Genomic DNA, 72,089 nt, shown 5'->3' with positions numbered 1-72,089 from the left:
CGCCCCACATACAAGGGCGGTCCCACCTGAAATTCTAGAGGCCTGGCCAGTTCACACCGACAGCCGGAATTGAGGCTCAGGGACCTGCCACCTGGCTTCAGCAGGCTCACCGCCCGGGGACATCTGCAGAAGCTGGAGTCTTGCTTTCCACACTAGGCACTGATGTATTTGTCTGATAACTTGTGGTACTGGTTTTGTTGTCAGTTTTCTCTATTAATACCATTTTTTGATAAGCCCAGTGTTTTTTCTTTTAATTGAAGAATAAGTATTTTTTGCCAAAAAAAAAAAAATCCAGAGGCTCTGAGGGGATCATCCTCTGGAGGAGAGTCACTCTATATTTTGGAAGCAAAGTCAGAATAAGGGTGGGAAGCTGAGTCCAAGGGCGGGCATCATGGCCATGTCTGACTTGAGGCTGCCTCACCTTTTGTAAGACAGCTGCACCCCGTTCCTGGGGGCCGTTCTTTGGGGGTCCCATCAAGAGCCTGGGAGGGGTCATGGCCACTCTGCTTCCTTGGGTCCTGAACTCTAAGTTGGTGTCCAGAGCACCAGGAGGAAGACAAAGACCTGTTTGGCTTTATCGCTTCTTTCTGTATAGGTGCCCAGCTCTGATCTGCGTAAAGATCAGTAAATGCCTTGAGAATAATCCAGGGTCCTGCAAACTCCAACCACCTCACTGGATCCCAATGACGGTTCTATTTGTGTTTGTTTTCTTCCAAGTCCTGCGAGATGTCACAAATCTCTGCTTTGGGCTTTCTGCTCAGAATTACTTGGTTTCTCTGCCTCTAGCCCTGAGTTCGCAAAAACCTTTAGGGAAACAGAAGTGCGTGGAATTAGTGGCTATCTCTGCAAGCGTTCTCTGTCTCTGCCCTGCCTCTTTCTCTCTCTCTCTCTCTCTGTCTCCCTCTCTCCTGCCCTCTCTTTCTCTCTTCCTCCTTATCCTTCTTTCTCTCTCTCTCTCTCTTCCTCCCTTCTTTCCTGCCTTTCTTGGGTCTCGGTCTCTCAAGTCCTGGCTGCTTTGGAAGTCCCCAATGCCTTCAAGCAGATTTTATTCATTCAAAAAATGTGTTACTTATTCACCTACTTATTTATTTACTGTTTTTTTCTCAGCTTTTCTCGCTTTTCCTCGGGAGTGTCGCTCCAGCTCCTCTTCTGCAGACTAAAATAAAATTCTTCTTTCCATGTGATTTAGCAGAACCAAAAACAGCCTGCCAAGCCCTGGAGGTAGGAGAACAAAGCATTCTCCTTCGTACCTTTCCCTACAATCTTCTGGATGTTTTTCAACAAAAAATGACAAACTGTTTTTTTATTGGTTTATTATTCCTGAAAGCCCTTCCAAATTTGTGTAATCTTTTAAGAACCCCGTTTTCCAGTGAACTGATCGCTCTGTGTCAGAATAGTAAATCATGAATGATAAAAGGAAATATTTTAAAGGCTCTCTTGAGATCAATGATCTCTGAATCAGTCCAGTCTCTTCTGTATTCAGGCTGCCCAATGCGAGCCATGTTCTCTTTGTGCAGCTGCATCCGACCCCAAAGGATGCTATGGGGCTACTGTGAAATCATTTTCTTTTTTCTTTTTTTTTTTTTTCTTCGAGACGGAGTTTCGCTCTTGTTACCCAGGCTGGAGTGCAATGGCGCGATCTCGGCTCTCCACAACCTCCGCCTCCTGGGTTCAGGCAATTCTCCTGCCTCAGCCTCCTGAGCAGCTGAGATTACAGGCACGCGCCACCATGCCCAGCTAATTTTTTGTATTTTTAGTAGAGACGGGGTTTCATCGTGTCGACCAGGATGGTCTCGATCTCTTGACCTCGTGATCCACCCGCCTCGGCCTCCCAATGTGAAATCATTTTCATTCAGTCCAAGGGTGTGGCTAGACACACCAATCTGTCACCAAATTCAGTGCTTTGGGATTTTTTTTAAAGGTTGAGTTGAGAGATTAGATTTTTCTCCCTTTGAGCTGTCATATTTCAAATAAAAGTGAATTTGCAACTTTCATTTCTTATGTATATTTAGGTTTGCATAGGTGTGCTTTATGCCGGTGTGGGTTTAGATAATGATGTGGTCCCATGTGGTGTGAAATCAGAGAAGTGAAGGACAGGAGAAGTGAGCACAATTCTTTTCGCTGAAACCTTTTATGTCAAGGTGCAATGACATGTAAGATGCATCCTCTTCTATGTTGGTAGGGTTGATTCTCTTTGAGTTGGAGTACCACACCTTCTGTGTCTGTGGAGTGATCTCACCGCTAATATCCCTTTAGTGCGCACCATCCAGGCCCACAGCTAAATGGCCACTCCCCTTTCTAGCCCAGCAATATTCAGCCTCTCTTTCCCTCCTTTTAGAATAAGTGGTCTTTGCTAGTCACATAAGGGTAACTTCACTGTACTTCTGTGACAGGGCAGGCATTACTAAACACATTGAAGTTTCTTAGATACTCGAGACAGGGGCACTGCAGCTCCCCAAATGAATCAGCCCAGCAGGGAGTAGTCTATAATCTTGCATGATGAGAGGGATATAGGACAGGCTGTTCCCTTTCCTTATGAGCAATCGCCACATGTTTATTAATTGAAGGCAAAGAAATACGACTGCCTTTCAGCCATGCACTTTCAGTAGTTTTCTGTAGATTTCCCCCCATTATCTGACATTTGCTTTAGAAAGTTATCAAATTTAATGTTTTAAATGTACAGCGTTCATACCCCTCTTGTATTTATCTGTGGCAGGTTTCACAGTGATTTTGGTTCAAATGTTTTTAAGCATGCAGGGGTTAATGATCTTGTTGCATCATTTAGAACTCCATAACTAGACCCTGTAGCCTGGGAGCGTATTCTAACAGTACCTTAGTTTAATAATAAATGAACTTTGTTAATCTAATCCTGGGTAATTCAGGAAACAGAATGTCTTCCTCTTAATGTCTTCCCCTGATAATGATGGAGATTTATATTCTTAAAATTGCTTCCACGGAAGATGAAGTGCTCCTGATGGCTGCTTTCAATTACTGGAAGGACCGTGAAAGTGTAAGGGATTCCTCCCGGTGAATAAAGCCAGCTCACCACTGTCAAGGGCAAGGGATCAGCGTGTGTTCACGTGGAGGCCTCTCACTGAGGAGACCCGAGAGGACAGCACAGGACTTTCAGAGCCAGCACCCATGGAATGCTCAGGGAGTTCGGGTTTCATCCAGCTAGCCAGTTGACGAATAGTCACTGAATGCCCGTCACCCATTGCCTCCTCTCCTGGGCAGTGAGGCCAGGCCAGTGCCAGGCACCTGGAAATCCTTACTGTTCCGCAGTTGACATTTTGATAGGCAAAGTCAAATGTAGATAAAGAACGAGAATGTCTCAGGAGGTAAGTGCTGTGCCAGAATGAGCAGAAGGAGGATGGAGCTGTTGCTGGGCAGAGGGGCTGATTTTAGATAAAGCCGTCTGGGTGCAGGAAAGAAGACCTCAAAGAGGAAATGGCATTTGAGGAAGGTCTTCTACAAACTGAACACAGGAGGAAAACATTCCAAAAATCAGAGAGAAGAGGAAGTATGAAGGGGCAGAGCCAGGGAGGACGTCGGATGCACCCTCAGAAGCGTCAGGGGCCCTGCAGCCTCGATGCAGTCTGGAAGGCGGGCTCCACAGAGCACGAGGGGTAGAGAACAGCACCATCTGAATGCTCTGCTTAGGCTATTGGGGCGACAGCTTCTCTGGATACCAAATAGAAGGCTGTGGACATCATCTTGGCAGGAAATGACAGTGGCTAGGACCACAGTAGTCACCGTGGAGATGGTGAGAAGTGGCCAGGTCATGGATACATTATGAAGGTTAAACACACAGAATTCGCTATGGATTAGATGTGGGTGAAACAGACAGAGAGAAAGAGGAGAGAAAGAGAGAGGATAGCTCCAACTTGTGCTGTCTGAGCAACTGAAAGAGTGGAGCAAGACGAATAAAGAAAAGATTGAAGAGGATATGAAGGGCCACTGTAAGTGAGACATCCAGACAAAGCCCATCACTCCCAGGGGAGCTCACTATGGCAGATTCCAGCCACAGGAGACACATAAAATGTCTCCTCTTTCATTTATACATGATGCAAAATCAAGAGGATAAGCTATTCCCATTTGGAAGCCGCACTTTCCTTTAAGGGCAGGGCTGAGAGAGTGGGTTCAACTCGACCGCTCTCCAAGGTCTGTGTAGCACCACAGCCTGGGGTGAAGGGAGCCCTTCCCTGGGTGTTGCTGGCACTGGGGGTGACAGCAATCTGGCACCCTGTGAAGAGAAGGCTGGGAGGGATAAATGTTCCTGATGACCTTAGGACACAGCACTTCCCCACTGTGGCGTGAGAGCCACTGTGCCCACAAGGACACTCACAGAAGCTGGCATTTGGCATTTGCTGCCAAGAGCAGAGCAAGGCTGTTGATGCATCAAACCTGAAAAGCGTTCCGCAGCAGCGGGCCAAGACGGCCGTAGATGGAGACCCTCCCCAGTACAGGTGCACCTGCCGTTAGGCTCACACGGACGAGGGCTCTTCACGGCAGTGGGCTGACCCTGAGAAGAGGCCCGTGGAAGCCTGCTTGTTCCCAAATCACCCAGTCCTTTCACCTGAAAGACAGTTTCCGTGAGTGAAATTCTAACATGATAGATTTGCTCCTTTGTAAGTCTGACAGGATTTATGGTTTGCGGACATTTTTTATGAGAGTGAAAATTACTTTGGGAAGAGTCACTGATTTACCACTCTCACTAGTTCTTCCAGAAGGACTGATTTCCAGGACGAGTTTGAGTCGTGTTTGGAATTGGGCAATTCCTGCAGAGGGGAGGAGGACCAGGAACAGAAAAACAGTGCGGCTGCCCATGCAGGTAATAGGGCCCCACAGGCTCATGGGAATTACTTCATTTAACAGCATCCTCTGCTCTCACCGAGGAGAGGGGAAAGGCCCTGACTTCTCACTCCCATTTTCCAGCCCTGACTTGTTTATCTGTCTCCAAGGATTGACCCAAAGAAACATCTTTAAAATGGAATCTATTCACTCCTCTATCCTAAGTAACACCAAGATGAATAAGAATCTTTACAATAGATGCGGCTGGATGGAGAGATGCTAGGAAAAGCAGAGGGGAGCATGGGTCATTCCGCGTCTCCAGCGGACCTTGTGGCAGCTCAGCCTCGGAAGCTACGCTTTTCTGTTCAGGAACATGAAGCCCTCTGTGCCTGTGCCCATCCCATGGCCCTGGCTACCTTTTCACATCCAGGGCCAATTAGTGCTGTTGAATTTATTCCAACATCCTCATGCAAAATATAGCTGTTTCTGACAATCTTGGCGTTTACCTCTCCCCCAGTTCCTCTCTACAATGATTTCTTGCTTTTCACCAAAACTCTTTGAAAAGTTCCATTTTTTTTGTCATTAATCAGAGCAGTGTTTTACTTTGCATTTCATTTTAATTTTTAGTGATGAACTTGAGATTTTTATGTTCATCTGCCAGCTACTTTAACCCAGGAAATTAACAAATCAACAAATTCCCAGAAAATGTTAATTTGATTTGAAAAACAGGGTTTCTTGGTCAAATAACTTAGAGAAACAATGAACACTTTTTCTTCCCTTTAAAAGATTCATGATGTAAATTAGCAAATGAAGAATTCTAAGAAATCTTGCTATGAACAAAATGGTTTACCTTTGTTTAACTCAGTAGTTGAGCAATTCCTGCCACAGCAGCAGGTCTACGAGTTGTCCTATGGTATCAGCCGCCATTACCCCGCTGTTGCATGGTCCTGAGACGTGTGCACCTTCACAGCTCAAGGGTCAGTGGCTGCTGCAGGTGATTCTGCTGTTGGACAAATGCTTAGCACTTTGAGCTTTACGTCTTTTTAACAGAAGCTCATAGAAGCTGAAAGAGTAATTGACGGAAATTAAACTGGTATTATCTATCCATATTTTAATGACTGACTTGCCATCCTAGTGTGGTAGCAAGAACCTTGGACTGAAAAAAATCTCACTTCACAGCTGTTTGAGTGTGACCTGAAGCATTTTTTTTTTTTTTTTTTTTTTGAGATGGAGTTTCACTCTGTTGCCCAGGCTGGAGTCCAGTGGTGAGATGTCAGCTCACCACAATCTCCACCTTACAGGGTCAAGTGATTCTCCTCCCTCAGCCTCCTGAGCAGCTGGGATTACAGGCATGCACCACCATGCCTGGCTAATTTTATATTTTTAGTAGAGACGGGATTTCTCCATGTTGATCAGGCTGGTCTCAAACTCCTGACCTCAGGTGATTCACCTGCCTGGGCCTCCCAAGTGCTGGGATTACAGGCTTTAGCCGCCGTGCCCAGCCAACCTGAAGCAATTTAAGTGGCCTTTCAAAATTTCAGTTTTCCTATCAGGAAAGTTTACGTTGGGGAAAAGTCAGTTTTTACATTCATTTGTCCTGATGACACTTTTTCATAAAATCCACATGTGGAAGCCATTAGATCATTCTGTGAGGCACAGTTTGAAGACCAAGGGACTTGGTGATTTCTGAGATCTACCCATTCTCCCAACCCCAGCTTCCAGAATCCTCTGGGTACATCAAAACTTCCCAGTAGCAGAGGGTGGTGTTGGTAGCTGCCTTGGGAATGCTCAGCCTCATTGGGAATGGGTCCCCTCTTATGTGCTGGGTGATGGTGAGCATGTTAATCCTGTCTCAGAGTCCCCGTTTCCTCCTCCTCTGTAAATAGGACCATGGACAGTAGCTGGGAGAATTCAATAAAGTATACTGTGCTGAGCACTCGGCACACGGACTAGGAGGAACCAAACATGAGCAGAGCCCTCATTGATGTTCAGTGTCCCCTGATTTGTCAAGGGACATTATATTGCATATGATTTACTTTAAAGAAAGTGAATTCCCTTCGGGCAAGGTGTTTGAGTCACCAGTAGGTTTAAACCAGAGGAAGTTTCTGTCCTCACGATTTTGCATTTTTAGTGCCTTTCCACAACAAATGTATAAAAGGAATATTATTTTTAAATGTAACTATTTTGGAAGCTTCTAACTCAAAAGCAATATTTCTACTACAAGTCAAAGAATTAAAGAAAAAACGGTGAGTCTGCAGCAGCATATATTGTATATGTTTCCTAGAAAATTTTTTTATTGTACTTTACGTTCTGGGGTACATATGCAGATCTTGCAGGATTGTTGCATAGGTACACACCTGCCATGGTGGTTTGCTGTCTCCATCCCCCTGTCACCTACATCAGGCATTTCTCCCAGTATTATCCCTCCCCAACCTTCCCACCCCCCTCCCCGCTGTCCCTCCCCAGCCCCCCATTCCCCAACATACTCCAGTGTGTGACGTTCCCCTCCCTGTGCCCATGTATTTTTTTAAAGAAGGCAGAGAACCCTAAGCTAAAAGTAGAATTTAAATTTCTAGCATTCGTTCAGCAGCTGTCTCTGTAAGGAGAGAGGGTTGAATTGTGTCCAAGTCAAGCATCAGATTTCCAGGGAAAGCAGAGGGGAAATTCAAAAGTGTACAGGAAGCAGCAGAAATGGCTGTTAAAAGGTGACAGCTATTTAAGATTGATAGGACTTCTTGGGCAGATAACAGACCCAAGGGCTAGAGGTCTGAATTCAGGCATGGTGGGAGGAGGAGGAGGGGAAGCGGACAGAAAGTGGGTCAGCGCAAAGGGCATCTCAGCCTGTTTGGACAAATTCAAAACCATTTAGGTAAAGGGTTAGAGGTCAGAAAAAAATGATCAGCACAGCAGTGAGGTGTCATTGGGAGGTCCTTGGATGGAAGTCCTTCAACCCAGCACTGTTGCCAGGCCTCGGGTTCCTGGTACCTGTCAGTTTTTTGCAGCTTGAGGAGGACAGCCTGGGATCTCAGGCTTATGCTTCATAAAGTCGCCATCCTAAGCTTTGACGTGACAAAGTCTCTCTCCTTGACCACATGTTTCTTAGGCCCCTCAGCCCTCTTTTCAACGAGGATGCCACCTTGGCACCCATCCTGGCTGGGCCTACATAGCTCTGTTTCGGCAAGAATCCAGCTGAGTCAGTTTTACAAAACTTCCCACCCTTTATGCCGGATCATCACAAGCCTCTGATCAAATGTCTTATCCCTACCTTTGATGCCTGATCACCTTAGCCTGCCTTCAGCAAGGATTTGTTGTCATTTTGGTTGTCTTTTTTTTTTTTTTATTGCAACAAGGTAGGTTCTGGCTTTGTTTTTATTTTAATTAATTAATTCATTTATTTTGAAACAGAGTTTCACTCTATCACCCAGGCTGGAGTGCAGTGGTGTGATCTTGGCTCACTGCAACTTCTGCCACCAGGGTTCAAGCGATTCTCCTGCCTCAGCCTCCTGAGTAGCTGGGATTACAGTCGCCTGCCACCGTGCCCAGCTAATTTTTGTATTTTTATTAGTGACGGGGTTTCATAATCTTGGCCAGGCTGGTCTTGAACTTCTGACCTCATGATCCACCCGCCTCAGCCTCCCAAAGTGCTGGAATTACAGGCACGAGCCACCACACCCAGCTGGCTTTACGATTAAACTCTAAACTAATCCACAGGCTGAGGGTCTGGCACGAGCGCATTTAAGTTGGGTCCCATGCCACAAACATCTGTGGCCCTTTCAAGCCAGTTGTGAGATCACATCTTGACCAAAAATACGATTTTTAAAATGTGTTTGGGCATGCTTTGAAGATTTTACCTTTACCTACCATGACATTCATCATTTAATCAGTCTCACACTGCCAACTCAAGGCAAATGGATTTGATGCTTTTGAAAAGCATCTAACATGCTACAATGCCCAAACCACATCCACACTGTTACTGCACTGGGTCACTGCGTAATCTTTCTGGCTTTGCGTCACTGCTTCCTAACCTATCCCAGCAACTGGCACCGTCTCTCCAGGAGCACTGTGTTGTCTGAGGAAGCTCCTCAGCCCATCCCAGGAAGGCAGTTCCTGCTCCCCAAATACCCCAAGCCTCCTTGACTGTCCACTTTCATCCCCCAGTGTTTGCGGTACCCATAAACTGACAACGGGTGTTAAGAAACAATGTCATCTAAAACCCCTTCCAGATGCTATTACACTTTAACTCAGTGGGCAATGGCTTCTCATACACTTCATGAGGAACATGAATGTTGGCATTTTAGAAAACTGCAGTCAGTGAATATAAAAGAGATGCTGCCCATAGGACTGGTCATCCGGGGTGCCACCTGCCAGCCTTGTGGCATGAGTGTCTTGGGCCGGAGGAAACCCGCCTCTCAAGGAACATGGTGGGCAAAGAGCCCGTCTGCCACCTTCTGTCTCAAAGACAGTGTGGTTACGTAGGAATATTGAGCGGGGTAAATATCTCCAAATGAAAAAAACAAAATAAAACAGAACACTAAGTTTGAAGATATCAACTGTAAGCATACACCAAACTGAATTAAAATCCACCACGGAGAAGAGCATACCTGATAAGGTGGGCTCTCTCCTCGGCGCTGACGTCCTGGAGGCGGTGTGATAGTGATATGGACACTCTGGGAGCTGTGCTGAGTGCTTCATACCTTCCTTAACGTAATTTCCACAATATCACCATGATCATTACTGTCTCTGCTATACAGGGGAAAAAAACTTGAGTTAACAGAAGTTTATCTGTTTGCCAGTGATCACACTTCTATAAAAAAGCCAGGTATCTGTCTATTCTGTCTGATAACTTGAGCCTGGCCATTACATTTACTTCCATTGTCTTTAAAATAAAAACCTTGGATAAAACCATCTCTGCAGTCTTCTTCAGCTCAAAAAGTATATGATCATAAATTTAAAGTGGTGTTTACCAAGGTTCACATCAATCATTATTCCCAAGAAATGTTAATTTCATTTGAAAAACAGAGTTTCTTGGTCAAATAGCTTAGAGAAACAATGAATACATTTTCTTCCCTTTAAAAGATTCATGACGCAAATTAACAAATGAAGAATTCTAAGAAATCTTGCTGTAAACAAAATGATTTACTTTTGTTTAACTCAGCAATTCCTAAGCAACTCGTAATGGAATTTTTAAGGGTAGTATTTATTAATTCTTTTAAATGAATGCTCCATAGACATATTTTCAAAACTTGGGGTCAAAGTCTTACTTTTCTTTATAAAATTAAATAAATGATTTAGATACATGAGGCAAAGAGGTAAAAAATCTGTGTACTTGATCCATTATCACATTTTTTCTACCTGATCTGAGAAATTATCTCTAATGGGGGTGTGACTTTGGGCCTTGGTGGTTACCACTATCTATCTAGTCAGCTATATCCAATCATTCATACATTTATCTTTCCATAATCTGTCAAATCTTATCATATCTATCTAGCCAACTGTATCTATCTATCTGTCTATCTTTCTATAATTCATCTAGCTATCATCTTTCTCTCTACCTGTCTGTCTTGCTAAGCAGAAGATGAGGCCACTGGAAGTTGGTTACTAACATTTAACTGTGAGTTTTTCATGGAAGAGTCATCAGAGCGGGATAATATAATCTCTCAGGTTTTATTATTGATAATTATGTATTACTTAGAACACTGGTATTTTATCTTAATTAAATTAATTGCCATGTTTCATTTAAGATAAAAATATGTGCATCCTACAAGGATGGTTTTTAATGAGTAGTTATGTTTGGGCAATAGAAAATAAGATTTGGAGAAATTGTACTAAAGAAAGTACGCAAAGTGCATGAATGGCACAGACTGAGACTAGAGAACCACAAAGTGAACTCAGAATTTCTAACGAAGTCTAGTATGAAATACAATTCATTAAGTGATTCAGAGATTCCATGAGGAAAAAGAAAATTACTCACTTAGGAGGGACATATCTATTTTAGTTCACTAGAACATTTCCCCCAGGGATCTCCCTAAAAAGGACAGTGTGTGACAGGGTAAACATTGCCCACAAGAGTGTTCCACCCAGAAATACGGGGGCCATTTCCATTGTGCCCCTCAAGGCACAAAGTGTGTGAATCCATAGGAGAAGTGCCCTGGAGGGACCATCCTTAAAGAAAAAAACTTTCAACCCAGAATTTCCTATCCAGCCAAACTAAGCTTTATAATCGAAGGAAAAATTAAATCCTTTGCGAACAAACAAGTACTTAGAGAGTTCACCACCACCAGGCCCGCTTTACAAGAGCTTCTGAAAGAAGCACTATACATATAAAGGAACAACCAATATCAGCCTTTCCAAAAATATATCAAAAAGAAAAGAACATTAACACAACGAAAAATTTACACTAACTAATGTGCAAAACAGCCAGCTAGCATCAAATGCTAGTATTAAAGTTATATATATTCTAATCGGATAAAAAGCCAAAACCCATTGCTATGCTGCATCCAGACCCATCTCACATGCAACAATACACAAAGACTCAAAACAAAGAGAAGGAGGAAGATTTATCAACCAATCAGAGAGTAAAAATAAACAAATAAAAAGCAGGAGATGCAATTCTCGCCTCTGATAAAGTAGACTTTAAAGTAACAAAGAACAAAAGAGGCAAAGAAGGACATTACATAATGGCAAAAGGATCAATGTAACAAGAAGAGCTAACGATTTTATAGATCAATGAGACAGAAAATTAAAAAGGACATCCAGGACTTGAACTCAGACCCCGAACAAGTAAACTTAATAAACATTTATAGAACTCTCCACTTCAAATACATAAAACATACATTACCACCTCACACCTATTCCATAAGTGACTACATAATTGGAAGTAAATCACTCCTCAGTAATCGCATAGAATTTCATAGGTTTAAATGAAATATTGGTTGGCTGTTCCTTCCTGTTTACATCAAGTATAATTATTGGTATAAAAGAGGTTTTCAATACCCATTACTAAACTGCATTCTAGCCTGGGCAAGAAAGCAATACTCCCATTCTCTCTCTCTCTTTCTCTTCCTTTTTTCTCCTCTTCTTTATTCTTTTTCTTTAAAAAAAAAAAAAAGTAGCTTTTCAGAATAAACAGAACACCACCCAGTGATCACGTTTCAATTCACTTTCAATCGTTTTCACTAAGCACATTAAATATTCTTGATGCTAAGTCATTCAGCAGAATCCCATCTTCCAAGATTGCTCCTCTGTGATCTCAAAGGCTCCATCTTCCCCGAGTTTAAAATATTAAGCCTGAAATTTCACTTTGAAGATTTGAATGTAGTCTATGCGGAGGCCAGTATGGGTGGAGGATCAGAAAGGGGGTCTGGAATTGTTAAGTATTCTCGTTTCTATTCTTAAAAAAAAAAAAAAAAGAAGACCCAGGCAGGCTAAAAGACGTTGTCCAGAGACGCAACTGTCTTCCAGCCTAACTTAGAGCTCCCTACACTTCTGCAGGCAATAGTCCACGTATTTTTTCAATGAATCCTTCCTGTAAGCCTTTTAATAAATAATAAGCATGAGTTAGTTGCAAGTTAGACACTCCAAAAATCTCTGGAATACAGCAGCTATTCCATGCTCCTGGCTTAAGTTAGAAGTGTGTGGTTTAACAAGATTTATGACCTCTCATGAAAGCTGAGGCACCTGACAAGAACGTGTAGCTGCATACACAGCTGAATGCCCAGCTCACATAAAAAAACAAAGGGAAGGAGAGCCCAGATGTTCCTGGAGAAGTAACGTGTTCATTCTTCTTGCTTACAGGCTCACACACCTGCAAGAATGCAACATTTTATTCCAGTGTTGAACATAGGAATCGTTAATTTTCTTAAGTGGGTATGACCCAGAATTATCCTCAGTTTTATAAAAATAAACAAAAAGCAACTTTAAAAACTACAGGAATGCACAGTAAACATTTAATTTTAGGAGTTCATAACTTCCAGGATCAAATGGTTGCAACATTCATGTCAAAATAACAGAGTATGTGAAGTTCCTGTGTAAAGCTACTAATTCAACTCATACAGTTAAATGTTGAGGAACACAGACCAGACTTGATAAAGATAGTTAGAATAATTTATCTATAACTTTAAACGGTGGTAATTATTGAGATTTCAGAGTCATTAGTCTATTCAGCTCTCTCTAGTCTATGTAGGTACGAGCGTCTGGCCTAAGTGTACAAATGTTCTTCCACTCTCTTCCTTCTAGTAGATACAAGGGAGAGACCCGGGGAAAATTCTCTTCACTTCAAAGGATTATCAAGTTGTCGGTACACATGTTAATACTAGAAACACTAAGAAAAGGAAGAGAGACCAAGATCTTGTCTTCAATCCTTTGGAAAAATTATGATCAGATCTATGAGTGACCATTTCTTGGACTTTGATTATTGTTCGCCATATTGTTACATAGCAGGTCCTTCATGAAATAATGATACAGAATTCTTACTCGGGTAATATGATCTGTAATGTTCCTGTCTAAATTCCTGGAAAACATGACTGAGTTGGCCACCTGTCCACACGTGCAGCTTTATCACCACACTTCCTCATATTTTGTGCTTTGATAAGATCAAATTAGTCTTAGTTCCCGGGCCTCAGCATGTGCTTCGTGCATCAGTGACTCTGCAGGAGCTGTTTCCTCTTGTCTGAAACTCCCCCTTCACCTTGTTCATCTTGCCATCCCACCACGTATGCTTTAAGTCACGTCCAGACACCTCCTGTTTCAGAAATATCCTTTCCGCCCTCCCTCAACCCTATGAAGAAGTATTAATTCTGTCTACTAAGCAAAAAAAAAAATTTAAAAGACTCCTTAATATTTCTAACAGCAAAATCAATAAATTTCTAGTAGCAAGGAAGTCTCCCATTCAGTATGAGAGCCTCTCGTTATAATTACACCGGCTGCATTATTTCAGGCATAGCCACATCTAAATCAAATCGTATTTGCTTTATGCAGTATAAACCGGTCTTAAATTAGAGCCAACACCTTATCACTTTACATCAAGATAATGTAACATTCTCAAGGTTTAAGTGTGTGCACTTTGCATACAAGGAAGGAATGCAAATCCAGGAAGAAAATGCTGATCTTGTCTTCTGGTAATCTGTTATACTTCTTTATGCCACAATTTTTTTGCACATTTTTTTTTGTCAGGCAGACTGGTAACACTCTACAATTGGTAGTGTGATTTAGTCTCTTCATGTTTCAATTGTATTCGTCCTGAAGGCTCATTTCCTTGAGTGCCTTCCAGCTGGAATTCAGAATTTTAAATGAAAGTTTAGCAAGGAAATTCAAGGGGTACTGAAGAAATAAGTCATTTCTTTTATTAAAGGAGGGCTTCTAGGCAGATTAATGAAATGCAGTAACATGGATATTAGTTGTTAATAAGGGGACGGCACTTATTCTATTGCATGTCATCTATCACCCATTGGATTTGATTGATGGAACAGACAGTGCCTAATATGATGAGCACTGAGCACTTTCCCTAAAGGATTAAAACACTGACACCTTGTGAATGAGAAGCAGTTTAATATTTCAACAAGGATGTTTCCACTGTGATTCATTACAGGTAAAGCGTAACTTTGACAATAGTGAAATCAAAACTATGTACCATTCTGTATTAAATCTTCTATCCCATATATACTGCCTTCACAATACTTCCTAGACAAGTATATCCTGTACTTTTATTAGAACAAGTAATTATCTGAGCCCAGATACACCCAGTGGCAAACAAATATTTTGAAGATTTGCCTGTGAGCATTTCTTCATGGTAGAAATGATTCCACCCAGGGTAATATTTTCTTTGGAAACAGCTGTGAACTAACCCATCGGGAAAGAAGAGGTCTGGAAAATGGTGTGATGATTAGTATGCACTTAGCTCAACAAAAAGATAATAGGCTGAAAATATAAAGTAGATCCCATTTGGCTTAAGTAAATTCTGCGATGACAGGTCTATTACAGCAATGCAGCTCAACGAACAGTCCTAATATAGAAGCTCCTTAGCAGCAAGGGAAACATCTGAGACGCACAAGAGGATACTTCCGTTTTTTGTTAACTGTTTTCAAATTACTAGGGGAGGCGTGTAGTCCTTTTGTGCTTCATCTGAATTCAGGAGAATGACATGAAGTTGGAAAAGCAAGAGAGGAGAACTACGATCATGCTTAAAAACAGAAAACACGCAATAAAGTGCTAGGCGCCCAGGCAGACTTCAATACAGGTGAGTGTTAAGGCTGTAAGTGAAATTGAAAATATTTTTTATACCACCGTTTTTTTTCTATTTTACAATCAAAGAAATTATAGCCAAAAAGTGAGGTTTTTATTTAATGCCACACAGCTAGCTAACACCTAAAATGGAATGACATCATAGAGGTTCTCGCGGTAGTACCATGCTTTTTGACATAGCAGCAAGGATCCGTCCGTAAATGTTAACACATGCGAAAATAACCAGAATAGAGAATAGAAACAGCAAAATACCTACTTATCCACCACCTTTTAAGTGTAAGAAGTATAATAGTGGGTCCGAAGAAAAACTTGGTAATGGTGACTCATGTAAGTCATTATGCACAGCTGCTTTGAGAAATTTCCAGAAGGAAAGTTTTCAGGAAACCACCAGATGACTTTGTTTTGTATTCATTTACGCCATCCACATTGACAGAATTTGTCCTATGTAAAACATGGGAGAAACAGGGCAATGACGCTGAGATGTCCCTGTCATCACGGAAGGTGAGGGCCACTTCAAGATTGGCGTAAGATCTAGGCAGACCTCAGAGACTAGATACTCCATCCCCCTCCACAGGCATGTTAAAATGCACCCATAGACTACATTAGGGGAAAATTCTTAAGCAGGTTAGCTTGTGAAATTTTTTGGCAAGTGTCATTTCATTCAACTAAAAACTTGGCCATAATTTCCAAGAAATCCAAGGTGCACTCTGTTTCTTCTTTTCATTTTGTTTCTTGTTTTTGTTTTTGTTTTTTGTTTTTTTGATCAAGTCTCTCTCTGTCACCCAGGCTGGAGTGCAATGGAGCAATCTCAACTGACTGCGACCTCCACCTCCCAGATTCCAGCAATTCTCCCGCCTCAGCCTTCTGAGTATCTGGGATTGCAGGTGTGCGCCACCATGCCCAGCTACTTTTTGTATTTTTAGTAGAGATGGGATTTCAACATGCTGGCCAGGCTTGTCTCGAGCTCGTGGCCTCAAGTGATCCATCGGCCTTGGTTTCCCAAAGTGCTGGGATTACAGGTGTGAGCCTCCATGCCCGGCCACACCCTGCTTTCAATTGCACAATTCAGCCACCACGATTGGATGCTGGGACTGGAGGATGCAATGAGGTCACTGCACAAGTGGCAGCTCCCTGTGTGACTCAGGATGTCATCAGCACAGGATCCATGGAAACCATCAGCATCTAAACTGGACATCTGCACTCTGGCCAAATATAGGCGCTCAGGCCCCTCAGGCCTCCTGGTTTCACGTGCACTCTGCACCCCTTTGCAGCCTGCTCGGGTCAAGGCTGGGCTGAGGCCATGCCAGCATGGAAGCCCGGCTTGCTGTTGATACAGATGTGGCTGAGAACATCCTTCAGAATGTGGTTTGATTTTCCATAAAAAAATGCCCTTTGGGAATAGTTGTACCAGTGGCTGCCCCCATATCTTGCACTGTGTCTTCACTCTCAGCCCAGAACACGGCATTGGTGTCAACATGGTGGAGATGCCAGACTGGCTTGCTGGGTTTCTTTATTCAGTCAGCACGGGAAACATGAGGAGCTGCAGTGGGCGCCTCTCACTGGCTGGCTGTCCCTGTGGTCAGCGCTATGGACTCCAGGCACAGGTGGGGCTGTGGTCCACCTGCTACTGCTGTTGGAGAGACGCTCAGACCCACGGCTGGCCAAGTGCCTCTCGACATGGGAAGGCCATCATGTTGGTTGTGACTATTGCTACTATTCCCTTTAGGTTTCTTTGGTGAGAGATTAACATATGAAATATTAGAAGGGATTATTAATTTAGTTGGCTCTCACAATGGAACACAAAATGCAGCTCTTTGGGGATGGGGCACAAATGAGGATGGTGTGTGAGATGGGGCCGCTGAGACCACAGGGCATGGTGGCCGCCATAGCATGGGAGGGGTCGGTGAAGACGGGGCAAGTTTCACCTCTCTCACAATGTTTCCTTTTGGAAACTTCTGTTACCCATGATCTCTCATCCTTTGGTGCTACTGCTAGTCTCTTGAAAATGTACTTGGCATTCAGTATCTTTGCTTCTCGTAGAGGTCATCAGAGAAGTCTCCTGCGAAGAACCGTGTGAGTAATCCTGAGTAGTAAGGAAAAAGCCAGATACATTAAAATATGAGGAAATATCAGCCAATGCAAAGAAAAAAACTCACAAGGCCCAGAGGTGCGAGTGAACTTGAGAGCCTCTCAAAATATTAAGAAGTTGATGAATAAAAGCACATGAAAAAATGGTCAGAGAGGAAGAGGGGAGCCAACCCCATAAGGCATCTTGGGCTATAGGAAGGAATTTGGACCAAGTGTGGCAGCTGGCTGCTGTAATCCCAGCACGTTGGGAGGCCGAGGAAGGAGGACCGCTTGAGGTCAAGAGTTCAAGACTAACCTGGGCAACATATGGGAGGCCAAAAAGGGAGGATCACTTGAGGCCAGGAGTTCAAAACCAGCCAAGGCAACATAGCAGACCTTATTTCTATAAAAGAAAAAAATTTTTTTTAATTATCCAAGTGTGGTGATGCACACCTGTAGTCCCAGCTACTTGGGATGCTGGGGTGGGAGGATCACTGTAGCCCCAGAGTTAGAGTCTACAGTGAGCTGTGATGGCACCATTGCACTCCAGCCAGGGTGAGAGAGAGAGACACTGTCACTATCAGATTTTCTGACATAAGAGATGGGGATATGGGGAATGAGAAAGAGAAAACTGATGATTCACCCTTAGGTTTGAGGCTGAGCAAGTGGATGGGTGATTGCAATGTTTACTTACATATGAAAGAGAGTGTTGGGGAGTACACTCGTGAGGGGTGCAGGGAAGTCGGAGACAGAATCACAAATTCTGTTCAAGACATTTTTATACCCAAAAGGCCAGCAAATAACTAAGAGAAGTGTTGAGTTGGCCGAAACCATAATTCTTGTTTGGAAACACAGATTGTGTCCAATGCAGTTAATATAATAAGAGGTAATTTGAGCATAACAGAAATTCTCGAATGTCATGTTTGCTTAGGTATGATTTTGTCTGTGAGGAACATTAGGTCAATGCAGAAAGCCACCCAGCTGTACCAGGCCATGAAGGAACACGTGAAGGCATCCGTGCATTCCACTTAGATTTCTCCCTCATGTCGTTAGCTCATCTCTCCAGAGCTGGGGTTAGGACGTACTTTCCTGTATAAAATAACCTCCTGCCACCACTTCACAACCCTCGGAACACCCGCTTCTAAAAGCAAATGGGAGGTGTTTTTCAAAATAAAGTGTCAGACTTATTGTAGTTATGTCTTCTCAGCCACTTAGCCCAGGCAGAACTGTGCTAAAGTCCTCCTTGATTTTCTAACATTTTCATTTGTCACTGATGACTTTTTGAGCATTGGGCCTCACCCCATTTTCCCTGTGGTACTATGATTTTGACGGCCTGATTTTACTCAGAGCAATGATCTTATTGTAGAACTCCCTATAAAAGTGCCTGGTGCTTTAGTGAAAAGGCAGGGTGGGAGATGGAAATTTGGGAGTATTGGACACCAGGGTGAGAGAGCATCATCTGTGGTGATGCCTTCACAAAGGATCCCGGTCTGTGATTTCTCAGGAGCTGGCTTCCTCCCCTGGGAGCACTGGGTCCTGGTCCCCATCTCCACATCTCACCTTCTAGGACTGCGCCTGGCTGCCAGAGCTGCTTGGTGATTTCCTCAGCAAACAGTTCCCAGAACAATACATGCTATTCTTCAAGATCCTAATCCCTGTGAATAAAACGGTATTCGTTGCAACTTTGACTGAGTCTGAACCGAGCTGTATGCAGGCATTATGTCCATTTTATTCTTAAACATGTGTAAATGCTGGCGCTAGTTTTCGTTTGTTTGCTTTCGGTATGAATGTTTTGTTTCACTTTGGAGGCTCTGTAAAGTTCTTCAGATTCTGTCCTGCTGATCCCCCGACTAAATGCAACAGGTGTGGCCCACCGCATGGCCCTCTCTGGGGCCCTCATGATGGCTCATGCCTGAGCTGTGACCCACAGCATCCGTGGCCCCACAGGAAACTCACATACCTTTTTTACTGTAGTTGTCCGGTTCCCAGCCCACGGTCATCATACCCACGTGCTCCCCTAGTCCCCAGAGCATTAACCCCTGTGGCAGTGGGGGTTCAGATGCTGCAGAGGGTGGTGTGGCTCGGGCAGGAAAAGTGAGGCAGAAAGGACAGCGGCTTCTTTAGAATAGTGTCCTCTCTCTCCCTCTGTAGCCATCTTTACAGAAGGGAGGATAGGGGATTTGCTCAACTGGTTTTGTTAGAATCACCCCTTTTAGAAACATGTACAATAAAATGGCTGGCACAGCAGAGAGAAAGCTTGAAATCCTAGAAGATGAAGCCTTAGGGCTTTTGTCGTAACTGTGGGCAGAACAAGCACCCTGTCCATTCATGTCAGAGCTGGAGAAGTGGGGCGAGGAGGGACGAGGGTAGGGTCTTTCCTTACCATCCTTAAAGATCCTTCCACATCCATCAGCTGCTTTGTCCCAAACAGATTCTTTTCTTTGTGTTTTCATTAAACATGCTACTTTCTCTGAGATGTGAAATGGGTAAATCCCAGTAAATAAATGCTACTTCTTTGTGTCTTGCAATCCACTTCCTAAGACTGCCCACCACTGCTACCCCCAGGACCCTTCCCGGATCTGACCCAGCAAGCATTTTACGACTGGCTCTCAAGCAGACCCACTTGTGTCCAAAATCCTTAGCAAATGGGCCCAGCTGGCTGCCTTCCTGCTTTGGTACGTAAAATTTGATGTGTGTAAATGATCACACTCCCATCCATTCACTTGAGGAGGGTTATTGTATTTCACATGCTGTTACAAACCCAGAGTGTCAAAGTCATGCTTTATAGTATCACCCCGGGCAGATATATCATTGTCAGACATCTCACTGCAATAAAACCTCTTTATGGGTGATAGATTTTATTTGTGAGTTTATGACAAATATCTGAAACATCAGGTATTCATGTTGTAATCACCTTTTATGGGCTTTAGTTTTCTCCTGTGATCAGAAAGAACATGTACACCTCTGCCTAGGATTCAGAAAAGCTGAGAATTGGATACTAATTCCCCTGGAAGCCTTGGGCAGGTTCCTCATTTCCCCACATTGCATCTTTATAAAACCTACCTACCTCACACAAATGTGATGATAATTAATTGGGCATTAATTCTAGTGTTCTTTGAAGATTTAAAAGTGCTTTTTGTGGCTATCATTTTAACAGCTTTATGACTTTGGGTCCTTTTACTGGTTTTTACTGATTTTTTTTATTACTACATTAAAATAAACTCCTAAATGAGAACGTTCTTCTGGCATTTTTCAGTTTTGAAGGGCGACTTTTCAGGTTTGGCAATAGAAACTGACATAAAAACATGCCAGGATTTGCATTAGTGAGATTTACTATATCTCTTTGTTCTTAATGCTACAGGGTGAGAAACTGCCATGCACACAGACAGGCTTGAAATATATTCTGCAGATGGTTTGTTCTAAGAAATGCTGAGTGAGTGGTTCATGTGATTGGGATGCCATTATGCACAGGCACAGCTTGGGTTGTGGGGGACTCTGTCCATTTTCATAGGGAAGAAGTGAGGACTGTCCATGCAGCTGCTGAAGGAGGCATGGTCGCCAAGGAGAGAGACATCCATGCTGTGGACTGTCTTTCTGTACAGGGATGAGGTCAGGCATCCGACAGCCAAGAGCTCAGAGACCCACGCTTCCTCCTTTGGACGTGTGGGACGATGGACAGCCCACCAGTCACGGTCATAAATGCCTCTGCGTTTCTTGAAAGCAGACCATCTGGAAAGAGGAATGGGATTTCTCTATCACACGCTCAGCATTGGGATAAACCAGGCCTGCAGATAAGGCAGAGAGGTTTCTAGAAAATGTCAAAACGGCCCTGGAATCTAGTTCCATGCATGCACCTGCTCTGTAATCTTGAGCACATTTTATGAGTTTTCTCATCAGCCACATCCTTACCGACTAAACAACAGCAACACGATCTCTTGTGAGAATGGAATGCACTGAAATATCAAATTATGTATTATTAATTAGAAGTAGATAGAAAGTTTTTTTTTTAAGTTTAACCATCTTATGGTGGAAAATGAATGCTTGTACACTATTGATGGGTAAATTAATTTAACCATTGTAAAAAACAGCTTGGCGATTCTTCAAAGACCTACCATTTGAACCAGCAAACCCATTATTAGGTATATACCCAAAGGCAAATAAATCATTCTACCATAAAGACGCATGCACACGTATGTTCACTGCAGCATTGTTCACAACAGCAAAGGCATGGAATCAACCTAAAAGCCCATCAGTGACAGACTGGACAAAGAAAATGTGGTACAAATACACCATGGAATACTATGCAGCCATAAAAAATAATGAGATCGTGTCTTTTGCAGAAACATAGATGGAGCTGGAGGCTATTATTCTTAGCAAACTAATGCAGAAACAGAAAATCAAATACTGCATGTTCTTACTTATAAGTGGGAACTAAATGATGAGAACACATGGACACAAAGACGGGAACAAAAGAAACATGGACCTATCAGAAGGTGGAGGGTAAGAGAAGAGATAGATTCAGAGAAAATGACTAATGGGTACTCAGCTCAAATACCTGGGTGATAAAATAATCTGTACAACAAATCCCCATGATACAAGTTTATCTACATAACAAACCTGCACATGTGCCCCTGAACTTAAAATAAAAGTTAGAAATAAGAGGTTGAAGCATCTAACATGAGAAGGTATATTTAAAAGGCATACACATTGCCTGAAGGTAAGCTAATCATTAAATTATATTTAGAAGTGGCACAAAATACATTAACTTGGGAAAACAACCTCACAGTTGGATTCAACATAGTGACCTTTTCCCTCAGCGCATTTACCGTGTCTGCTAACAAGCCTCCTGACTCCATTCCAGAAACAGCAAGCATCCACCCAGCCAGTGAGGCTCTCCACTCGGAACCATGTTGAATTAGATAATGTATATTTTTAAATATTACAACCATGACAAGCAAAAGAAGCAGTGATGACAAGGAACTGCTCCTATATTTCACACGCATTCTAAAGTAACTCTCAATTGGTTGAACTCCAAATAGAAAAACTCCAACAGTAAAACTCAAACGAATTCTCAATGTTTAATGTGGAAACTATGCAGCCATTGTAAAAAACTGTCAGCATTACTAAAATTAAACGTGCTACATATTCAGACATGAGGTAATCAATGGATCTAGGGACGAGCTCAGGCTGGGTATAGAGTGTCTACAAAAAATAAAAATTTGCCTCCGCTATTTCATTCTCATCACATTTTAGCCATGGATGAGGAAAGAAATCACATTTTTTAAAGTCTAAAACATTTTAATTATATTTGCCTTTACCTCTTCCCATGCTGTTGTTATAACAATCAAGCCGTATGATTTACTTTGTAAAGCAAGGTTTCACTTTGAACGTGAAGTTTACTAAGTGCAATGTACACACTGACACTACCAATTAATTTTTAAGACCTATTATTTGCTTTTAATGTGTCAAATAAAGAGCTTTAAGTTATGTTTATTACTCACAGAGGGCCTACAATGTGTTTCAGGGAAGGAAAATAAGTGTATGACGAGGAACAGGTGTACAATGATAGGTATACACTGGCGATTTACACAAACAAACAAAATGAAGCGCTTTTCTTGCTGTCCACGTCACCGTAAAATAGAAATGCACTGAATAAAATCCAGAGGGGGATAAATTAAGGGTGAAATGAGCTAGAGGAAGTCTTATTCAAAGCTAAGCGGGGCTGGGGCCCGCCCTCCCTGCCACTGCCACACGCCCAGCATGTGTGCTGGATGGACAGGCGCTGCCTCACCTCCTCTCCGCACTGGGCTCGAAAGAGGAAGGAGCCTTGTTTGTCTTCACTGTCTGCAGCTCCTGGTCTAGTGCCTCTCTGAGCACTTCGTTGCATGAATGAATAAGAAGCTTTGGAGAAAAAGTCTGCCCCTTCTTTATCAGTGAGAACAATGTTTCGTTTTCCATTCCTGAGTTACTTGGCTTAGAATAATGCTCTCCAATCTCATCCAGGTTGCTGTGAATGCCGTTAATTTATTCCTTTTTATAGCTGAGTAGTATTCCATCATATACATACCACATATACATATCATTCATATGTATAGTATTCCATCATATACATACCATTCATCGATTGATGGGCATTTCGGTTGGTTTCACATTTCTGCCATTGCAAAATGTGCTGCTATAAACATATGTGTGCAAGTATCTTTTTTGTATAATGACTTCAAGAATCACATCTTCCATCAGTTTGGGCTGTGGCCACATCCTCTCCTAGGGAGTCCCTGGAAAATAACCTTTAATAGACAGAGTTGTGCACCCTTGCAAGCATCTTGGATGTAACAGGCAAAGAGGGAAGGCCCATCTTCCACCAACTGGGGAGGAGCAAGAGCTTGGGAAGCAGAGTGCTTTGGGCACAGAATCATGACTGCTTTTCAAAAATACTGAATTGAGAAACTATTAGGAAATATAAATAAATAAGTCCTATTTGTGCTTACTGTGTGGTATTTGGCCTCACCAACGTCTAGGCCTCCTAAATAAACAACAGAAATGTAGTATGGCTTTTTGCCAGAGGATGCAGTCCAAATGTAATAAAACACACAGTTTCTTTGCTAGGCTGGAGTCAATACATGACTTCATTTTTGTTTTCAAGAGGTCGATATGAGTATCATCTATTGATTGTAGCTTCAGGTATGAGATTGAAGGTTCTAACCTGCTAACGAAATAAATACACTGCCAAACAAAACAAAGCAAAATGTCCACGTTTCTCTATTTTCGAAAGGATCAAATCATCCTGTGCATCAGAGAAGCTATGCCTGGGGCTTACTTTGGAGCATAGACATGGATGTTTGCAAAGAGATTAAATGTGGTGCCCTCAGGAGGCCAAGAGTCACTTTGGAAAGAACATTGGGTTTAGAGTCAGAGACTGCTTGCTTCACGCCAGGGCCACCTACACCAACGGAGGAGAAGCCACCACCACCCCTGTGGGAAACTGAGCATGGAAAGCCTCTTTGCTTCTGCGGGACATGTAGTGCCCTCCTCAACTATGAAGAGAGGATAGCAATTTGTAGAGGTCCATTGTATTATTTTAAAAACACACAAAAATGACATTCCAGGATGAGTGACAACAGTGGACAACTTCATTCAGTCAGTAGATATTACCTCAAGTACACATGGTATAGACTCAGATAATATATGAGAGAAATAGTTTCATGTGCAAAGCTCCTAGTTCCAAATCCAGGTATAATTCTGCAGCCACAGTCAATATTGTTATAAGCCTTCAGTGGAATTTGATCCTGATTGCAGTGCAATCAGGAGTTTGTAGCCATTCTGTAATTCCCTAACTGTGGGTTTTGAGAACACACAATCTGGTGTGATATTGGGGGTCAACTTGATTAAAGCATGCAAAGTATGGTTCCTGGGTGTGTCTGTGAGGGTGTTGCCAAAGGAGATAACGTTTGAGTCAGTGGACTGGGAGAGGCAGACCCACCCTCAATCTCAGTGGGCATCTCATCAGCTGCCAACATGGTTAGAATAAAAATAGGCAGAAGAACGTAGAAGGACTAGACTGCCTGATTCTTCTGGCCTCCATCTTTCTCCCGTGCTGGGTGCCAGCCTTGAACATCAGACTCCCAGTTCTTCAGCTTTTGGACTCTCGAACTTACCCCAGTGGTTCGCCAGCGGCTCTTGCGCCTTCGGCCACAGACTGAAGCCTGCACTGCGGGCTTCCCTACTTTTGAGGTGTTGAGAATCAGACAGGCTTCCTTGCTCCTCAGCTTGCAGACGGCCTATGGTGAGACTCCACCTTGTGATCGTGTGGATCAGTGCTCCTTAATACATTCCCTTTCATACCTACCTCTATCCTATAGGTCCTGTCCCTCTGGAGAGCCCTGACTGATAATGTAAAGGCGATGGCAGGGCCGCCATCTTGGATGCTGCGTCATTTCTCCGTCGCCCGCCTTTAACCGGAGTTATTAACCTGCGTATTGCCTTTCTACATATTTGTGTGCACAGAGAGGCAGTCTAATGATTCATTTACTTAGTGAGTAAAAGAATGCTCATATAGAAAAAGAGGGCAAACACATATATTAATTACTTAGAAAAAAATAAATCTATATGCCTATGAATGGACACCACCATTACAAAATTTCATTACTTTCAGTTGCCCCCTTTTAATAATGTGTATTGTAAAGTATTTACATCATTAAAATGTCACTGAACTGGAATATAAACAGGATGGTGGATTTGAATGGTTAATTATTATCTCAGAGGCAAAACACAAATGGCTCTAGTTGTAAATATTCTCCACGTAAAATTATAGAATTGTTCATGGTAATTAAGCAATAGTTTCGTTAACCAATAATCTGCAAAAGCTGATTAGCTTGATTAAAAACTTCTTATATCTAACTTAGTGAATGATATATTCACATGTACAGGAGATGACATTATAGTTATTTAAAAGTCTGGCAAATTCAAAACAAGAATTGAAAGAAAAAGTGAAAGCAAACTACTTTTTAGAGGTAGCATTACTTAAAACAAAATTATCTGAGTTACTTCACCAGAAAAATTATCTCCTAGTAACTTCGTTGCACAGTATTAAAATTAGACAATGTGATCTTGGCTGAGCACCAAAATGGTCTCTTTACTTAGACACTCTCATGATCTGGAATTGTTTTCAGACTAACAGGAAAAGGGAGGAAAGTTGAGCTGAAAAACCCATCTGCTTCTAATTCAAAATTCCCAATAAACTCTTGTGCACCAAGTCCAAAAAAAGAAAGCCAAATTAAAATGTTACTAATTTGAGGGAGCAAATGGAAAGACACTCTGAAAGATGAAGTCTCCTTTCTTGCAGAATGCCACTTTCTCATCGTTGCTGGAGATCCCACTGCTGTGTGTCTGGCTAATGTGGGGAGGTTCAGAGCCTGTTTTTAAATTAAACAAGCAGCTTGTCTGAGAAATGCATCTTTCCTAATTGCTTGTTAAAATTATATCTAACCTGGAATGAAGAACCTTTTTACTAGGCGTCAATTTGGGATTTTTTGTTTCATCACTATTTTCGGCATCTCCTGATCCCGTTTTTGAGAGGCACTCCCTGAATGCTCTGTCTGCGGGTCTGCCCTCACGGCTCTGCGGTTCAGACCTGTTGATGATGACCGTCTGGGCTCAGTCTCCCGGTTGCCCTTGTGCTAGAGTTGTGTCCTGATTTTGCTATGGGTTGGGAGAATGCGGGGCACAAGATTAACTCAGAAACTTAACAGAAAATGAAGGTCTCTTCAGTTGCTGATGCTTTGCTGTGGTCTCTTGGAAATCCGGTTATATGCAATACTCCACCACGCACAGAGCGAAAAGAAAGTTGTGTTTCTTCACTACAGCTTGTAGCTTTTTTCAGCCTAAGTTAATACTTAAGTGTCTTGATATATATATGAGATTTCAAAATATTGGCATATTAGCATGAAGATGAGGTTCCCAGCATGACATATAGATTCTGTCTATCCATGCATGACATATATACATATATACATACATATATATATATAATTGTAGAAATGGAGAAAATGGTCAAGATTTAAATATGGAAGAAAGACAAAATCAAACAAACTTACAAACATAAACCACTTTAATTTCAGTAGCATAGCAGTATTGAATTTTAAAGATTTGGTCTCTAAACTGAGAAAGTAAAGCAGTTTGAGTGTTATAATGAACCTTGGGTTCTTCAGTGAATTAGAGTACATTATGTTTTAAATTATAATTGAAATGAATATTTAGACAATATCCCTGAAGAGCTTAAATGCATATGAGAGGGTTAGGTTTTATAAATAAAACACAATATAGGCTGGCTTTTGCGGGGCTCAAGTCCAATTGATAAAGTTGAAGTCAAAACAAAATATAGAGACAAATCTCTGAATTGAATGTTTCATTTGGCAATCACAGAATCGCAATTCAGGGCACCAAGGTAAACTGGGTGGTCTTCAGGATGCTCAAAGAACAAAGAGAAGGCTGGGGATTTTATTGAAAAGAGAAGTGCTTGTTACTTTGAAACAAAACTCATTAACACTAGAGATGCTTTGAGGAGCTGGCAAGTTTTGATGGGTGAGCAACAGGTCACAGGTCATATCAGCAGCTACCAGGAAAAGCTGGTCGTAGGTTACAGCAGCCAGGCTTATGGAAATGCAATTCTAGGAGCAGGTACTATTTTCCCTGAGTGCTTTTCCCAGCACCCCTCGACTCTGATTTAGTTTGGAAAGTTATGAATGGCCCAGCTTGTAAAATCAACTTTCACAACATCATTTCACACACAATGGTATTGGGAAGGTTCAGTTCTAACAGGGGTCATCACTGAGTAAAAGTTCAGATGCCAGATGCTGCCGGCAGGTTAGAGTGTCCAGAACAGAACCATGTCCATGAAAACCCTGACACTGTAGGGCAAAAGTAGAGCCAGTGCTAGTCCGACTCTCCCACGGCCGGCATATTGAGTTCTGCGGTCATTTAAAGCAACATTCTAATATATTTCTGATCACAAGATAATAGATCCGGTTTTACAAACGTATGAAAAACTAGTATAAAGATTAAATAAAAGTCGCCGTAATAATTTTTTACCAGGATACTAATAATATTCACATATATTTCTTCTGATTTTTATATCTATTTCTAAATGCCTACAGATGTATCTGAACATGTATTTTTTAAATTCTGTCTATTCTGCATCAGGCTTTGGTTTTCATCATTAATTTTCCATGTATTTTCTTTGGAAACAATGGCTATATAATATATAATAGTTTTACTATTGTTTACTATTACTCATAAAAAATATACTATTTAAAACATTTAAAGTACATTTGATATAAATTGTACTACAATGAATATTCTTTTAAATACAGAGATAGATATAGATGTAAGTATAGATATATCTGTGATTAATGTCCAGAAGAGAAGTCAGTAGAAATGAGCTAGGAGCAAAATTATTGCACTTTAATACATATGGATGATTACATATATTCAGTGAAAGCTTGATTAAAAGTGGATAACAGAAGAAGAATAGCTGAGAAATTGTTAAGAATAAAAACTTAAAGAAAAAAATCCATCGTCCGGTTTTTCTCTGACACTAATCCTGAATTATTAATACTTAAGTCCCATTTGTTGTCTAAGTGGGCAATGTTAAACAAGGAGCCAGAAGCTCTTGGTAGGAATTTCTTTGATGATAACATGAAATATCAATGACAATGTTTTGGAAATTCACTCAGGAATTAGCAGGCACTTGCACAAATACGAGCGGTCAGCAAGAGTGCATTGTATCGATGCCAGGCTTTCTTTTGCCTTCTCCCTTTCTATCCAATTAGTGCCATTTTGGATTTATAAAACGTAATTGAAACACATTCAAAATTCCTTCAGGAAAATAGTGCAAAAACTTCCCAATGTCCAACCCCTCCTTTCCTTTGTCAAGTGGCAATAAATGTCATATGTTTCCTGTTTTTTATTTATTTGGAATAAAATTAATTTTTTGTTTCTTCTTCTAAATTATTTTCCAATTTACACCAAGCATTGAATGATTCTGAATAAAGATTGGCTCCATTTCTGCTTCAAATTTTACGATGTAGAACACATTGTGTACATTTAACAGAAAATATGAGTCCATGATAGAGTGTTATCTTACATAGAATACAAAAATATTTTTATAACATAAGTAATGTCATCCCAAGTAGCATCTTTCATATAAAAATACTAAAACTGGCAGTGTGTTTTAAAGATTTCTGGCATTTATATTATATTTGTGTAAGATATTGCTGAATACCATATTTATTTTTTTCTTTCTAAACTTAAATAACATATAATCCTGTTTTCAAAACAAACTACACATATTTTCATTAGTGAAGTAGTACTCATCTTCTGTGAAATCCAACTTTAATTAAAATCATCAAATAAATATTATTTTAATATGTGTTTAAAACCTAACAAAAAGCATGCTTTACTTCAAAATCAGCAGTGCATAGAGATTTTCAATTTTTCTTTCTTTTTTATAAAAATCAGTTGCATATTTGAAAGCCATTCATAAGCCCTAGTGGTTTTTTTGGAAAGCTCTTTTATGATTGTTGTAAGAAAATGTTCTCTATGTCAGTAACAAATGGCTGTCATGGAATTTTGGCAGCAAATGTTTCAGCCGTCCACATGAAATGGAGGAATATTTCTCCACTGAGATTAGTTTCTGTTATACTGTGTTACTGGAGAGAATGATAATGGAATTCCTCTTCTGGGCTTGTCATGAATAAAATATTGTAACCATTCTATCACATGAAAGGAAGGAGTGAGATCAGACAGTATTCAAAGAGTGTGGCTTCCAGGATGGAGTCTTCCAAGGAAAATGCAGTGGTCCTGGTAATACTTTAAAAAAGTTATCTTATTTGAAGCCAGCTCTGTCTCACCTCTCAGGACAATATTTGTACCGTAGCCTGGAGATATTTAATTTTAAACAACAAAATGTTGAATAATATGCCACGGATCCATAGATTCAGGGCAAATTCTCCCCCAAAAGAAAACAACATAATTACAGAGACAGGCATGATCATACAATTAATATATAATCATTCTGAAGGTTTAAAAAGGGGATTAATTGTAACTTGACCAACAATGGTGAAATGCGCCCCCAACATCTTGACTCTGGCTCCCTTTCTCTCCAACCTGGTCAATCCCTCATCTTAGAGGAGCACAGTAGGTCTGCCCCCACCCTGTCCCAGACTAAGTGGGGGTGACTTTGGACACTGACCATGTGGTTTTTGGATAGATGACATGTCACAGCAGGCTCAATTGGTTCCAGGTATACATACACATGGGCATGCACACACACATGTGCACATATATGTGTGCATATATACACACAGCACATACACACATTCACACACAAGTATGTGCACATATATACACGCACACACATATACACATGTGTATGTGCACATGCACACATGCACACATATACACACGAGTATTGTACATAGCCATGTGCACTCACACATGCACACACACAAGTATGTGCACATATACACACGTACACACATATACACAAGAGTATGTGCACATGCACACATATACACACAAGTATTGCACATAGTCACATGCACACAAGGTCAAAGACAGGAAGGCCATTTCATGCCACCTCCTTCTAGACTGTCAAGGACACAGTCCTTTTTTTCATCCATTTTGGCTTTTTCATCAAAATATTTTTAACAAAAAATTCATGATGCACCTTTTTAAAAAAATGTTTCAGATCCCCATTCACTTTAATCTAGTGATGTTTCAGAAACAAATGAACCAGCCATGCTGTTTCTCAATTGTCCTTGGAGTCTTTTATTTTTTTTTTTGAGACAAGTCTCACTTTGTCTCCCAGGCTGGAGTGCAATGGCGCAATCTCAGCTCACTGCAGCCTCCACCTCCCAGGTTCAAGTGATTCTCCTGCCCCAGCCTCCTGAGTAGCTGGGATTACAGGCACCTGCATGATGCCTGACTAATTTTTGCATTTTTAGTAGAGACAGGGTTTCACCATGTTGGCCAGGCTGATATCAAATGCCTGACCTCAAGTGATCTGCCCACCTCAGCCTCCCAAAGTGCTGGGATTACGGGCGTGAGCCCCCGCGCCCGGCTGTTCTTGAAGTCTTTGATCTGTGCACTAATGAACTGGCAAAGCCAATAATGGTGTCTCCCAGTCCCTTTGAGGATAAGAATTCCCTGGTCCACCCAGAGTTTGTGTGGTCTTGCAGCCTCTAAAAGCAAGTGGGAGGAAGAACAATGGAAACCTAGACACCACCGTTTAACAAGTGTTCTTTGAATACCGTCCTGATTGGCGGCACATTGGTTTAATTTTCCTCCTACTTCGAGATTGCTGCTTCTGAACCACCAAAATAACAACCCGAACTTGTGTTCCAGGGCCCAGCAGCAGCCTGCAGCCCCGGCCACTGTCCGTTCCCCTTCTTGTCCTGTATTTCTGTGTCTCCCTCACAGCGTCTGCTGAACTCAAGTCTGAGGGGACACTTACTTCTAAACCCAAGTCATGTCTATGGTCACAGAAGCTGAGCAGGGGCCAGCTGAAGCTGTTGTCACTCATTCCTCTCAAGGCTGGGGCCCCCCTCCCTGCCCTACCTTCTATGGTGTAAGGTTGCCACTCAGGCCCACATGGAGGTCTGTGCAATTATCAGGGTAGTCCTCCTCCAACACTCAGCTGTCAGGTGGCCTGAGCTGCTCCGGGCGGGTTCTCAACCTTGACAGCCTGCCATAATCCCAATGTCCAAGCCACACCAAGGCAGGGACAGGTCACATGTGTCTGCATTTTGTCATCAGCGTCTACACACGCCAGCTCTGGAGTCAGACAGACCTGACTTTAAATTCATGTGCTGTCACTTCTGAGCAAGCAGCAACTTCTGTCTTGAGGCAATTGTTCTCTATGAAAGTGTTTCTACCGCTTTAAAAATGGAAAGAATAACTCACGAGATTATAAATAACAAGGCTTAAAACAATCCAAAATATAAAAAACCAAAAATGAGAGAGAATGGATGGAGAGGTATATTTTAAAACACCAGTGTATGTAAGCAGGGTTTCCATAAATGTAATCTAACCATGGACATATTCAAAGGCACATGGACCTGTAGGAACATTTTCTAGAAAGTTTTAGTGCAGAATACTCGAAGCCTGTCATAAAGCTTCACAGCACACACACAAACACGAAAACAAACTTGTTTTCACTGGGTTTTTGACAAAATCATTTTGGGTAAGGGCGTGAAGGTGACATGGGACAGACAGAAATCTTTTCCACAGTTCTTAAATCTTCTCCACCAGAGAGAATAACCTCCCCAGTTAGGAGAGGTGAGGTTAACCTGTTCAGAGGGCCTGTATCAGGGCCTTTTATGTTTCTGTAAACACAAGGCCCTGTGCTGCCTTGGGGACCCCCACGTGTGCAGGAAACTGACGATTCTTCGTGAAAGGAAGATGTGTCACAAATTGGCTGTTTTCCTGATTTTCAAAGAGAAATTCTGGTGTGGAGGCTGGACAAGTTTCTATAGTAGTTTATGGGGCATATACAACAATTTATTGGGGTTCGTGAAAAACAGCAGGTTTTGCTAAGAACACAGGCACCCTTTTGAGATAGAAATGCCAGGCGTGCAGCAGCATGTCTCTCTCTCTCTTTTTATTTATTTATTTTTTGATATGGAGTCTTGCTCTGTTGCCCAGGCTGGAGTGCAGTGGCGAGATCTCAGCTCTTTGCATCCTCTACCTCTTGGGTTCCAGCAAGTCTCCCACCTCAGCCTCCCAAGTAGCTGGGACCACAGGGGTGCACCACCACACCTGTTAATTTTTATAATTTTGGTAGAGATGGGTTTTCACCATCTTGGCCAGGCTGGTCTCCAACTCTTGACCTCAAATGATCTGTCCAGCTAAGCCTCCCGAAGTGCTGCAATTACAGGCATGAGCCACTAAGCCCGGCCAGCATCATCTCTCAAGCATATTGTTCTTAGATCCTACATGGTGGTTGGCTCAGCTCCAAGAAGTGTGGGTATGGTGCCTGGACCCCCTCCCTTGGCAGGAACCAGTGAGAGGGAAGGAAGAGGCTCTTTTGGAGTGACATGGATCTGACAATCCCAGGTGACCCCTGCCTGGAGGCTGCCTTGTGTCAAAGTGCTCTGATTTAATTGTCCTTTGCCCAATTTTTAATCAGGTTCTTTGCTTTTTTTCTTGTGGAGTCGAGTTCCTTGTAAATTCTGGAGATTAGATTAGACCTCTGTTGGATGCATAGTTTGTAAATATGTTTCTTCATTTTGCAGGTTTATGTTTTCTCTATTGATTGTTTCTTTTGCTGTGCTTAGTTTAATTAAGTCCCATTTGTCTATTTTTGGTTTTGTTGCATTTGCTTTTGAAGACTTGGTCATAGATTCCTTGCCGAGGCTAATGTTCAGAACTGTTTTTCCTAGGTTGTCTCCTGGGACTTTTGTAGTTTGAGGTCTTATATTTAAATCTTTAATCCATCTTGAGTTAATTTTTGTATGTGGTGGGAGATCTGAGTCTACTTTCATTCATCTGCATGTGGCTAATTTTCCCAGCACCATTTATTGAATAGGATGTTATTTCCCCAGTGTATATTTTTGTTGACTTTGTTGAAGATCAGCTAGGTATAGGTATGTGGCTTTATGCTTGGTTCTCTATAATGTTTCACTGATCCATGTGTCTATTTTTATACCAATACCACACAGTTTTAGTTACTATAGCCTTGTAGTATAATTTAAAGTCAGGTCATGTAATGTCTCCATCTTTGGTCTTTTTGCTTAGGATTGGTTTGGTTATTCAGGCTCTTTGTTGAGTCCATATGAATTTTAGGATTTTTTTTTCTAATTCTGTCAGTACACATTTAAAAGCTGCAAAGCTGATGTATGACAGTAATTACTGACCCAGAGAAACAGGATCCAAACCTGGATGTGAGGAAATATTTAGCTAATTATTTATTCAATTGTGGTCAGAAAACAAGGAACCACCTAATATCTGAGAAAAGCCTCTAGCATGAAAATAATTGAATTCAAAACAAAAACAAAATTGCTAACAGCAAAGGAAAATTACTTAAAAGAAACATAGATTATGCAAGAAGAAGAAAATTTCCAAGCATATAAGCAAAGAAAAACAAATCATTAATCTACTTGGGGATAAAAAAATACTGCATCAGTGAAGCAAGAATATGGACACTATATTATATACAAATGAAATATCTAGAGACCAAAAATAGCTTTTAGAAATTAAAAACATGATATAAAACAGATAAGAGAATGTTTGGAACTTATGTTGAGGAAATCCACCAGAAAGAACAGTTATACAGAAGAAAAAAAGGGCCAAGAAGAGAAAACTGATTTAAAAAAGAAAAAAAGAGTCTAGAGTGCAAAATTGAAAAGAGAAGCATATTCTTTCATCAATCATAATCATAATAATTGAAACAAATAAAAATAAAAGACCTCTAGGATCATCTAAAAATGTAGTAGTGGCTTCCTCAACAAATGAAATCAGCTCCAGGTAATGGAGAGGTCTGTTTCTGGGCACAGAAGGGGAGAAGGACAGCCTTCACCCTCGTTCTGCTTTGCCTCAGTTTCTCTGCTGCCAACTCAGTAATGGACACACATTTTCACCACTGACTTCGGTGGCTTTTGGAACTTAAAGAATACATTGCTTTAAATTGCTCTGCAATTATAAACTCATTCGAAGTAAGGTCCTGAATTTCTAGGTCACTTCATGTTGACCCCTGTTTGGCATGCACTTTGACTTTATAACTCACCCACATAACCCTTTGACAGCTGAGGCAATGTTATGCACCATCACTCTTCCAGTTTCAGGAGAGAAAAAAAGAAGGTTTCGTTGGGTAGTGATAGCCTTTATTTTAGCAACAAGTTCAGCCACTCTCCTCATAAAGGAGCAGATCTCACCCACTAAAACACGAGGAGCTGGTTTATCTGCAAGTCTCAAGCCTTTGTTTGCCCCTGGACTTTGGTTTCACTGCCCGCCCTGGGACGTCTGGGGCTTTGCTGAGTTCTTGCTTCCCAGCAGGCAGAGTTCTGCCGTTTTTTTCTCGGCACACCCATAAAACTTGAAATTGCTCTCTGTGCACAGCCAGAAATGATAATCATTCAGAGTCAGGCAAAGCCAGTTAGACCTGCTGGCTCTCCCACCTCGCCCTTCTGAAGGGACAAGCAAGTGGATTAGATCAAGTCATGAAGAAAAATCACACATCCTGCATTGAATTAAAACAAAATAATTTTGTTTACAAACTAATTGTGCATTTGCTGCCTAAAGAAAATGTAAAGCCTTCCTTAAGCAAGCCGCTGCTATTATCACAGTGAATTACAAAGTAGATAATTAAACAGTCCCTTGCTTTCACTGGGCTTTCCCTAATAGGAGTCAAACACACACACTGGCAAACACAAAAAGTTCTACAACTAAAGCCCATGTTTGAGACTCTGTCCATCCAGAAATGTCCCTGAGTAACAGTGACAGGAATGTCCTGGGGGAAATTTTGACTCCACACCTGCACCATTGCCTCGGGCTCGTGCTTGCCAATTTCACTTCTGCCATTAGTGGACCTGCTTACTCATCACCTGGTCATGATAGCTAACATCGATGGCACATTTCAGGCACCATGGTGCCTCTGTGTTCTTCTGCTTAATTTCCCAACCCTCAGACAGCAGCTTTCTTCCTCTTTATTCCCCGGTGAGAATCCAGAAGTACAGATAATTTGCATAGACCATCCCAGGTCAAACAGGATGGGGCAAGGCAGGAAGAAACCCCCATTTTGTAGGAGCCCACACTTTCATCGTGAACATTTGTTGCAGGAGAGTTCACTCTTTCGTGTTGTGTAAGGACATCAAGAAAGGAGGAAAGCAGAGAATTCTAGGGGAGGAGAGTTTGCAAAAAGGTGCAAGGTTTGTAGGTGCTATTTTACCTTTTTGTTTCTTAAGAAAATGTTTGCCCTGCCTCAGACTTGTAGATAGACTGCAAGTGTCACGAGATAGTATGTTTATTTCTTGATGCAAGAGATGATTCTGGGCTATCACATGATCCTCAAACCTTAGAGGCTCAACAGAATCAAGATTTCTTTTTCACATATCCTACCTTTGTCACAGGCAGAGGAGAGCTAAGCTCCATCCCTCAAGTCTTGTGTTCTACCTTCCAGAGCCAGAGGCCATGAAGACACTGGTCGAACAGGTGCCAAACGTGCACAGTAAATGCGGGTTCATGTTACATTTCCCCTTGGGCTCAGCCCACAAGTAGCACATGTCATTTTCATTCACAGCACATTGCCCAGAAATTGTCACGCATCCCCACCTAAGGCTAAGTGGGCTGGGAAATGGAGAAAAACACATGGCTATTGGATAGGCAGTGAATAGACTTTTACCTACTATGGACCAGGCATTCTATGGTCTTTCAAATACTAATTCATCCATTTCTCATGTCAACCTCCAAAGGTTTGCTATCAAATCTTAAAATACATAAATGACCAAGAGATGAAATTTCTTTCACATAACTGGAGCAGAGAAGGTCACACAAAAGTCAAGGTTCATCTGAATTAATGAGAAAGCTAAATTATAGGACACTACAAGTCTACCAGCAGCAGCTACGGATGTTGGGTACATAAGAGTGACCTGTAACAGCCCCATCAATTGTACATGAATGCAAGTGAGCCCCAGGTCTGCATTCCTCTCCTGCACCCCTCATTTGCATGCATGGCTCACAGAGTGAAGGAAACTGCTTCAGGTCACTTCCTAATTATCACGAGCTGTAAGTCAGGAGAATGTTAATGACTGTATAGGGCGTCACTGTGCACAGGTGTGTTAATGACTCTATAGGACATCACTGTGCACAGGTGTGTTAATGACTCAGTAAGGCATCACTGTGCACAGGTGTGTTAATGACTGTGAGGCATCACTGTGCACAGGTGTGTTAATGATAATAAGGCTTCACCATGCAAAGGTGTGTTAATCACTGTATAGGGCGTCACTGTGCACAAGTGTGTTAATGACTGTATAGGGCATCACTGTGAACAGGTGTATTAATGACCGTATAGAGCTTCACTCTACACAGGTGTGTTATGACTCTATAGGGCTTCACTATGCACAGGTGTTTTGCCTTTAATTTGGTCCTATCCTAATCAATCCTAAAGATATTATCAGATTATCATATTACACAGAGTTCAGTCATTTTGCTTCACTGTTTTATTAGTTAGAGTCTTTGTGTGGAGGCAACAGAAGCAGACTTTTAGCTTAGAATGAGAGTTTGTTGTAAGGGCTTAGGGGTGTCTCATGGAGCCAAGGAATAGGAATACAGGGGAGCTCCAGGAAGAAACCAGGACCAGGACTCTGCTTCCCATGCACATTTCTCTCTGCACATTGCTCTCTCTCTTTTCCTCTCTTTCATGTCCCTTCTCTCTTCTTTCTCTCCTCTTTCCCTTCCTCTAGCTGTCATCTATCATCTCTCAATCTGTCCATCTCTCTTTCTGTCTCTCTCCACGTATCCATCTGACATCCTATTTTGTTACTTCTTATAACAGGATCTGGCAGCCTCTTAGTTCCCAATTGTTTGCCTATTACAGTTCTAACCCTTCCGTGATAAAGACTGAATTCCATATCAAAGAGTGAGAGGATGATAGCCCAGCTTCGGGGAGGTGTCTGTCTCTGACCTACCCAGCCATGGCCAGCCTGTGGGACAGCAGCTACGGAGATGATTGTCAGAGGCCTGTCCCTCGGATGGGGAAGGGACTGTTGTCTGAGAAAGGGGTCATAAGCCAGTAAATACCCCCAAAGGTGTTGATCGTGGCTACAAAGACCACACGTGTTTTGGGGAGAACACAGTATGTGGAATGCCCACTGCTGTCATAGAGACACAGGCTGTCTGAGCAAGCGGGCACACTAGACAGGGCTCTTTTCTGTACTTCTTCTTGGACGTTTTTATATATGGTCTCAAATGATATACCTCCAGAAAGGGGGCATTCAGAACCATCCAAACACATCTGAAGGAGGGGCCTTGATTTTGCAAACAAAACTGGTTATCTCAGTTATGAGATGGTGCCTTATATGCCAAGTTAGTCCCACGGGATTCTTCCCTTCTGGAATAACAACACTTTCCATCAGTAGCTGTTAAAATCCCACTCTTTTTTCAAGTCTAAAGTGGAAGATCACCTTCTCCCTCAAAACAATTTCTCTAATTCTCCTCTCTCTCCTCTTCTCTCCTGGATTCCACCTGTCCATACACCCACCCAAACATAAGCTTAGAACATTTAATTAACACAGTAGAATTGAAACACTCAAACACACTTAGCAATCAGATGCAACGTCTTTTCTTCCTGAAGGACTAAAAGTGGCCTTGGGAATCTTAAAATATGACTCTGGCTTCTGACTTTTTAAAATTGAAGTCCTTGTTTGATTTTAGAAAAACCCATTAGCAATCCATACCTAAGATTCTCATCCGTAAATCATCAAAAGATACCTTGCTCTCTTCTGGTGAAAATTAAATGAAGCATCACTTGGGTAAAACCTTCACACAGTACCTATGTTGGCGGGTGCCCCCTCAGTGTTACATTGCCTGCTTCCTGCCTGACTGCCTTCTCCCCCTTTCTGTCCTTCTGTTTGTTAATCATTGTTTTATAGTTACCAATACAGTAACTGAAATTTCTTGGGTGTTTTTGAATTGCTTCTAGGTGGCAGAGTAGGTACTAGAGACAAGACAGCAGCCATTTGAAGAACTGGGCAACGTCAGCAACAAATAGTAGAAAAGCAAACTAAACTCTTCATTTAAAAAATGTAATGATATAATTAAAAGGAAGAAAACCATAATCAACTTTTAATAGATGCCAGAAATGGATATTTCACTCAGAGCAATATTTTTCCCCCAAAAAACAAAGCGTTGGCTGGCAACAGCAGCAAATTCCTTTTCTAGCTAGACCACTGGCTTCTTCCCAGCTTGGCCATCCTTTTACCAGATTTCCATTTCTTCTGAGACAGAAACCCCTGGGATGGCAGCGCTTCCACATGCAGAACTGAGCTCACTGTAAAGCTGTTCTTCTCCTGGAGTCTGGGATCCACATTGCTTCCTGTAATCACCAACAGCTGTGCCAGAAATGACCTGGAAGGCTTTTGATTCTCTGAGTCCTGGAAAACCCAACAGCCCTGTTGCCTCCCATCCTTGTCCACTCCTCCTGCAGATGTTCTTCCTTAGGCCTTTTCCCTCGGGGTGTGACCTGCACTTCTGAGGCCGTTGCCTTCCAGTCATCTGGAGTGTGTATTCCTGAGAGCTGTGACCCACCCTCCCACGCTGTGGTGTTCCAGGCATCTGCAGGGTGTATTCCACTCTGTCTTCAGGTATAAATGGACAACTAGATAAGGGCCACGCTGCTCTCTGCTCCCCTGAAGATTCCTGACCCCGTCTCATGGTTAATTCTCGCAGTGAAAGTAGGAGTTTATCACCTTTGCCATCAATGAGCAAACGTTTCTATCACTACCTCCAAACCCCATTTTATTTTGAGTACAGAATCTACATGCTTTATAATGCATCATTTCAGCTTGGGTTTTTTTTAACTATCAAAGCTGCTCCTTTTCTTATTTTTATGTCGCAAACCTTCTTTCAAACAATTAAAAATTGTAAGACAGGAATGGTGTTCACGCTGAATAGAGGAATAAGCAAAGAAGTATAGTTACTTGACAAGCCTCCATCAGCACCTCACAGTTTAACGGAGGTGATTCAAGACCACAGGAGGTAAAATCAATACACAAGAACTCTACTGAAGAATTTGCAGATGGAATCGCTTACAATTACTGGAATAAAAGGGTTGTGTCATGAAGCTTGGTATTAGTGCATGATCAGGGCTAAGTCAATAGAAACCACCCCAAAAAAATCCTCAGAGCATAGGGAAAATGATGAGAACTTGGGGTGGGGAGATAGTCCATTGGTCTGGTTGCCCTTGGAGACAAGTGTAATGATGGGAGTGGTTTCTCTGGTGGCACCTCCCAGAATGGTCTGCATTGGTCTGATTCTAAACTCTTAGTCAAGCCTCCTGAATTAGAACACACTTCCTTTCAGAAGTGTAAATATTTCAAAATACATCCTTTTTTACTTGAGCATTCATTTACCTTTTTTCTCATGTGCTGTATATATTCTTCACTGATGCAGATTAGGGAGTTCGTAAAAAATGCATCATAGACCCATTAAAACTATATGATTAACTGCTAATATGTGATATTAACTTGTAGGATTTTATGGAGATGAGCACCTATAATTATATTTGATGGTATATGATAATTACCTGTTTGGCTGAATTTTAAAGTATGATGACTTAAGAACATTCATCAATCCACATATGGCTCAAAGTCTGATATAAAATTGCAACTCATTTTAATTGTTTTTTAAGTAATCAAACTGACATCCCTCATAACATAAAGCTTAAAGGATACAGACTGATTTTATAGAGATGATGTCAATAACAGTGATTGGAGTACTAATTGAAAAATACTTTTTAGAAAATGGGAAATTCTAATCAATATTTTCCAAATGGACTAATTAAGTGTGAATGGAATGTTTCTAAATTTCCAGTAAAACATACAAAAATTCAGCTTGGGCCGGGGATGGTGGCTCATGCCTGTAATCCCAGCACTTTGGGAGGCGGAGGTGGGTGGATTACTTGAGGCCAGAAGTTCAAGACCAGCCTGGCCAACATGGCAAAACCCCATCTCTACTAAAAATACAAAAATTAGCCAGGAATGGTGGTGCATGCCTGTAGTCCTAGCTACTCTGGAGGCTGAGGTATGAGAATCACTTGAACCCAGGAGGCAGGGGTTGCAGTGAGCCAAGATGGCACCACTCCACTCCAGCCTTGGTGACAGAGCAAGACCCTGTATAAAAAAAAAAAAAAAAATTAGCTTGGATTCTTGCTCCTCTAGAAGACCAGAGCACAGACATTTCCATGGAAAAGGTGTGGAGGTTTAGTGGGTAAATATTTTCCCACATTGTCTTAGTAATAGCAGCAGAGACATAAAACATTCCCCACCTCCTTAGGAAGATCTTCACAACTTTGAATACTCAGTCACACCCCTGCTTTTTCTTGTACCCTTTTTGGCCTTTTGGTAGCTGGCTCTGTCTCTCCTCTGCCAAGTGACTGATTCCATCATAGACACAGATTCCTCATGTCACCTGACAACAAGCTCCATATCCCATTGGGTCCAGACACAGTGTTTGTTGATGTTTAAATTGTCCTTGGGCCTTTGAAATATTCCTTGTCCCCGTGGTTTTGCTGCTTTCTGCACTGACTCACCTCGCAATGAATCCTAAGTGACAATACACAGGTGACATACAGCTTAACCCAGACTTCAAGTCTCCTTCAGCTTTGAGGAGACTTTCATCCTGCTGTATGCGCGATGCTGGAGGAAGACAGCTCAGGCCAGAGCCAGCCTATGCACCAGCTCAGAAGACACGGCTGCTCAGCAGCTGGGGTGGTAAGGAAGAAAAAGGTAAGAAAAGGGTGGGGGTTGGGGGAAGGCAAGACAGGAAGCGTACATCATGCAGGGTTTGACACGTACACTGTGTGCAGAGCAAATCTCACTAAAAGGATATATTTTCCATATTCTTAATCGTTTCTCTTCAATTCCTGTTGCTGTATGGGTTTCATATCAGCTGATGAGAAAGTTAGAAGATGGTAGCTCTAACAGAATAGGCACTTTTTTTTTTTCCTGTGAGGCTATTGTTATTTTGAGCTTGGTTAATAAAACAGAGATTTTAGTGTTTTTACAAAAACTTTACATTCTGTTTTAAAACGCATTGCTTAGGCCACACACAAATTATTTTCTGTAAAACGCCGTGAAATATAACCGTATGAAGGCAACTCTGTTGGAAAAAAAAAGTAATGCTCAATTTTCTAATTATTACTACAATTAATCTTTCCTGCTACAATTTTAGAATACTAATAAAATTATTAAGTTGAAGACTAGCTTCAGCTGACAAAAGTGCTTAATTAGGAGGGTGCATAGATTTTATGTATATAATTGAAGTTTCAAGTTGAGGACTAATTTTCTAGTTAGCCCTTCTGGGAGTTAAGAGACTCGATCATTTATATTCATTGAACAAATTGATGAGCCAAGAATCTAGGTAGTGATCTCCAAAAGGGGGCTACAAATCAAAGATGAATAGGATATCCCCAACTGTATTTAGAACTCTTAAGAAAGTATGTGATATTGTCATGAAATAAAATGATGAAGATGATGTTATCTCAAGTTGAAGACAAGATCATTTAACATTAGAAATGTGTTCCACAGATACAAAATACACTAGTGACTTATTGAACCAACGGTTTATAGGATGCTGAAGTGAAGCCACCAGTAAAGCAGATAATCGCTGTTCTTGGGCAGGTTACAGTCTGGTGAGAAAACTGGATAAGGAGTTTCATCATCTGAATCAGGGGTATCAGTAACTCAGTTCACTCCAGAAGATCTCAAAGCTGTGAGTCTGAAGTGGCTCCAAGTTGGCAGAGAAGGCTTTGTGGAGTAAGGAGGGCTTGTTCTGGTGTGCAGAGGATGAGGAAGATGACAGATACAGTTGCGCTGGGACGAGGAGCCGCCGCCTGGTGCTGCTGCATGCGTGCTGAGCTCAGTGGAATCAAAATCACAATGACAGCAGGAGGGAAAATCACCCTGCAAGCGACGAATTTAAAACATTGAGGAGAAGAAGGTGAGGCCAGGCAGTTTGACACGACGGTGGGCGGGGACATTAATGACAGCAAGTTCAGAGTGCCAGGGCACTGCCATGCCAAGGAGACCCGGTGATTTCATATCGAAAAACAAAGGATTTACACCGTTTCCATAGGTAGGTAAGTGAAGACATGTCAGGTCTTTAATTCTACCGTGAAATAGAAGTCAAACTCTGAATAAGGTATTTTACAACATCTTTTAGAATTCATTAAAATAATAGCAAGTTAGGGAGACAATGGGGGGCTGAGCAGGATGGATGAGGTGAATTTCAGGATGAGAAGCAGAGCCCCCAGCCTGCAGCACCCTGAGGCCTTGTTGATTGCAGTCAGCCTGAACTCTGGTGTCCCCCAAGAGAGAGTGAGTGTCTGTTAAGACAACTTTTTCATGAAAATAGGACTCTCCGCAAAAGGATAAACTGTTGATAAATTTTCTCCAAAACTAGGGAGGCCAAGGAACCATGATTTTAAGTGGAGGAAGAAAAAAAATCTCTTCTGAGAAATTCAGACCGCAAGCTGATCCTCATGGAAATTTGTATTCTGAGTTTATGCAACTTGGGAACTCCATTAAACATGAGGTTAGTCATTTGGTCAAAGCTGTCTAGGGCTGGGAGTGAACCCAGGCACTTGGCAAAAATGTGAGTCCTCCATATCCTCAACCGGAGACTCAAAGGACAGCTACAGATAAAGTTGCCAAGGTCTCTTATCACACAAGGGAACAAGTTCTAGATCCACAGGCAAGTGCCAGCAAGGAAAAAAAACCTGCAGAAACTGACCAGCAAAAAGTTTTTGATATGAAAATATTAGATACTGAATAAAAATAGGCATGTTCACTATGTTTAATTAAATAGGGACACATGACAAGTGACCTAAAAATAATCAGGAGATTTTTAAAAATTAAACTTTTAGATATAAACCTATGCTAATTGAAATGAGAAACTCACTGAAAAGACTTCACTGAGTTCATTGAACTGGAAAAAAGCTGAAGAGAGAAGAGTGAATTAGATGCCAGATCTGGAGAAATTACCAAAAATACCATAAAAGGAGAGAAAAATGTAGCAGAATATCATGTGATTTAGGGTCAGGAAAGGATTGCTTTACAAACAAAAGCAAAGCAAACAGAATACCTTGAAAAAGCAAAATTCTGATATAGTGTATTCCTCAAAATGAAGAACACTGTAAAGAAATCTGGTAGACACAAATATAAGAGAATACACTTTCATTGGCCAAATAAATAAAAGTAATATTTACATTCCAGTATTTAGAAGGGATTTCTGTAAATAAAGAAGGAAGAGACAGCAACCTGTGGTAGGAAAAATACACGCTTTATACACATGTATATATACTATATGTGCATATATATGTGATACATATCTCATGTTGTTTTATATATGTGTGATACATATATCTCATGTCGAATTGTAATTCCCATGTGTTAGAAGAGAGGCCTGGTGGGAAATGATTGAATCATGGCAGTAGACTTCCCCCTTACTGTTCTCATAATACTGAATGAGTTCCAATGAGATTTAGTTGTTTAAACCTGTGTATGGCAGACCGGATGTGGTGGCTCATGCCTGTAATCCCAGCACTTTGAGAGGCCGAAGAGGGTGGAGCACCCGAGGTCAGGAGTTTGAGACCAGCCTGATCAACATGGAGAAACTCCATCTCTACTAAAACTACAAAATTAGCCAGATGTGGTGGCACACGCCTGTAATCCCAGCTACTCGTGAGGCTGAGGCAGGAGAACTGCTTGAACCCAGGAGATGGAGGTTGCGATGAGCTGAGATCGTACCATTGCACTCCAGCCTGGGCAACAAGAGCGAAACCCAGTCTCAAAAAAATAAATAAATAAAAGTGTGTGGTGTTTCTCCCTTCTCTCTCCCTCTTGCTCCACTGTGGTAAGACATGCTTGCTTCCCTTTTGCCTTCCACCATGATTGTCAAGTTTCCTGGGGCCCCACGGTCACATGGAACTGTGAGTCAATTAAACCTCTTTTCTTTATAAATTACTCAGTCTCAGGTAGTTTTTTATAGCAGTGTAAGAATAAACTAATACCATATGCAAAGGATATGAGGTGACAAGTCATAGAAAAGGAAACTGAAAGACAATGAATCAAAACTCAAAAGCTCTATGTAGTAAACAGAATGATGCCAATTTAAATAATACAACATCACATTCTGCATATGGACTGGCTAAGCTTTAAAAGCTAGGCAATGCCAAATATCACAGATGTAGGGGAGATGAAGGCCCCATTCACTTTAGCATGACTGGAACAGCCATGCTGAAGAACAACCTGGCACTCTCCAGTCAGGCTAAGCATGTGCAAACCTTACCCCAGCACGTGCAGTTCCCTCATGCACGTTTGTGCTATGGAAATTCTGATGCAGGTCAGTAAGGGAACAAGGTGCCCCCTCCAGCGTGCCTGAGGATCAGGTGGATGGTGAGACGGGGGCAGTGCCCTGTAGGGTATTATTCATGCTAGGACCACCAGATCCTCTGTGCACATTACTAAATAGATGAGTCTTAAAGATACCATGCTCAGTGAAGATAAAAAGGACAAGAAACAGAATGAGATATAAAACATGATACTATTCACTTATATTAAAAATGCATTTGCATAAAGCAAAAACACACCTTATGCAAAAGCACATGCTAGCAATATTATGTGCATTAACTACTTTAGAACACTTTCCCAATGGTGGAGTAGAATGCGGTGAAGAAGGGGTTAAAAAGAAATTTTTTTAAAAGAAAGAAAAAGAAAAGACAACAGAAAGAAAAAACAAAAAATAAAACAAGGAAAATGCCATAGTGTATATGACAGGGGAATAAATTGATAAATGGAGCACAATATAGAATTGAGAAATTTATTTATTTATATCTACAAAGGTGAATAGCTGAATAAAACATACATGAAATCACAGTAGAGTTCACTTTGTAGGTCAGTAAAGGAAGAATGGGCTTTTCAATAAATGAAATTAGATTACTACATCAAACCTCTAAAGATGTAAATGTTAAAGACAAATTTAGAAATTTCAGAAAATAATATAAAAATAGCTTTATGCTCACAGGGTATGAAAGGATGTTTCAATAAGATGTGGAAACTTGCAAATTATAAAGAAGATAAATTAAACCACAATCTATTATGCTAAAATAATTTAGGTTACAGTGCATTTAAAAATGAGTTAATAAAGATATCGTAAAAACAATGCACAAAGCAAGACATGATTATTTCCAATACCTACATCAACAGGAGAAATTCAAGTACTCAACAGAAAAATTGCAATAAAGAATAATTTCACAGAAGAGAAAATGTAAATAACTAATCGAACACATGAAAAAAATAAAAAGCCCCACCACCAGTAGTAACCTGGGAAAGGCAAATTAAAAACTAAATGAAATGCATGTTCTAATCCAATGGATTGGCAACCTTTTTTTTTTTAAGTCTGAAAATATCTAGTACTGATGAAGATATGTAGTGATTGGAACATTTTTCTAAAACTGGTAAGAGTATAAATTTCTACGACTATTTTGGAAAATCAGCATTATCCAGTAAAACTGAAATTGTGCAGTCTCTGTCAACCATAAATTTCATTTTTATGTATAAACTCCAGAAAAAAAAACTCTACCCTCCACCTCATCTCCCAAAATATACATATACATGTACATATGCATATTCATACCAATGTTCATAATAAGGACATAGCTGGAAATAACTTGAATGCCCATCACTGCAAAATGGATTGAGACTGTTTAGTACAATCTTTCTTTCCTTTCTTTTTTTTTTTTTTTTTTTTTTTTTTTTTTGAGGCAGACTCTTGCTCTGTTGCCCAGGCTAGAGTGCAGTGGCGCTGCCTCGGCTTACTGCAACCTCTGCCTCCCCAGCTTAAGCAATTCTCAGGCCTAAGCCTCTGAGTAGCTGGGATTACAGGCACCTGCCACCACACCCGGCTAATTTTTGTATTTTTAATAGAGATGAGGTTTCACCATATTGGCCAGGCCGGTCTCAAACTCCTGACCTCAGGTGATCTGCCCACCTCAGCCTCCCAAATTGCTGGGATTACAGGCATGAGCCACTGCGCCCAGCCTTTAGTACAATCATTTAATAGAATATTAGTCATAAGTAAAAAAAAGAGACACACAACGATATAGATGAATTTCACCCAGTAGGATTCCATTTATATAAATTTCAAAATATGCAAAACTAAATAAAATACACAGAAATCTGCACTGAAACCTGAAGAAAAGGGAGGGAATTATAGATAAGCATTCAGAATGTTTGCATGGGTGGGGTGGGGCAGGTTAGCAGAGGTGCCTGCAGGGCCTTCCACAGTGACATGTGTCTGGGCACATACGTCCACACTGGTTTGGTCTTAAACTGACTCAGGTATGCAGGTATTTCTTGTACCATTATTCTTCTTGTTTAACATATGTTTTGTAAGTATTCCTTGAAAGCTACTTATTATTTTTAAAAGCAACAATTTGCTTTTAAAGTTTGTGAGCAAGGATATGCCCAGGGCAGAATGTTATCGAAGAAATAACATGGAATTTGCAATTGGCCAGAAAAGGGTCAGCCAGGCATGAAGGTCATGTATCGTGTGAATCTGTTTATATGAAATGTCAGGGCAGGTAAATCCACACAGATAGACAACAGAGTTGTGGTTTCCAGGGGCTGAAGGAAGATGGGAATGGGGGAGTGGCTGCTTCATGGATACGTGTTGCCTTTCGGAGTAATTAAATGTTGGAACTTCATTGAAAGTGTTATTGCACAAAGTTGTGGACATACTAAATGCACGGAATTGTACACTTTACAATGATTAATTTTACGATATATAAATCTCACCTCACCTTTAAAAACAGGTTTTTAAAACCCAAAACAGTCCAGTGCCTTAGTTCCAGCTTCGTTGTTTACTTGGTGACTTTTCTCTGAGTATACTTTCTTCTTTATTTAACAAGCATATAGATGCCTGCCGCAAGGTGAACATTGTGGGAATAAGATCGCATTGTATGTACCGCCCCTACATATGGTAGAAATTTAATAAATGGTAGCAATCCTTATTTTTATTGTTAGCAGAAGAATCTGTACATCTGTAGGCTGTACTTTGGAAAGACCTGAGTTTTTAAACCTTTGACCCATAAATACGCAATTTTTCCTAAGCTCCCCCAAACAGCAAGTATGACTGTTTCTTGCAAGTATGAATGTCACTACTTCACATAGAAGATGTAAGCCAAGGAATTTTCATTTCAAATGATTTGTTTTATACACACCAACACACACACACACACACACACAGACACACACGATGAAAAAAACTAGTTTAATTCTTAAAACATATAGACACATACATGCACATATACACACATATATATGTATGCACATATATAATATATATATGCACACACACACAAATAGACACATATATGCACACACAGACACATACATATACACATACACACATGTGTTTATATGTTTTAAGAATTAAGTAAAATAAACTAGTTTCTTTCATCATGGGAAAAAAGCTCTGAAGAAAAGAAAAAAAATTAGCAAATACTCATAGTACAATGTAACAGAATTTCTATACAGTTGCAATTTAAAATTTAAAATTGTGTAGGATAAAAAAGAAGCTCTTTGCACATTATTGATCTCTACTGCATAGGAGCTGAACGGGAGACAATTGATGTCATAATAAAGAATTCAGGTGCATTTTCACTATTCATGGGCTAAAACTCTTCAACTTTGTGAAAGGCAAAATAAAAAGCATCACTCCTTTATAGTTCTTTGCTCAGCAATTATTCAAAAACTTTAAAACAAAAACGTTATTTCCAGGAAAGCTTAAAAAAACAAAACTTGGAGATTATGCCTAATAAGCTCTTTGTTTTGTTTTGGTCTTTGTCATACATAGTGATATGGGTCTTCAATCCTTACTTTAATGAGCCAAAAACTTCAAGGACTTTGCTTATAGTGTTTTACTGCAGGTGATTTTAGCAGCAAATAGGATTAAAAATGATGCTACTCTACTGAATATTAAGTCTGCATATAATTCATATTTGAAATACTTAAAAATATTCTTAATTTTGGATTTACTTTTGAAAAATAACATCAACAGTTACTGGTTTGAGATGTAAAGACCTTAAAATTCCTCACTTTCATCCTCAGAACAAGGAAAAACTGATCAAACTGAGAATCAACAACTCTGCTCATATCCATCAGAGAATTGCAGTAACAGGGCAGACTGCTGCCCCCAAAACTAGAAAGAGGGTAGATACTCAGAATCACAATTTACTTATGACAGAAACCCAGGAGCAGAAGCTGACACATTGGAGCTGGGACTGTTTGGGTTTGTGGTATACAATCGTTGGTTTATTTGTTTGTTTTTAAAGACAGGGTTTCACTCTGTCGTGCAGGCTGGAGCTCAGTTGTGCCAACACAGCTCACCCTAACCTCAATCTTAAGGAATCTCCCCCCACTTCAGCTTCCAGAGTAATTAAAAGTAAAGGCCAGAAGTACACTCTGGCACCTGGCTAATTTTTTGTTTTAGTTCCCCATTGAGATGAGGTCTTGCTATGTTGCCCAGGCTAATCTTGAACTCTTGGCTTGAAGTATCCCACCTCGACCACCCAAAGTGCAGATTACAGGCATGAGCCACTGTGCCTGGCCAGTGTCAGTCATTAATTTTGAAAAATTCTCAGTCATTATCATTTCAGATGAACAAATAAGATTTGTCTCAGATATGAAAGGTTGGCTGAACATTCAAAAAGCAATTAACATAATCCACCACTTGGACAGTCTAAAGAAGAAAAATCGTATAATCATATGAGAAAGAATTTGATAAAATCCAATAGCCATTCACGATAAAACACCTCAGCAAACTAGCTATAAAGAACTTCCTCAAACTAACACAGAGCATCTATTAAAATCTACAGCTCTTCTCATAATAAATAATGAAAAACTGGATGCTTTCCTGCTACAATCAGAAACAAGGTAAGGATATCTGCTCTCAAAATTTCTATTTAACACCAAAATGGAAGTTAAACAACAAAACTAACAAAAAATAAAAATTATACAGATTGGAAAGGAATGAATAAGACTTCCTTTGTTCACAGATGACATGCTCTGAAAAAAAATCAACAACCACAGAAAACTGGAATGAACAAGTGATTGTACCAAGGTTGCAAGATATAAAGGAAATACACAAAAGTCAATGTTGAAAAGATGTCAGCTGTTCTCAACTTGATCTATAGATTGAATATGTTCCCAGTTAAAATGCCAGCAAGTTATTTAGATATCAACAAATTGATTCTAAAGTTCATATGGAGAACAAAAGACCCAGCATAGCCAAAAGAGTGTTGAAGAACAAAATCAAAAGACTTGCACTATCTGACTTCAAGACTTATTATAAAGCTACCGTTAGTGAAGATTGTGGTATTGGCAAATGAATAGATGAATAGATCAATGGAACAGAATAGAGAGCACAAACATAAAATCACACAGTGCAGTCCACATATATTGAAGGCATGCAATATAAAAGCTGTTATGCAAGGATTTGCTTCCATTTTCTGTATGTGCATAATATATAAACATTGTCTGGGAAGATGTCCTAATAGGTGGTTAAGGTAAACATTTTTGGATGGAAAGATGGTGAATTTTTTTTTAACTATTACCTTTGTTAGTATTTCTACATGTATGTCTTTTGCAATGAAGATGTTAGGTTTAAAAATGTTATTAAATCAACACAAAAATAAATTACATTGATGCTTTGTAGGAGTATTGTATTGTATGCAAGATAAAATAAAGTGAAACATGCAACAACTTAGTAGAATGTGCTTCCTTTTCCTTACTTTGTATTTGGGTGCTGAACATGCAGGTTTAGTCCATCAGAGGCCTCAACGGTGCCTTTATTAATCTTCCAACCTGCTGGTAATAGGGCAGCTTCTCATCTTTAGAACATGATCCTGTTCCTGCCAAGGGTGAACTCACGTAAGGTTTATCTTCACTATTTCATTTCAGTCCCTCACACATCAAAGGATGCTATGACCTACATAAAGACTTTTAAAATGAGTTATTTTTGACCCTCGATCCTTCCTGGCTTCTCATGAGCTCACGGTCCTCCCGGCAGATAATTTTAAGCCATGTTTGAGTTTCTCCATAGAACTTGTGCTCTGCCATATTTCATTTAAGATGGATGTCCTTTTTCTCAGATAAAAACCATCTCATCCAGCCCTCTTTGTTATCTCTTTTTTTGGGAAAAGTCCTAGCAGCAGTGGGCTGGCACCCAAGAAGCCCTAAAATCATCCCAAACTGGCTATTCTCGGTTAATCCATCTGTAGACTGTTGTCCAGGAGGATAGAAATGCAAATTAGTTGTAAGCCAGTGAAGTCCAAACTGACCAGTGTATTCAGAAAATAGGCTCCTGCCATTAAATGACATTTCCAAACAATAAAAACATTCAGATGACAAAACTGAATCAAACCTCAACTGAAAATAAGCTTCCTTACGTTCCCCTTTTGCTGCAGAGAAACTCTCCTAAAATGCTCCTGTGTCCCTGGCTGCCAGAGGGGCTGCCTCCTTCAGAGCTGAGGCCTCACCTGCGGTCTCCCACGTGACAGGTGTTTCTGAGATGCAAAGGAGAGCAGTGCTCCTTCAGAACCCAAAAGATCTTCCTTCGTATTGTAAGGCCTTTAAAATGAGGAGGGTGGACTGTGGAGGTTTTCAGGAGGGAAGTGTATTTGCCAGGCAGCCAGGAGAGTCCCTTGGTGAAAGGCCCAGCAGATGCACCTCTAGCCCCAGAGGGGAGCCCACCCTGGGCCGCTTTTCCTCACAAGGAAATGGGGATGAGCTCAATGGGGCTTCCACTTGCTATTTTTTTTTTGAGACACAGTCTTGCTCTGTCACCCAGGCTGGAGTACAGTGGCACCATCTCAGCTCACTGCAGTCTCTGCCTCCTGGATTCAATTCAAGCAATTCTTCTGCTTCAGCCTCCCAAGTAGCTGGGACTACAGGCACGTGCCACTATGCCTGGCTAATTTTGTCTTTTTAGTAGCGGTGGGGTTTCTCCACGGTCTTGAACTCCTGATTTCATGATCCACCCGCCTCAGCCTCCCAAAGTGCTGGGATTACAGGCGTGAGCCACCACACTGGCCTCCACTTGCTCTTGACCTGAGGGACCCTAAATGCATGCACTTTTACAGAGGTTTCCTACCTTTCCCACTAAATTTTTTAGTTCATTGGACCCTCTTTTAACAGTTTGGCAACTATAATCCTCTATTTTCAGCAGCAATCCTTTTTGGTCGGGCATGGTGGCTCATGCCTATAATCCCAGCACTTTGTGAGGCCAAGGCGGGGAGATCTCTTGAGGTCAGGGGTTTGAGACCAGCCTGACCAACATGGTGAAACCCCATCTCTGCTAAAAACACAAAAAGTAGCTGGGTGTGGTGGCTCATGCTTGTAATCCCAGCACTTTGTGAGGCCAAGGCGGGGAGATCTCTTGAGTTCAGGGGTTTGAGACCAGCCTGACCAACATGGTGAAACCCCGTCTCTGCTAAAAACACAAAAAGTAGCTGGGTGTGGTGGCTCATGCCTGTAATCCCAGCTACTTGGGAGGCTGAGGCAGGAGAGTCTCTTGAACCTGGGAAGCAGAGGTTGCAGTGAACCAAGATTGCACCACCGCACTCCAGCCGGGGCATCAGTCAAAATATAAAAAATTAGAATATTTTACAAATAAAAATAAAAATGTGTTTAGATCAGTTATTCCTAGAGGAAACAGGGATAGGGCTCTGGCCTGTTCATAATTGCACAACATGAATTCTCCTCTTGCCATTCCAGAGGCCATGCTCTGGTCAACAGGAAGCCACATGGATTTTCTAAAAAGAAGTGAATTTATAAAATTATAACTATTAAAGCATTTAGTTAATGCTGTTCAGATTTAATCACGTTAAAGGAAATGTCTCAGCACACTATTTTTTTTTTAAATTTTGTTTAATTACATCTTAAAACTGGGAAGCATGAGATAGTAAGGCACAGACCAAAGAACGGTCAAAAAAAGCAAAGGGAGGCAAAGAAAAGAAGGATAAACCATTTGAATTACCTGCGTTTTGTTAGTTTGTCCCTTTGCTGATCCACAGCCTTGATCGGTTCTCAGGTTAGATGATTATGATATGAAGGCCTAGGTAAGAAGTTTGACAGATGAAAATAAAAACACAGTCAAGAGTGAATGTGAGGGAATTGGTTGACACTTTATGGAGCCCTGCTGAAGCTGAAAAAAAAAATAGATCAACAAAGCATGGCTATGTGGGGCCTTCACATGTGATGCAGTGCGCCTTGCTGTTCCTATAGGGAAGTCAAAAAGCCTGCTTCGTTTCTGAGAATAAGTGACTCATTTGTAACCCTGGAATCCAAAATACACAAATCCAACATGGGAACATGGCAGGTAAATGAATTTGGTTTAAGTATAATGCTAATAGAAAAATAAAAGCTAACAGGAACACAATTGCGTAGCACACTTGAGAAATAATGGAATCAGGCGATGAACACGCTTCATCCCACAACAGGCAGACGGATCGGTTTTTGCATTTCAGCTTTCAACAATGAGCAAAAATATTTCATCGAAAAGAACCAACCTCATTAAAAATAATAATAACTATAATAAGAAGGACCACGGCCTGAGGCAGCTGGCACAGCACAGTGAAGCCCCTGCTGGAAGTCAAGCAGGGGAAATCTCTGGGCTGTGCTCCACTGGTGGGAAAGGGATCGTCCTGTTGGACTCCACAGCTCAGAAGCCAGAGCACAAGCTGCGACTGACTCACCTCAGCCCCGTGTTCCCAGCATTGATAAAGAAAACTGGCTCTCATCAATTAGCCATCCCCTGCACAGCCCCTCTTAGTGACTGCAGCCTCGGGTACTGGGAGGGCGTGTCTCAGCCTCACGCGAGCTCGCTGAACCAGGACCACGTTGAAAGAAGCTCAGAAGACAAGTGGGTCCTCGATCAGTGTCTGTTGTACCCATGTGGCCATCAAGAGTTGTTTGATCTGGGGAGGCTGCACGCTGACATGCAGGTAAATGTTTGCACTGAGTAGTTTATGTCAACAGTAGTATCTTCATGTAGTAAAACCTAGTCCTTAGATGGTAGGAATTCCAAATGAAGTAATGACAAGAGCTGGTGGAAAATTTGCTCAGAGGACAAATTTAGTCTAGAACACATTTTTTGTTCTATCTAAATAGCTTGATCTAAGATATATAATGTTTTATATATATATATATTATATATATAATACATATGCTATTTTTGTGGAGAGTGATAATATAAAACATAAAGAAGTTTGAAATTAGTGTAAATATTCAAGTATTTTTAACATCTTAGAAGTATATGAAAACAACGAAAAACTATTTCTGCTGAGGACAAAAGAGACCCATAGTTTTAAACCCCTCCCATAAAGCATTCATGGGAGGCAATCAGGCTTCTCTCCTGTGTCAAATGGCAGCTGTGGCCTGGCCTCTGAATGAGATTGGGTAAGGCTTTAGGTTCTGTGAAAAGACTGCAGAGAAATGGGCATGAACTCTCCCCTCCATAGGCTGGACGATAATCTAGATATCACCAACCCTGGAGACCCCAGCAGCCAAGACTATGTACATCAGGATCCTGGGAAGAGCTAGGACACAGGGGTGTGAAGATCCCTGGGGCGGCAGTCAGCATTGGCTCTGCAGGAGCAGGCCTGGCCTCCTAAAGGTGAAGCAACGGCTGCAGAGGGGCAGAGTCCCACCTGTTCATGAATGGGAGAGACCTAAGGACACGTGGATGGGAAAGGGGCTTCACCCAGTAGTCTCGGGCAGCGGGTAGGGAGGTGGTGGTGGCGTAGAGACTGCCTGCTTCTAACTGGTGGCCTGTGGAAGGATGAATCGTTCTTTCTCTACGCGTAGGACTGCCAACATTTGAAATACAGGCAGAGAAAATAAATAAGAGGTGGAAATATCCTAATTCTAGAGATTTGAAGGGATTTCTTTAGAAGATACTGGAAGAACATCTCAAGAGAGTATGTGAGAAATGTTGACCACCTTTCAAAGTAAAAGAATATACAATGATTTGGAAACTATATCAACCTTTTACCTTATATGAAAAAGTTCTTGAGAAAATACTTAAAACCAAATAGCAGATACATCCTAATAGAAAGCTCAAGGTGGGCAATAAATAAATATTCTACAAATGAAACAAAAATAAAAGCTAGAATGTCAAACTGAGAGAATGTTAACTTTAAAATTAAAAACACAAAGCAATAAAGAAGACAGACATTCTGTTGTTTATATGTACTAATCTTTACAGGCCTAAATAATAAAGCAGGAACTAAACTATTAATATTACATCTTTAGTGGGATAGTTTAATCTGCTTCTTTGAAAATTGGACTATTTTTAAAAGATAAGTATTTCATAACAATTCAATTATAAAACAAATATGATTAAAAACTAAATAATAAAATAAGTAAATGAGAGTGTGAAGTAATTGATATTCATAGAATCTTATATTCCTTGAGTAGATAATATTTTTATTCACGTTTATGGTCACAGAGTATTTATAAAATTAATCATTTTCTTGGTCCAAAGATGAATATATCTAGACATTTAATGCAAAGCATGATAACTATTATTGATATCATAATATTGCATGTGAAAATTTGCTAAGAGAATAGATTCTAGGTGCTCTTGATATGGGAGTGCTGGGAAAGGAAGAACGTGGTACCTTTAAATGATACAGAAGTGGTGAAGGGAAGTACTGGGTAGAGGAGGGTGTGATCCCTGGCTAGGGCTCCACCCTCAGGGACCTAAGTGAGGACAGGCACTCCTGCCTTCACGCGCAAATGTTGCATTTCCCAGCATCACCCTGGCCAGCCACGCCCCCATCCCGTGCCTATAAAAGCCCCCGACACCCTAGCAGGTAGACACACAGCGGCTGGACGTCATGAGGAACACATCGGTGGAAGAGGACACAGAGGCAGCTGGACATGGAGTGGAATGCACTGGCAGGCACTGGGCCTGCACAGCGGCCACCGACCGGCAAAACGATGTGGAGTCTGGCCAGGCCGTCAGAGGAGAGTCCAGGAGGCTGAGCAGCCCGACTCCAAGGGAAAACCATTTCCCTTCTGGCTCCCCCATCTGCTGAGAGCTACTTCCACTCAGTGACACCTTGCACCCATTCTCCAAGCCCAGCTGTGATCCGATCCTTCCTGTACACCAAGGTAAGAGCCCGGGATACAGAAAGCCTTCTCCTTGCGACAAGGTAGAGGGGCTAATTGAGCTGGTTAACACAAGCCGCCTATAGATGGCAAAACTAAGAGAGCAAAACTCACTGGGGCTTCAGGAGCTGTGGACGTCCACACCTAGACACAGCCCCACAACCTGCTCCCATCTGTGTGCTCCCGGAGAGGTTTCAGCGGGGCCCTGAAGTGAGCCACACCCCAGGTCACACACGCTGCGAGGGGGACAAGGGAACCTTTCCCATTTCACTCTGACTACTAGTAACACACACACTTAACTACCAAAGACAACATAGAATAATTTGCTTCACTGTAGTAATCACTTGTTTTCATGCATATATATATGTGTGGTTGTGTATGTGTGTGTATACATATATTCATATATATGTGAAAACTTGTGCACCTTAAATTATGATAGTACATAAGTACATTTTTAAATAAATATTTTGTTGAGCTTATTCTGTGAACATAAACTGATATAATAATATAAAGGGGCTGAAAAGTAAAATTTCTTGGGAAGTAAGAAATACATTCCTAAATAAATAATTCAAAGATATAATCAAAAGAAACATTACACCTTTGTAAAAGATAATGAAGAATACTCTTCCTATCTAAAACTGTAGAACAAAGTGAAAGCGTTCCCTAAGGGGGAAAACTCACATAAAATATCTTTATTTTCAATGAAGCTAAAAAAACAAAGGGAGTTTGTCCTCATCTTAAGAATATAAAAAAATTCCAACGAAAAGTGAATAAGAAATGTAGATTGGCATTAAAAAATAGCAAAAATTTAAAAATTCAACAATTCTTATATCAAATTAATTATTTTTCAATATTTTATTGTGTATAATATAAATGGCATAAAACATCCTAACCATTTTCAAGTGCACCTTTCAGTGGCGTTAAGGACATTCACACTGTTGTGATGCATTCACCACCATTTCTCTCAGAGCTTCTTCATCTTGTAAAACTGAAGCTCTAAACCTCATTGCACAATTCCCCATCCCCTCCACTCTCAGGTCCTAGCAAACACCATTCTTCTTTCTGTCTCTGAATCTGAGTACTCTAGGAACCTCATGTGAGTGAAGTCATACAGTATTTATACTTACACGTTATGTTTATTTCACTTAGCATAGCATCCCCAAGGTTCATACATCTCGTAGCATGTGTCAGAATGTCCTTCATTTTTCAGGCTGAATAATATTCCATTGCATATATTGACTGCATTTTTTTAATCCATTCATTGGTTGACAGACATTCCACATTTTAGCTACTGTGAATATTGCTACTGTCAACACTATATACAAATTTCCCTTGAAGGCCCTGCTTTCACTTCTTTTGGGTATGTACCCCAAGCAGCCCAGGTACACTCATTTTTTCATAGTGGCTATACTAATAAAAGTTAATTTAATTATACTAATGCTTTATGAACTTCTCTAAATGTAAAAGAGAGAAGGCAAAAATAAACCAAATTATAAGAGAGAAACAAGGAATAACCATACATATAGAAGTTATTAAAGCAGTCATAAAAATATATATGAAACTTTCTGACAAGACATTTGAAAGTTTAGAGGAAATGGATGATTTCCCAGCAAAATATGTGTTGCCAAAATTCACCCAAGAAGAAAGGGGAAACTTAAATACATCAGTTACCATGAGAGAGTTTAGAAAAAGACACTTAAAAATCTACCATTGAAAAAGGCACTGAGAACAGATGGGTTCCCAGCTGAGGTTTATGTAACATGAATTTTATATAACCTTTAAGAAAGAGCTTTTCAAAGTTAAATTATTCCAGGCCTTAGAAAAAAAGATGAAAGGCCTCCCCAATTCATTTTACAAAGGCAATATACCTCTTTAAAAAGTCTGATAAAGATAGAAAAATAAAGGAAAATTGTACCTAGATCTGGTTTATGAATACTGATGAAAAAATTATTAAATAAGAGGAGTTTTGTTTCCACAGTATTTTCCTTTATTTATCTGATTTTGTTAGTTTGTGTTGGTGGTGTTGAGCACCTAAGATGTTCCATATTTTTCTTTCTGTGTCAGAAATGCAGAAATAGAGTAAAAACAAGAATCAACCAGCCTTCACAGAGCTTCCACTCTAATGTGAAGATGAAGACAAGAAACAGACTAAAAAGAAAATACATACCTAATAAGTTGGTAGTGATAAGTGAAATGGAGAAAAGCTGAAATAAAGAACGTAGGCAGAGTCCAGGCACGGTGGCTCACACCTGTAATCCCAGCACTTTGGGAGGCCAAGGCGGGCAGATCACCTGAGGTCAGGAGTTGGAGACCAGACTGACCAACATGGTGAAACCCTGTCTCTACTAAAAATACAAAAAAAAAAAAAAAAAAATAGCCAGGAGTGGTGGTGAACGCCTATAATCTCAGCTATTCTTGAGGCTGAGGCACAAGAATTGCTTGAACCCAGGAAGTGAAATTTGCAGTGAGCAAAGATAGAGCCACTGCACTCCAACCTGGGCAGCAGAGTGAGACCCTGTCTCAAGAAAAAAAAAAAATGTAGGCAGAGGGTGTGTTTGGCAATTGAGATCACTTGAGTGATGACTGAAAACTTGAAACAGTTGAGAGAGCATGGACTATGTGGGAATGCAAGGCTTGGGGCATGGTGGGGAGACCATTCCAGGTGGAGGAAGAAGACACAGCAAACTCCAGGGGAGAAAGACCACATGCTGGATCAAAACAAACCCAGGAGAAAGCACAAAAGTGCTCACCGGAGAGGCCAGGGAATCAGATCATGCGAGACACCTGGGCAGTAGTGCGCCTGCCCTTTAGCAAGTCAGAGTGGCCATTCCCCAGCCTCCCTCTCAACGGAATTCCTCTCACTGCTGTATTGGAGGGGGGAAAATTCAGGATAATTTTGCAATTATCCAGACAGGATTCCTGGTGCTTTGGATTAGGGTGGTGACGGTGAAGCTGTTGAGAAATGATGTGATATATTTTTAAGATAAAATCAAGAGGACATCTTAATGAATGGATTTGTGACATGAGGGGGAAAAAGTGGTAAGAATGACTTCAATAACTGGGGCTTGAGAAGAAATCTACCTAATGAAGAATCATAAAGTGAGACTGGAAGACTGATGGATGAACAAGTATGGGTAAGAGTGGGGAGAGATCAGAAACTGGTTCGAAGACATCAAGATTCTTATGCCTACTAGACATCCAAATGGCATCAAATAGAGCATTAGATTTATGGGACTTGAATTGATGGGAAGAGGTCTTGTCTGGAAATAAACATTCGGGAGTCTCTAGAGAGTTATTACTTAAAACTGTAAAATTACATGAAATTTTTAAGGGAGTTTAAATAGGAAAGGAAGATGCCCAAGGAGGAATTCCAAAATTGAGGATTGTTTTAGTGCAACTCTAGAAGTCAGAAACCTAATTGGCGGGAGGGAGCTCAATAGAGAATGGGACCAGGCACAGTGGAGCACACCTGTAATCCCTGTGCTTTGGGAGGCTGAGACGGGTGGATCGCTTGAGGTAAGGAGTTCCAGACCAGCCTGGTCAACATGCTGAAACCCTGTCTCTGCTAAAAATACAAAAAATTAACCGGGCTTGGTGGCACACTCCTGTAACCCCAGCTACTTGGGAGGCTGAGGCAGGAGAATCACTTGAACACGAGAGGTGGAGGTTGCAGTGAGCAGAGACCACTCCAACCTGGGCGACAGAGGGAGACTGTCCCCCCCAAAAAAATAAATAAAGAAAGAAGAAAAGAAATAGCGAATGGGAAGGCAGGAAATGGAGAAGTGAACACTGATAGCTGGGAGGGTTTCTGCTGTAAGAAAGGAAGGAAAATGGGCAATCACGAGGCAGAAAAGTAAGATAAAGGGAGGGTTTTATTTTTCAGCCCCTGGAGAAACAGCAGTGCATTTGCATATTGATAGGGAACATTGATTAATCAGAGCAAGAGAAAGGCATGCCTAGAGCACAGTCCCTGAGCAAGTGGGAGGAGGAGGACACACAGGTCACAGAAGAGGCAGCCTTGCTGACAGTGGCGGGAGAGGATGGAGGGGAGTGCAGGTGATCAGCCTGCAGTTTCTTCAGATGCAGAACAGAAGGTGACATCATCGACCAAGGGTGGGAATGGGGAAAAGCGTGGGAACTTTGTGGAAAGAGGAGTGGGAGAGGAAAAGGCTATGGAAGTTTAGTTTGATTGGTGGACAGCTTTCAGAGCTACCTTAGGTCTATTTCTTTTCCCCCAGCCGCATTCAGCTGGATGGGTGTGGGCACAGAGTAGGCAGAAAGATGAGTCACTCCTTGGTCACGCTGGATCCATTATCTAAGCCTAAAAAAGAAAATTAACACAAAGTGTTAAAAAGATATTTAATAAAATCCTTGTTAGCCATTCTTACGTAAAATTTTAAGTTTACATAAAAGAAGTAGATTTGAATTGCTTGGGTAAAATAATGACTATTTCTACAAAACAAGTGGAATTATTCTTCCAAATGATAAAGTGCAAACTCCACTTTGATTAAAATCATAAATTAGACATGGATTACTTCTACTACCATTATAACATTATTTCTTCAAAGATCTTTTTATTGTAATTGGACACAGAGTTTAGCAGTGGAACAATGTTTGCAAAAGATAGATTGTCTCATTTTATGACATTGTTTTATAAGTAGAAAACCCAGAAAACACAATATAAATAATCAGAATTAACAGAAGAGCTAGGTAAGGCACATGGATATAGGATAAATATGTAAAAGGCATTAGGTTTTTTTCTAGTTTAAAAATTAAAACAGAGAAAAATGAGAAAAAATTTTCATGATAATGAGAAAAACATAAGATATTTAAAAAATGAAATTCACGTGAAAGAAACAGAACCTTTATTAAAAATGATAGAATATTTTGTTGAGGGCTATAACATAATATATAAATAAATGGAAAGAGAGAATATTCTGAAATGAGAAGTCTGATATAAAAATGTGAAACTTTTCAAATGTAATATACAATGACAATTATTGTAGTTTCACTTGAATTATATAACCATAAAATTTATATGAAAAAACAAATGTCAAAGAATAAACAGAAAAATTTTAAATAGAAGCCTAGGAAGGAAGTTATTTGACTTATAAGAAAAACTACAGAGCCATTACAATAAAATTAATGTGGCATTAGCAGGAAGATATTTAAATAGATGTTATGAGACATGAATATATGATACAGATAGCATTTCTATTTAGTGAGAAATGGATAGACCTTTTAATAAATAGAATTGGCAAAAATAGCTGCACATCTGGGAAGACATACAATTTGAACACTATTTCACTTCCTATACAAATAAATTCCAAATGATTAAACATTTGAATTAAAAAAATAAAAATAGGTCAGGCACGGTGGCTCACGCCTGTAATCCCAGCACTTTGGGAGGTCGAGGCGGGTAAATCACCTGAGGTCAGGAATTCAAGACCAGCCTGGCCAACAGGGTGAAACCCTGTCTCTACTAAAAATAAAAAAAACCTGGGATGGCAGCAGGTGCCTGTAATCTCAGCTACTCAGGGAGGCTGAGGCAGGAGAATCGCTTGAGCCCAGGAGGCAGAGGTTGCAGTGAGCTGAGATCATGCCACTGCACTCCAGCCTGGGAGACAGAGCGAGACTTCATCTCAAAAAATAAAATAAAATAAAATAACACAGTTTTGGAATAAAACCTAAGTGAGGAGAGACAAATTCAGATAGCTCTGACAGCTCACCTCCCTGCTTTTGACAGTTGATTAAGAAACTGCTTCACTAGAGCTAAATGGGAGCTCCCTGGATTCTGACAATAGGAGTTTGCTGCACCCATGCCCTGTGCATAGGTAGGTGATGAGGGAATCCATGTACACTCAGGTCAACCACAGCTTGGCAGGATGGCAAGAGCTTACGGGACCCTACTCCATCTGTTAGTTGCCTTTGTTACATTGACTTTTATGCACTGCATCTTTAAAGCTGCCTGTATTTTTATGCACTTTACACAACTCCAGGTAACCACAAGTTTAAGCTAAAGATTTGAAAATCCCATTTAACTAAAGGTTGGAATCTCAGAAGCTATAAAAAAAAATAATGTGCATTTCCCAGCTCACAAAAATAAAATAGTTGTGTAATAAAATGTCTCATGAAAAAAAGTAAATAGAACAACAATTATTTGAGGGGAAATTGCTAATATATAATCGTATGAAGGTCTGACAGATTCACTTGAAGGGGACAAATAGTCCAATAGAAAAATGGGTAAACAGTGTGAAAAGGCAATTCACAGATGTGCACAGCTAAATGGCAGCAAATTTATGACATTATGCTCAGGTTTACAATAAAGACAAACAGACAAACAGATTACAGTAACAATGGGCTATCATTTTACACACAGAAAAAAAAGTAACTGCCTTTGCTAGTAGAGATATAGTAAGTGGATATTCTCACATGTTGGCAATTGAAATGTAAATTGTTAGAGCTTTTTAAAAAAATCAGTACATATTATGATCACATTTATAGATTTATGTAAAACTGCATGTGTGTGCAAAAAAATTTAAAAAGAAATGAAGGCTGCAGGATGATGAGTGATCAGGAATTCAAGGGTCACATTAACACAGATTTCTAGACCTAGGGTAGAAAGACCAGCTCCAGACCACACAGCATGGGTAAGGTGGAAATTTTTCTAACAGATGACCATGTTCAGTTAGAATACCTTTAGGAACTAGTCAGAAAAGAGAGGAAACAACAGATTCTTTTGGGTGAGAAGTCCAAGTTAAAATGATGTTTATCATAAATTCCACTTCTGTCTGGGAGATACAAAGGTGCAAAAATATTGCTACCACCCTAAAATAGGAAAAAAATAACAAGTAATCAATAAAATCATAATTTTTCTTGAGCTCATCTAAGAGTTGAGATTGCAAGACAGCCAAGAAGCCTGAAATCTAAGGAAAGATGGGCAACCCATGGAGAGTGGGGATGCAGCACTGTGGTTGGGCACAGGAGGAGAAGGCTGGACTGTAGAAGCAGGTAAGCAGAACAATAAAATCCTCAACACGGTGTTAATGCCTGAATGTGGGTCTGTGTGAGAGCACAGAACTCCTCAGAGCCACAGACATAAGTTCAAAACCCTGTACAGGTGCTTCTCCGTGGAGGCTTGGGGGTGCTGGCAAGACAGAGGGACAGAGGTGCGCCTGTGGAGAAGGCACAGGTGCAGCGCCTAAAGCTGCTGGGGAACAGGAGGCAAGACCTGGCACCCCACGGCACAGATGTAGACCCAGAGAGCGTGGAGGAAGGATACAGAAACAAGACACTAGACCCAGGGAAGAGGAAAGGGGCCATCCCAGGCAAATCCCCTTTATCCGATATTACACTGAGAGGCACAGGAACTTCCCTCTTGGATCCCTCTTGGACTAGAGGCACCAAAGATACAAAGTGGTGTTTGGCTGCCATGAAGAAGACAGAGGACTTGGGCAGAATCATTGAGACCCAGGCACACTTACGCCTGCCTAAGACTGAGGCTGAAGCAGAACCATGGAGAGCTCCCTTCTCTGCCCATCCCCATATCTTGACCAGCAATTTGGAGTAAGAAGTAGAGCAGTGGGCCAAGAGGGGAGGACCAGAGCAGTGAGGAAGGTTCACCCGTGGCTCAGACACCCAGTGAAGGCTGGAAGCTGAGGGTGCAGCAGGACCTGGAAGGAAAACACCCCATCACTCTAGTCTCACCCTAAACCCAAGATGATTCCTGTGGATATCAAAGCCAGGGCTAAAAAGGAGGGTAACCATAGAAACAACAAAAAACCCAAACACAGCTCAACTGCAGACTAGATTGATGCAACTCCCACACTGACAGCCTAGCTGAAAGGCTGTGCCCATGAAGGAAACCAGAGTATGTCATTCCAAAATATGCCTTTTGACATAAAAAGTATTTTTGAGCTAAAGTCAATTAAGAAGCAGCAGATGGAGGAAAAACTCTCTCTGTCCTTTGCTTTCTACCTAAAGATGGGATATAAATTCCCCTTTAGTGGAGACAACTATCATCAACCAGAGATGGGACCAGAGAATCTGCAAACAAATCTTCCCCATGGGTTTCTTCCCATCTATTCACTTTCCTACAGGTTTCTGCCTTTGGAAGCCTAAGGTTGTTTTTCTTGTTTCATTTCTCTACAAATTTATTATTTTTGGTTGAAGATGCTATATGAGCCAGAGTTCTAAGCCACTGCCTTAAGATACTTTTCACTGGGGTTTCTCCAGCATGATGTGCGCTGTATACATTAACAAACCTGCTTATCTTTATTTTGTTAAACTTTGTTTTGTTACAGGGGTCCCAACTATGAATTTATGAGGGTTGAGGAGAAAGTATATTTCCTCCCTGACACCTATGTCAAAGAATAAATAATACTAATCTCCATCTTGCTCTTCTAAACATAATATCTGACATTAATTAAAAGTGATGAGCAAAAAAAAAGCCAGTGAGGGAAGACAAAGCATGTTCAAGGGACAAAATGATCAATAGAACCAGACTCAGAGGTGTCCCAAATGTAACTGTGAGACAGATTTGTTAAAGGCTGTAGTGAGAAAGGTGGACAACATGTGAAAAGATGGAGAACTTCGGTAGAGAGATGAAAATTCTAAGAAAGAGTCAAATAGAGCACTAAATATACAGACAAAAATCCCATCATATCATAGATGAAGAATGCATTTTACAAACTCATGATAAATTCAGTACTGCCAAGGGAAAAGAAAATCAGTGAAATTGATGTAATAAGTCAATAAAAATTAGCCAAACTGAAACACAAATAGAATAAAGAGGGAAAATGCAATTTATCTCATTTATTAATTATTCCCCTACAAGTCTGTAGGCTCTCTGGTTAATAAATGTCTCACTGTATTATTAGAGTTCTCTAGATGGACAGAACTAATAGGAGATAGATAGATTAGATAGATAGATAGATAGATAGATAGATAGATAGATAGATAGATAGATAGATAATAGATACCTAGAGATAGATAGATAGATAGATAGATAGATAGATAGATAGATAGATAATAGATACATAGATAGAGATATATCCTATTTTATATTATTAAGTATTAACTCACATGATCACAAGGTGCCACAATAGGCTGTCTGCAAGCTGAGGAGCAAGGAGAGCCAGTCCGAGTCCCAAAACTGAAGAACTTGGAGTTCAATGTTTGAGGGCAGGAAGCATCCAGCATGGGAGAAAGATGTAGGCCACCAGACTAGGCCATTCTCACCTTTTCACAGTTTTCTGCCTGCTTTATATTCACTGGAAGCTGATTAGATGGTACCACCATATTAAGGGTCAGTCTGTCTTCCACAGCCCACTGACTCAAATGTTAATCTTCTTTGGCAACACCCTCACAGACACACCCAGGATTAATACTTTGCATCCTTCGATCCAATCAAGTTGACACTAGTAACCATCACACTGTATTATTCCATTTCATTCCCCCTCACTTTCGGTTCACATCTGCAGTTCATATCCCCTGCGGGGATAAGTACTAACAAGTATGAATGGGAACCAGTTGAAGCATCACCTTTAACAAAAAATGGCTAAAAGACATTTAATATATGCCCTGGTCACTAGGCCTGTCAAGATAAGCAATAAACATTTGATAGTTTGACCCCCAGAAAGAAAAGCAAGGGGACATTTACATTAATAGATTGTGTCTTATACACATCACTTAATTCTTCACTGTGTAGATTTCATTTTCCAAAAGGCCTTTACCAGGAGTCAGATCTATGTCAATCACATCCTTAGACAAACAAGCTTCTGTATTGTCAACTGCATTAAAGAAAATATTTTTTAAAATGTCAACAAGACAATAAATGTAAAGAGCCAAAAACAAGGTCCAGAACTAAATAGGAACCTAATAAATGGAAGTTCTTGGTGCTTCAGCTGTTAATTAAAAGTTATTTTTATTATGCATTCATACTCTCAAACATCAGAGTGGCTAAATATCACATATTGTACATAAACTATAAACTCTCTGTCTCTGTAGTGTAAGATAAATATCCATCTACCTGAAGTGGTTCAAGTAAACCCTCCCAGCAGGGCAACAGAGGTAGCACCTCATTTGTAAGGTGGCTCTCAGCTCTATCATTCTAGAGTCTTCCTACTCTGCTTCTGTGACATCTAAAAGCCTCCTCTTCACTTCTTGGGTAAGTGTACTCATGAGACAAGATGAGACCGTCAGAATATATTGCTCAAAAGAAAGTCACGCCAATAATTACAGGTAAAATTTGGAAACATATATACCAATCCACTTAACTATAAAAATAATACAATCCTATTAAGCTTCTGTGCAGACAGAACAAATACAGTATTTTAATAACCTTGGCTGTTTTATAAAAATTAGCCAGCTAAACCCGAAGCTAAAACAGCTAAACTTAAAATTTTAAGCCAATTCTCTCTTCACTTTGTACTTGCTGTACGTTAAGTATATAAAAGTATGTTTAACTGTGCAAATGCAGTGCATTAATGGTTGACCACATTTTGAAACAGTCATGTAAATATGAGCATAATAATTAATAATAATTACTTTTAACCACAGAATAGCAGATTAATCACTTGTGCAAACTTAAACTTGCACATAATTTGTCACTGTTGATGTCATGGAAGCTCTAGAGTAACTAATCCACACATCTGCATTTAAATTATTTAATGATATTTTACATCATATTAATCAAACATGATTAATCATCATGTGAAGAGAATAGAATTTTGGCTCATATAGTACTTTTATGAGCCAATTAATCATCATATAGGAGAGAATAGAATTTTGGCTCTGATAGTACTTTTCATAGTTGGGATTGCACAAAGTGCTTAGCAAATTAATAACTTAGGTGTGCAGTGACTGGTAAATCCTTTAAGGTCGTGGCCCCATTATCGCTCACAGGCAGCCATTGGTTGTAGAGCTCATTTTACTATTCCAATAAGGTGTTTTAATGTCAACATTTATAACAACCATGGAAGGAATAGCAGGAATTCTTACAATACCTCATTAAGTAATAAAGCTATGACAATGCAAAAAAAAAAAAAAAATTCAGACTGGGGAATTTAATCAGCACTGAAACTCCCACTCTATGGCTCCAGAGGAATAGAGAACGTTGGAAACTCTTGTTCAGGGGTGGAGCTTTTCATCTTTCTTGTTCATGATAACATCCAACTCAGCTGATTGCTCACAGTATAGTCACTTCTTTATTTAAAAAATAATTTCAGAACTTTAATTACCATTGAAGACATAATTTGAAGGAATTTTACTGGTGTAGCTTACACACTGAAAAGTGCACCCATCATAGAAAGAAAATGCACCATTGAAGTGGAGGTGAAAAAAGTGAATAATTTTCACAAAGCAATCACCTCTGTGTCACCACTGGCATGACCAGCAAATAAAACACTGCTAGCAGCTCAGATACTCCTGTGCCCCAGAAGTCACTACCCTCAGCAAAGGCATCTACTATTCTGACTTTCACACTTGAGATGAGTTTTGCCTTTGAAAATCGCGATCAAACAGTCTTGTGTTTTGAATGCACCACAGTGTCCTCGTTCTGCTCTTCGTCTGCACTGGTTATTTTGCCTTTGGAGTTGTTATGAAGAGTGTCACCATAAACATTCTTGTACACATCTTTCTATGAACATTTGTCCTCATTTTGGCTGGATAGATTCCTAGGAGTAGAGCTGTGGGTGACACTGAATGTGTATGTCCCATTTTAGAAGAAACCACCACACATGAGGCTAGCCATGCCAAGGTTTCCACATGGGGTTGAGCATTCCGGAGGCCCCCTTCATTCCCACAGCCTGCTGTTGCTCACCAATGTCAGCTCAGCAGTTCTGGTTGGGGAGCAATGAAGTCTCACTTGATTTTAAGTTGCATTTCTCTATGACCAGTGATGTGGGACATTTTTTATATGCGTATTGGTTGCTCATATGGCCTTTTTGTAAAGCCCTTGTTCAATTCTCTAGGTTTTATTTCTATAGGATTGACTGTCATATTTAATAATTTTTAGAACTTTGGCTGGGCACAGTGGCTTACACCTGTCATCCTAGTGCTTTGGGAGGCTGAGGTTGGCAGATCGCTTGAGGCCAGAAGTTGGAGACCAGCCTCGGCAACATAGTGAGACCCCATCTCAACAACAACAATGAAAGTTTAAATTAGCCAGATGTGGTGGCATCCACCTGCAGTCCCAGCTACTGAGGAGGCTGAGGCAAGAGGATCACTTGAGCCTGAAAGTTCAAGGCTGCAGTGAGCCACGATCATGTACCACTGCATTGCAGCATGGGCGATAGAGTGAGACTCTGTTTCAAAAATAAATAAATAATAATTTTAAAAACCGCTTTACATATTCTGGATGCAATTCTTTGGTGCCATATGGATTACAAATAGCTCTTCCCAGGCTGTAGCTTGCTTTTGCAGTCTATTAATGGTATATTTTGATGAGAGTCCTTAATTGCAATACAGTCTAATTTGTGAATTTTTCCTTCATGCTCAGTGCTTTTGGAGTCCTTTTAAAGAATTCTTTATGCATCCCAATGGCATGGGATGAGTAAAGAAAAAAGAAAAATCCTTGTATTTTCCTTTGGAAGTGTTTTGTATTCCTTTTACATTTATATCTGTAACCCACCTGGCACTAATTTTTATGAACAATGTTTGATAGAGTCCACAGTTTCATATTAAGCAAACAATAGTGAATAAACCACACTACCTGACTTCAGAGACCTTGATTTCTAATGAGAGAGGCAGACAATCAAACAATTAATTACAATAGAGTTGATAATTCTGAGTGATACTACAATAAGAAAAGGAAATGGTTATTTTAAAAACCACTCTTTGAGTTTGCATTTATAGGCCTAAGGAAAATGCCTTAATTGGTTGATCTCATAATGACAGGAAAGGTTTCCTGGCAAAGATGATTTAGACTTCTTTAGAGAAACAAGAACCAAACTGCTCTGCATAATAATTAACATGGTTGTTCAGTCTTCCCCTGAGAGAGGTAAAACCAGAGGATTGTTTGTTCTAAAACAGTAGCATAAGGATGTTTCATCAGCAATGGCTTCTGCAGTCACAGGCTTAAGAAGAAGGATGGCCCCTGACAAATCACCTGCAGCAGGAAAAGCAGTGATGTTTAATATTCCACTTCCAGTGTTCCCTTTTACGGGCTGCCATATAATCTTCTTTATGTGTGCTTACAGAACTGAGCAGGTGTGTGGTATATTCGACAGTCTAGAAGAAAGTGGGTCTAAGTTTTCGTCTACCTTCATGATCTCTTTGTCCTCCACAGTGTCTTTTATGTCTGTTTCCACCACTATCTTCCGTAGTAAGAGAATTTACACAATACCTAGTGATCTCTGACTGTCTGAACCCTCTGTTCCTTTGTCCCTGTCTAGTTTTGAGATACCTGGTTAAGCCACAGTCTTTATGTAGAGCAACGGTAGCTGTGCCTTTGATGCTGACAGGAAATCCCACAACCAACCTGAGTGGTATCATTTCACACTCACAATCACAACACAACTGCATCCTAATGGTGGCCTAGCAATCATTGTGCTAATATTATAATTCTGTACTCTACATCTCTTATCTGTTCTCTAGACTCTCACTTAATAGCTCCCATCTACAGAAATCTTCACTACCTCCCACAGCCTCATCCTCACCTCCAGATGCTGACTGTGCCTTCCGCTTACTGAGGAAATGGAAAAAATCAGAAGAGAACTTCTGTGTCTTCATAGCTTCCCAGCTAGCACCACCAGCCATCCATTCTGAGTTCCCATCTATTCCTGTGGAAACATTCTTCTGTGCAAAACCAATCACATGTTCATAGAGGTCATCCTCTCTTTCCTATTCAAAGACACAGCTCCTGGAACCCTTCTTTTTCATTCCCACATTATTTCATTTTCTCTCTCTCCCCCATCATTCCCTCCAGCATGCAAACATGCTATTCATACCATCTTTACAAACAGCTCCCTAATTTACTTTTTCTACCAATTGATGCCCAAAGATTATGCTCCCTTTTGTAATATTATTCCTTCAAATAATCATCCGTACCTTTTGTGGGAAGTTCCTTTCATGCTATTCTTGTTGAACCTTCTCCAGTGAAGCTTTCATCTCACCCAGCCCCCATACTCCACCCACACCGCTCTTGTCCAGTGCACCAAAGAAGACCTTCTTGTGAAGTTTCGTGGCTAATTCTCACTCCTCATTTAGAGGAGTTGCTACTTATCTTCTAGGACACTGCCCAGGTCTGACTCTCTTCCACTGAGCTCATTGATCCTACCTCCTTGAGCTTCTCTGCTTTTTCCTGTTCTTGTTCCCAGCCTCTTACGTGCTGGTGCCTCAAGGTGAGGGCCTTCTTCAGCCCTTTCCCATCTATACTGTCACCCCTCAAGATCTCACCCACCCTGCTGCATTCTTGAAGAACATCCACATGCAAATGGTGCTCAGATTTCATCTCCAGCTCAGATTTCTTTCCTGGGGCTGGACTTGCCATCAACTCTCTACTTGACTTGCCCACCTGGTTTTCTGATAAACACCCAGCTTATCACATCTAAAACGGAGGTGCTGTCCTCTCCTTTCTCTCTGCTCCTACTGTAGTACTCAGCACACACTCTCCGTTGATCAAAATTCTGTTCAGTTTCTCCTGTAGGAAGGTTGAAACCTTGTTTTCATCCTTATCTTATTTTTCTCACCTCTTGTAATGCAAACTATTGAAGAACACTGCTGTCTTTTCCTTCAAGATATATGGAGAATGAGGGCACTTACGATCTAAAGGTCTTTGCTCTGTATAGCCGTGCCACACGGAACACACCCAATCTTGTCTGAAGGACTTTGCTGTCACTCAAGACACCACCATCTCCCCCTGCGTCATGTTTCCTGGGCTCCAGTGTCTTAGTCCATTTTCTGTTTCTTATGACAGAAGATTTGAAACTGAGCAAGTTATAAGGAAAAGGAATTTATTTTTAATACATATGGAGGCTGAGAAGTCCAAGGTCTAGGGCTGTACCTGTTGAGGACCTTCTTAATGATGGAGATTTGATCCAAAGTTATCTCCTCAACTAGAGGGCTACACTAAATACTTTGTTTTCTCAAAATTCCAACCTAATCCCTCAAAACCCAACATTTAAGATATCTCTTACCCTATTTTTTTCTTAGCACTTATTATCTTCTGGCATACCATAGGATTTACTTACATGTTATAGTTATAATTAATTATGTAAAAAGTAAGCTCCATGAGGGCAGGAACTTTTTTTAAAGCTGATTTAACACAAGTTGATGGACCAGTAGGTGCTCACTAACTTTTAGTGAATAAATGTTTATTCCAGGACAGAATACAGGCTCACAGAAGAGGATCCGAACTGTGTGATCCTAGAGACTGCTCTGTTGTCTACCCAATTTAAGAATTATCAGTAGTTTTCATTTCAGATGAAAGTTAATGCCAAAATCCAATAAATATTGTATTATATTAAATTATATGTGCATATATGCACAAACACATCCAGAAAAACGTGGATGACTTTTATTCAGCTTTAAAATTTCCCAAGTTTAACAAAGTATTTAAGGATCGGATATAGAGATAAATAACCTAGGTTGATTCTACCTCATGATTAAAATGATTCTTTTAGTTTTTTGAGTATGCCGGACCCTCAAAGAATTTTATTTTAGTTCTATTTTAATTGGAGTATGTTCTGCTTGTAAATGCTGCATGTTTCACTAGACAAAATAGGGGTCATTGTTTTCTTCACAGGGTCATTGAATCCATTCAGACTCAGATCTAACAGCACACAATATTTCTAAAGCTGTCTAAATGGTGTCCACAGGTCACATTTAAAACATTGAATCTATCGACTAGCTTTGTGAGAAAAACTTGCAGTCATTTATTTAGTATTTTATTTCTTTAGTAATGCATTCTTTTTCGTGACCTTCTGGTCCTTTATTACTTGTTATTCGCTTCTCATTTTTTACACGATGTTTTCATTGTGTAGGTATTAAAATATATGTATTTATACACATATTTAGGAATTTTATGTTCAATTAATTATTAAACTCCTTGAAGGAGTAATATAGACTATGCATCTTTGTATTTTTCCATTCCTGGAGCTTGTGATAAGGACCCAATAAAGGTACGTGTCCTTATTGATCAATTGAAAACATTTAACTCACTTCTGTCCACCTAGCCTCCAAATTAACACACCACTGTAACTGATACGTCATGAAGACTGGTCCACAGACAAAAGTGTGACCACGTGTGGTTGGTTTCCAAAACCATTTGCCAGGAGGGCAGCCCCAGGAGTATTTTTCTCATCGTGTGTTGTCCACCGTCATCAATCCACTCCATCCAAGGCAGACAGCAGCACAGCCAAGGTCAGGTACAATGTGAGGAGGTCCACATAGACGTGATATCTACACATGATTGGACCCTTCATCAGAGAAATGAAGACATCAGAAGACATTCAAAATCTAGAAGGATGGCTGGGGACGGTGGCTCACGCCTATAATCCCAGCACTTTGGGAGGCCAAGGCAGGCAGATTGCCTGAGCTCAGGAGTTC

The sequence above is a fragment of the Aotus nancymaae genome, unplaced genomic scaffold (assembly GCF_030222135.1).
Source record: "Aotus nancymaae isolate 86718 unplaced genomic scaffold, 86718_ANA_hifiasm-v0.15.2.pri h1tg000083l, whole genome shotgun sequence".
NCBI lineage: Eukaryota > Metazoa > Chordata > Mammalia > Primates > Aotidae > Aotus > Aotus nancymaae.
This window is presented reverse-complemented; position numbering follows the sequence as displayed.